General features: G+C 41.2%; 3 protein-coding genes across 3 annotated transcripts in view; 2 read left to right on the top strand and 1 right to left on the bottom strand.

Moving 5' to 3' along the window:
- Positions 1-11,334, top strand: part of UBE2QL1 (ubiquitin conjugating enzyme E2 QL1) — an 18,054-nt gene extending 6,720 nt beyond the window's left edge. The window contains exon 2 of the mRNA XM_071454616.1: positions 10,004-11,334. Within this exon, the coding sequence (XP_071310717.1) occupies positions 10,004-10,135 (132 nt within the window). The 3' untranslated portion in view covers positions 10,136-11,334. The remainder of the gene's footprint in view (positions 1-10,003) is intronic.
- A 25,834-nt stretch (positions 11,335-37,168) lies between these two features.
- NSUN2 (NOP2/Sun RNA methyltransferase 2) lies at positions 37,169-56,864 on the bottom strand. The gene is made up of 19 exons (XM_071454585.1): positions 56,637-56,864; positions 56,398-56,555; positions 56,120-56,224; positions 55,904-56,009; positions 55,223-55,294; positions 53,562-53,646; positions 52,582-52,774; positions 51,521-51,595; positions 50,299-50,429; positions 47,244-47,317; positions 44,113-44,243; positions 43,449-43,545; positions 42,157-42,332; positions 41,548-41,640; positions 41,020-41,155; positions 39,719-39,799; positions 39,359-39,497; positions 38,384-38,423; positions 37,169-37,737 (listed from the first exon to the last, which is right to left on the bottom strand). The coding sequence occupies exons 1-19, from the start codon at positions 56,721-56,723 to the stop codon at positions 37,332-37,334; spliced, it is 2,385 nt and encodes a 794-aa protein (XP_071310686.1). The 5' UTR covers positions 56,724-56,864; the 3' UTR covers positions 37,169-37,331.
- Positions 56,865-56,978: 114 nt separating this feature from the next.
- On the top strand, positions 56,979-67,888 carry SRD5A1 (steroid 5 alpha-reductase 1). The gene is made up of 5 exons (XM_071454593.1): positions 56,979-57,358; positions 59,385-59,551; positions 61,940-62,041; positions 64,209-64,359; positions 66,579-67,888. Exons 1-5 carry the CDS (start codon positions 57,033-57,035, stop codon positions 66,643-66,645), a joined length of 813 nt encoding a protein of 270 aa, XP_071310694.1. The 5' UTR covers positions 56,979-57,032; the 3' UTR covers positions 66,646-67,888.
- The last annotated feature ends 3,850 nt before the right edge of the window (positions 67,889-71,738 follow it).

Here is a 71,738-nt window from a genome sequence, read left to right as displayed (position 1 = left end):
GGCTGGAAAAAATAATTGTTCATGTGTACTCTGATATATTGGTGTTCTGACCATCCACTATTATTATGCAAATATATTCTGCTGAGAGGAATGAAGACACAGGGATTCCAACTCATTGAAATAGGAGGTTGGTTTAATTCTTTTAAAAAGCAGAGGGAACATAATCTCCATTTTTCTCCTTCAAAGCATAAAAATGAAAATTTTAAAATACTTTCAACTATCCCTATTACTGTTAAAATAGTTATCAAATGAACGAAATCCCTAAATTAAGCCAAATTACTAATTTTAAAACACGCTTTTATTCTTCTTGGCATTACTTAGCTGATCTCCTAAATAAAAATTTGAAAGAATTGTGGCTTTGGATTTTGTGAGAAAATTGAATTTGCTGCAAAGAGCAAGATTCTTCTTCCCTGAATTATATAAGAAGTGCTCATTTTCTTCAGTGTGAGTGTTCAGGCAGAAAGAACCGTGTACCATTGGGGTGCTTTGTCAGATACTTCACTGAAAATTGTATTTTTTCGAGTGCAGAAAGCCTAGTCATGAAGGTTGATGTCCTGAAGGAGTAACCTAAATAACCCACTTTCTGCTGTGAGGAAGATTTACTCTTCCTTTTACAGGCTACCCTTGAAAATATGCAGCTTTCCTAGCATCCACACAATGCCCAGGGATTTCCATGCATGACCGGATACTTCCAGATTGAAGATTTGTAACTCCACAGTAATTCAGCTCCTTATATGCTGGGAGTCTGATTGCCAGGCATGATCCGTGGCATGTCCCCCTGTGGGCATCTGCTCTCACAAAGTGGGACGGTGGTTAAGTAACATAATATTTACTGCGTTTCTTTTTCCAGTCTCAGCTCCTTGGGGCTGGTGAGAGAGTCAGTGAAGGGCTCTTCTTTTCCTTGACGTATTCAGTCCTTCACATGCAGTTTCCAGTTTTCCCCTGTGAATGCCAAAAAAGGTAATGCTGGCATTCAGTGCAAAGGGAGATGGGTGGTGGGAGGGTTGCTGGGTGCAATTCCTCTGCATTAAACAGGGAGAACCTCAGATGCTGTGGTAGTTATGCTGGCTGAATGGCTCAAAATGTGTCTTAATTGTAAGGTGCACAGGATCCAGTTGTTGCACTTGTAAATGGAATAGCAGGTTTCTCATGGATATCATTGTATTTTTTGGAAGTGCGGGGTCTGGTCTGTGTTGTACTCCACAAGTCATTTCTGGAGGCTGCTGAGCATTACATGGTGTTGGCCTTTAACTCCATCTGGAAACATCAGTAACTGAGTAGGTCCTGGAAGTCTCAGGACAAGCTTTACAGGGAGGATGTGATACTGTTACCTAACCTGGCTTGCAGTGAAATGAGCACTGCACTGGGGAAAGTGCCTGAGCTAGGGAGAAGCGTAGGTGTGCTTTGATGAAAGTGAATTTGTAGTCCTTGCCGGTGTGCACTGAACAGGTAAGTGGGCACCACACTTCAGATGTTCAGGTGATTCCTCTTCTGAACCAGGATAAAGGTCCCAGTCTGATTCACCCTATTCCTATTCAAAGTCACACTGAGGAAGGATACATCAGGCATGTCCGTCCTCAACCCCACGTGGCAGATCCGTGCATGCGTCGTGCACATGCAGAGTCTGTCCTTGGAAAATGCCTTTTTATCTGCTTCACGATCTTGTGCGTTTGCTTTGTTAAAATCAATGATTCTCATTGATTTAATCCTTTGCTGCACAGGCTCTCCAAAAGCCATGGAACTTCTGCAGTGACTCCTTGATAGAGTTACAAGTCAGCTATAATCGCAAACCTGCATTGAAAGATGAGTGAAAATAAACCCAAGGAAGGAAGACATAAGCCTGTGTTATGAAATGGCCCGGAGCTCAGATGCTTGTCATAGTCAGGCTTTATGAGCTGTGGAATGACTTGGTATTTCTCCTGTTTCTAGGCTTGTGCTACAAAGGGTAACAAGCCCCCAGCTGCAGTAAGAAGGACTCATTTCCATGATACGTGTCCATGAAAAAAACAAAGCATCATGAAATAGAAGAAATTGATGTTATTAGTTTTTCAAATTTTCTAATAATTTCTAAAAATATTAAATTTTCTGTGAATTTGATAGTATTATCTCCATTAAAATATACCTGGCATTGAAGTGTTCTATAATTATTTGTGGGAGAAGGTTGGAGCACTTAGCCTGAGAAAAGGTGATCTGAGTTTACCTTCCAGGTTTTGCCACTGACTTCAGGTGCAGTCGAATAACTTCACTATATTCCTCTTTCCCACATGTAAAGTACAGGCAAACTTATAAATGACCCACAGGTCATTTGAGGATATGTGCTTGAAGCACTCAGAGGCCTCTCTGAGTAGATGTCCATGTGCATCAGTATGAAACATACTGCAGTCAAGAGATTGGCACATTCATATAAATAGCAGTAGAAAAGCACATCCACTTGTGACTCTCATCTTACTAAATTTGGGTTTAGCTCGATTATATGTTCCCAGAGGCAACCTGCTTTTTACTACAGTTTTGCTCTTGTTTTTTTGTTTTTGTTTTAGCATTGTAAAACTTAGGGGAAGGTGAAGATAGGCATTGTTGTGGTGTCTTTGTCTTTAAAGCCTGTCACAAAGGATGGTTGGGTTGGCTTTGCTTTGGTTGGTTCACACCCATGACTATGTTTGACTGGGGTAGCTTCAGGTTCCTGATGTGGAGGACCTGTGGGCTTATGCAGAGTTGCTGTCATGTTCCCAGCCTTCTCACCTGGACTGGCCTTCAGGAACTCTACCAGTGCCTGATTCCACATACAGGTAGTCCAGTGGGCTCAGCAAAAGACTGAGAATATGTAGCAGAGAAAACATCCCTCTGTCACCTAGACTAGCAAGTGCCCTTCTGGTGGCAGGGAACAGGGACTGCCTCTTTTGACAGAAACCCACCATGTTGTCATACCTTCAGCCCTGGAGATGGTTGAGTCACCAATAATGTAGCCAGCCACACAAATTTTCTTATTCTTTTGCCAGCACGGAGTTTGTCCCACCCATAAAATGCAGGGAGGGAGTTTCTACACCCTTATCTGTGCTGAAATCAAGCTGCCAGCTCGGTGCTGACTTAGGGAGAGGCGAGGGAGAGCAGCACAGCGCTCTGTAGCTGTCAGACAGAGATTGGGGCTGTAAGTGTTTGTATCGATTAAGAGCTACTGGCACTAGGCTACTGGCACAGACAAATGAGCATGAATAATTACTCAGCTGCAACTCAGATTTCTTTTTCCTGGACAAAGAACAGTCATGCTCCCAGAAGGCACAATTTATAGGACGCTTTAAAGCCAGAACTTGCTATGTTTTTACTTCTCTTATGGATTATTCTTAAAAAGGAGATCAAAAATGCATGGAAGTACTGCTTTGGAAATTACACATTTGCAGGAAAACCTCCTTGTTTTAATTCACTTATGCTGAAGCATTATGAGTATTTGTCTGTATCACTTTCTGTACCGCTTTACTTTAGCTATAGCTAATAATCATATACAGTGCAATATAAATTGTGTGCAGTTTTTGAGACATGATTAACTGTGCCTCATCAGTACATGAAGGAAAAAAATTATAAACCATGTAATTGGGGGGAGAGACTGTGTATATTGCGCTCTAAGAGCGATGTTGTGACACATTGCAATCACTGCACTGAGAGCATGACAGTACTCACTTCAGCATCGCTCTGCTTTTGAATGTGTCTCTAAAGCCAGTGGAAATATTTTCCTCTGAAAGCTTGTTTAAATATTCTAGAATAAGGCTGGTTCAGGCTTGAGCGCTGAGTGCCTCTGTTCCTTATCAGAAAATGTTTGAGTGTGTTTGCATAGAATAGTTGGGGCCCAAAGCCATTAGTCACTGGCACATTATGGAATATATTAAGTACCAGAAACTTTTAGCATGCTTCAATATTTAGGAAATCCATGGATTTTGTGTCATACATGGAGAAACCTGGCACAACAGACTTGGAAAATGGGCATATCGTTGTGGTTCATCTTCCTGTCCACGGAGGGATCACCATAGATGCCATGTCTGGCATAGTGACTCTCAGCAGTCTTTTTGTGCCTCTCTCTCTCTCTGCTTGTTTTTCATCTTTTGACATTTACCTAGGGTTGGGTCAGCAGAACCTGCTGTAGAGATCTGTTAAGAGATGGAGGCAGAAAAGGGAACTGCAGCCATCCGTGTGTCCTTATGCTGGCTTACATGATGGGCCAAGGTTAGCCCCATGTGCAGAAGGCTTGTGTGATTTGCCCTTGGGAGACCAACCTGGAGTTATTTGCATTGCCAGGACTAATGAAAGTACACAGGGCTGAGGAGGTTGTGTTAAGAGCTGTGCTAACAACGTGAAGGTTTGCCTGCTTCTGAGTCTCTTAGCTGTGCACTACTGGAAATTTACACAGCTTTTTGTTAGCTGGTCCAGGTAAAACACCTGGATGTGACTGAAGGTTTGCTGTGACACCTCAGAGATCCACAGCACTGGAGCTTACATTGTTTCCAAAATAGCATCATCCCTTTAAGGGCTCATGGCTGTGTACACTAAATCTCTGAAAATTTGGAACCTAATAAAGCAGGGAGTGGCATCAGGAGTGGACTGAGCACAACCTTGAAGGGTTCAGGACCTGGCTGTGCAGTGCCACAGCTGGCCTGTGTTGGCAGTTCAGCTCCAAGTGTCTAAGCTGGACTTGGAGACCACCACAGGTCCCTTCCAGACAGTGCTTTTGGTGATTGCATGATCCTGTGGAAGGCTGACCTCTGTTACATAGTCCTGTCCTAGGGAGTGCCAACAGGACACACATGGAAGCATACCTGGTTCTGCCCTAAAATCATTGGGTTGGGATCTGGGAGCTACTATCATTTATTTGACAAGAGAGGGAACTCTGTTTGTCCAGAGAAATCCTCTTGAGGCTGTCCTGACTCTGCAAGGACCAGAAGAAATGGCAAGACTGCTTTTCATGATAGCATAGGCCAGCTGTGGGTAAATATATGGTCATAGTGGGCTCAAGAGTTTCAGGCTTCATATTTGGCTTCTGTACAGGATGTAACTCTATCTTTGGACTACTTTGTGATCTGGTGATGCTGGGGAAGAATTGACATGGCACATGCTGACAGTGGTACTGACAGATTTTAAAGAGCTAATAGTTCCTGAGTTGGATGTTTTTCAGGATATGCTTCGGTGTCACAGAGCATTATGAAGGGGAGATGTGTTCACAGAGACTACTGTGGCATCACTTGGAAGTAGAGAAGCTGCCAGATTTGCCCACAGAGGTCTGTAGATGTGAATGTGTCATGTTTTAACCTCAGATGCCAACCAAATGCTACACAGTCACTCCCTCACCTCGTCCCCTGGCTGGGGAGGAGATTCCGAAAAAAGAGTAAAAACTTGTGGGTGAGATAAGGAGTTTGGTAATTGAAACTAAGTAAAATATAATACTAATAATTATAATAATAGCAAAATATTGTAATTAGAGACAGAGAGCCAAAAAACCACAAGAAAACGTAGTGATGCACAATACCATTACTCACCACCCACTGACAGATGCCCAGCAGTGATTCGCCCCTCCCAGCCAACTCTCCCCAGTTAATATACTGGGCATGATGTTCTGTGATGTGGAACATCCCTTTGGCCAGTTCAGCTCACTGTTCTGGCCATGTTCCCCCTTGGCTTCTTGTGTGCCTGCTCACTGGTAGAGCACAAGGCACTGTGAAAAATCCTTGGCTTAGTGTGAGCATTGCTCAGCATCAGCTCAGCATCAGCTAAAACATCAGGGTGTTATCAACATCATTCTCATGCTGAATCCAAACCACCACTTCTACTAGAAAGAAAATGAACTCTATTACAACTGAAACCAGGACAGGGGGACAAATCATACATGAGGCTCACCTTGGCTCTTCTGCTGAGCATGACAGGAGGGAGTGGTTGGTCCCTCGGTACGGCCGGGGTCCTGAGAAGGCTGCCCACACAGATCGTGTTCCAGGAGGTCTTTCTGCCCCCCATTATCAGGGTTATAGACTGGATGCTCATCAGCTGTTTGTGCAGGCTCATTAGTTCGGGCAAAGCCTGGTTGAGTGGCATGCAATTGCTCACTGTGCCACGCAGGCTGGCCACAGCAGGAGCACGAGCGAGGGAGGAGGCTGAGCGCAGCACACGTCCCCTGCGCCTCAGCACGGCTGCAGGAAAACCAGTTGGGTGCTGTGGCATTGCTTTCACCTTTCATATGTTTCTAGCTTGTTAAAATTATATCTTGATAAGTACATGAAGTCACAGCAGATGGCAAAATCTGAAACGTTCTCTCCAACTCTTTAATTAGGTTTTCAGTTATCCCTTTATGAAAGGCGCTCTGCGAGTGTCTGAAAGTATTGCAAGTATTTAAATAAGCTCCTGGTGCGACTTCTCAGAGCTGAAGTCGACAGTGATATCTTTATGAAAGACTCCTTGGGGTTTTGCTGTTGTTTTTAACCTCTTGTGGAATGTTTTGATCTTGTTCAGATACCAGCTTGATATCTTTCCTTGATGTGGTGCCGGACACGTCCAAAAGTCAGCCATGCAAATGATCTGTATTCCTCACCCTGGCAGTAGTGGCACATGTGGTTTGGGGATTGGTCAAAATGCAGTTGTGCCTGACAGAGCTGTGGACAGCACATATTTACATACTGTATTTACCAACACTGCCATGTTTACAGAATGCAGCAGCTCACAGGCTGCCCAGAGCTGCTTGTTTAAGTAGCAGGCTGAAAATAAACTGTAGTCAGGGCTGGTAGCGATACCTGGTAAAACATTTGACACTTTCTTCTATAACTGCATCCAAAATTACATTTTTTACTTAAATTTGGGAAGAATTTTTTGGGAATGGCAAAAATCTAAAAATCAGTAAGACGGTAGATACCACCCAAGTATAGGCTTGAAAACATCTGAAGTTGGTCAGCTGAAATTCCAGCCTTCTTTTTTTTTACCCCAGGTTTATTTGAGGCAGAAAATAGGGAAACTTTCAGTCTAGGAGGTTAAATTTTATCCAGATTATAAACAGCTGACAGGATATTAGTTAATAAGAGACAGTGCTGACCGTGCCCCCCATAGTTCCTGTATAAGCATAGAAGTACATGGACTGCAGCAGGGTAGAATTAGCTGGCCTTTGAAGGTGTAGTTCACATACAACCTGTATATGGTACCAGAGTGGAAGTGGATTTAATGATCCCTTGCATTAATAACAGAAAGGTTTCAGAATAATCTCATGAAATGATGCTCCTTTCATCTGATATGGCTCCAGTAACATTTTACATGATGTGATGATCCTTACTACATCATTACAACACCAGAGAATTCTTACATTCCTGATTTGAAAGCTGTACATAATCAACACCAAACATGAGCTGTTCACAATGCAAAGGTCCTACTTCTAGGTGCAGCTTACTATTAATACTTTGTAAAAGCTGGTGAGATGTGAATTGTACTGTCCTAGTGCTATGCATATAATTCAGAAAGCTATCAAAGCCTTAAAGGATAAAAAATAATATGCAAAACACAAGAGATGACAAATGGATCTAATCCAGAAATTAGGCAGCAGAGTAAGTTTATATTTACTTTCAAAAGTATTTCATTGGTGAGATTTTGAGGACAGCATTTTCTGTGCTGATTTAATCTTCTGTTGCATTTTGTTTTTTCTTTTCCTGTTTCTCTGCATGTGCTTCCAACAAAACCTCGGATTAGGAAGAAATTTCACAATGTTTTGTAACAACAAAAGTACTCCTGCAGAATAATTATGATTGATAATTATATAGGATATAATTATGTATTATAATTATTGAATAGGATTTTAAAAATATATTACCCAGCTTTATTTAATTATTCCATCTGTCACAACTAAAAATGAGCATTTTCTAAGAAAATTTATGATCAGGACTCAATTGAGAACCATTCAGATCATCCTTATTTGGGACATATTAATTGCTGAATTTGTGTGGAGATGTAGAAGGTGTCTTGCTGTTTGGTCTATGAAGGGGGTTTAAAGAGGAGATAGATTTCTAGTCTGTAAATGGCAGCCAGGGAGAAAGGTGAGGAAAAGCATTGACAGGTAAAACAGATGTTCTGGGGAAAAACAAATGGGTATAAATTGACTGTGAGTAAATGGAGGTGTGAATTGGAGGGTGTTCGTAATCTTTGGTTAAGGTGTTCTGTGAGAGACCGCTCAAACTGCACTGAAAAATTATTTGCTAAAACAGGAGTAGGAAACAGCTTTTTCTTTTATGTGTCCATAGTTTTGCTGTAACAGGAGCAGTGCTGAACACAAAAGAGCCTCTGCAATATTGTGACAGCTTTCTAGAAAGAAATTGTTTGTCCACGCTGCCAACTAATCTTACTCATTTTAGTCTGTAAAAGCAAACTTGCTACCCCGAGGACAGATTTTGTTTTCTTTTTTCCCATTTCCTCTCTTTTCTTCCCTCAATATACCTGACTATTTTCTCAGTATTTGTTGCATGCAATGCCAATTTTTGGTTTAAATTCCAAATTGACAATAAAATCAGAGAAGCAAAAGATTATTTTTGAGCTAAAAACAGGAAAAAATGAGAACATACTAAGTTGAACAGAAAAAATGATAACATACTAACTTGGTTCTTAATAATTGTAACACTGTAATATGGTATCCACTCATCAAATACAATTTATTGTTAAAAAGGCTTTCAGTGCAATCTATCAAACAATTACTAAAATTACTAGACTAGTGACTTTAATAAACCTCTATTTTGTAACAAATCCAGTAGGCATAAATACTTTAAAGGTATTTTGATTATTTTTTTAAAGGTATTCATTGTTGTAGAGTGGTAATAATCTGCAGCAATAATTCTTTCTTTTATCTCTGTTGGTTGGTAATTGACACAGACCAGTGTGAAAAATTAGGTAAGATATTGATAACTCAGTAAAAGTCTCTACTGCCAAACAAATATTTGAATTTTCATACAGCTGTGCAGTTAGAGGTAATATAATTATAGTAGGGTAATAAAAATGCAGTATATGCAAATGGGTGTATTTTCTTATATTACCAAACTTGGCGTGAAGGGTAATAAACAAATTATAAGTTTAGATTTAAGATGGAAGCAAGGTGGTTTAAGGCCCTCCTTTTAGAAAGGGCAGAGCTGTTCATTTCTCACGGGTAGGTAGGTGGCAGGAAGAGGGATGGAGTGTGTGTCCCGCGGGATGGAGTGTGTCCCGCGGGATGGAGTGTGTGTCCCATGGGATGGAGTGTGTCCCATGGGATGGAGTGTGTGTCCCATGGGATGGAGTGTGTCCCATGGGATGGAGTGTGTGTCCCATGGGATGGAGTGTGTCCCATGGGATGGAGTGTGTGTCCCATGGGATGGAGTGTGTCCCATGGGATGGAGTGTGTCCCATGGGATGGAGTGTGTGTCCCGCGGGATGGAGTGTGTGTCCCATGGGATGGAGTGTGTCCCATGGGATGGAGTGTGTCCCATGGGATGGAGTGTGTCCCATGGGATGGAGTGTGTGTCCCATGGGATGGAGTGTGTCCCATGGGATGGAGTGTGTCCCCGGAATGGATGTGATCTTGGAGTCCCTGCGGGGGGCTGAGCGCAGCCGTGCCCGGGCGGTCGCTGTCTGCCGGGAGGGGTGGGCAGGAGGGGTCTCACGCCGAGCATGGAATGCCAGGGGTGTCCGGGAGCGGCCGAGAGGGAGGCGAGCCCCAAGGCATGGCCGCAGCAGCAGCCACGGGTTGCTGCAAGCAGGGCAGCGTGCCAGCGCAGGGGCTCGCCGGGAAGGAACAGCCCCGCAGATGCCTTCTTTCTTTCTCTTCTTTTTTATTTTTTCCCCCTCTTTTTTACCCGTTCACTGAACATCATTTTAAATCATCTCTGATAATGCATTTATGTTTAGGAACTATGCTTGCTGGAACCCGTAAGTGAATGCCTCTCGTCCTAATGAGTTGAAAAGTTAAGCTGTGGTTTCCAGATGCGTTTTCACGTCTTTAATGAAGGTTTTCTTTTTGTGTTTGGCGCAGGGCCGTATCTGCAGAAAAGCTGGCAAATCAAAAAAGTCGTTCAGTCGAAAGGAAGCTGAAGCAACATTTAAGAGTTTGGTGAAGACCCATGAAAAATATGGGTGGGTCACCCCGCCCGTCTCTGATGGCTGATGTTAGCAACCTGCACTTGACAAAAATGCTGAACAAAAGTACTGTGACATCTCCTCAGTGCTGTACACCGCCCATCCTTTTCTACTTCAGCTTCAGTTACATACCATGAATGTCAAGCAGACATCTAAGTTATTTATGAACAGATGTGTTTACAGAGGGAGAGAAAAAAAATGCTGTGTAGGATTATATTTCAAGACTGGAGAATGGTCATCATTGAAGTCACTTGAGCGGATGCTGAGATTGCGTCATTTGCCCCCATACAGCCCACATTGTCTTCAGCTTCTTTCCATGACAGCAGCACCAAACAGCAGTACTGGAAAGTCTATCCATTACTGCTCAGTTCATTTAAATGTAAATGAAACAGTTAATATTTAATAGGGAAGCAGTGCATTGCAGGTACATGTTTGCTGTGCTGTTTATCTTTGTCTCCTAGCAGGTCAACATAACTTGAAGATTTGTCTTTATGTGGAACTGTGGTCTGCTGTGACTAAATTTAGACCTCATTTGTGCTCTATATATGACCTTTAATTCATAAATGAAACCAGAATTAAAATGCTGAGAGGTCCTAGTGTTGAAAAATTATTAAGTGGAATCACCCAACCGGTTACAATGTGCTCTCTGTGCTGATATTGTGATGTGCTGTTCAGAAATAAACCAGTGCAGTTAGCTGAAGGTTAGGTGGTTTTTTAAAACACGTCCACACCAGGGCTCAGAGGGGTTGGTCGGTGGTAGCAGAAAAATTATTACCCTGGCAGTACCTTCTGCAGTAGCATGTGGCCTGTCAGCTCTTCAAAGCAGCAAAACAAATGAGTGGAAATGGACAAAACAACCTTAAAATTTTATCTGTTTAATTTTGAAATGATATGCCAGTAACAGAGTAAAAATTTTCGAGTCAAATGGAACATGGTTTGTAAGATGATTTGCATGACTGGAATTTTTCTTTTTTATTTTTACTCAATAGACATTGTATGTACTTAGAGCCCAGTATCTGAGAAAACCCACTGATGTATATAAATGTCCTATTATTTAATCATTAAAATTTAAGTTTTCTGGTAAACAAATTGAAAAAAACAACTTTCTAAGGGACTCCATAAAAGCTGAAGGTAATGTTAAGAATGGTCTAGAAAAGCATTAAAAAATGTGGATTCCGAATGGAAAATCGTATTGGACACGTGCTGAATAAAATCACCAGTATCGTTTCTGCTGCCTCAGGAATTCAATCATTTTGGCCAGCTTTTGTATTCAAAGTAATGGGTTTTTTGTTGTGAGATTCTAAGCACCATATAGATGTATCTGTTGTGGTGGTATTTTAATTGAAAGTAGGACAGTATCGATTGTAAGACTGATTTGGAGGGGGAAGGCAGTGTGTGTTTGGAAGCACTTCCCATTATACGGCTAACACAAGAACAAATCAAAATGGTTGACCAGTTTCTGTTTGTGTTACAGCAACACTGGAGACTGTACAGAGAGCTTGGGGGTCTGGAGTTTGATTTAAAACTACATGCAGCATAGAAGAACAAAAGGAGTACAATGGAGTTCAAACACAGGAGAAGAAGCAGCGGAGCAGATATTCTTGCAATGCTGGTGCAAAAATGCTGTTCAGTGAGGCTGTTGAGCTTTGTCAGCTAGATAGAGAGAAAAATAATCAAAGCCTTCACCAAAAGGAATATGCAGGTCAGAGCCACTCAGTTATGTGGGCACTGCAAGAACCTGGTTTCTTACACTTCTGATCTCCATCAGTAGTCACTTCTCTTTCTCCTCTGATCATTTGTGGTGTGCCTTAACTCAGCTACAAAGAGAAATGCTTGGTACCACAAATCTGCCCAGATCTTGCTGCCATTTATCTCACTCTGCTTTATGCTTGGAGACAAGGCTATAAACAGTGTATATATGTACTTTTCCTCTCAAACTGCATATCAGTTCTGTGCATCCAGCAGCAGAATGTGTCTTTTGAGTGAGGAATAACATTTCAAGTAATTTACTTTCTCAATATTTATAAACTTTCTTTGCTCTCCCTTATGTAAGAGGAAACTGGTATGTTTAGTTAAGCATGAAATTATTTGTAATTCCTAGCAGGACTCCCTGAGAACATAGAGAGTGATCTAGCACTGGAAATCATAAGGTTTGTTATTTCCCTTCAGAAAAGCTCTTTCCTCATCAGCACAGTAAAATAATGTTAAAAACAGCATGAAGGTGTGGTAAGTCTTTGGGGGGGGATTATTTCATTTTCTGCTGTCTTTTAATCTGTCTCTTTTTTTCTGTCAGTGGGTTATTTTAAATCTTCCTGAGAACCATATCTTTAATATTTAATTAAAGGGTTAGCTAAAAGGAACGTAGTGGGTGGATTGCTACCACTTCCCTCAAACCTACTTATTATGTGTCTTCTTAAGTGTGCTTTAAATAGTTAGAGCAAACATCATCGCTAAAAATCACAGTTACTTTCTGGCTGTAGGAGGTTCTCTGCATCACTCAGTGTCTTGGAGCAGTAGGAGAGGCAAATCAAAAAATCTGGAGTGCTTTGAAGCTGTAGCAGAAGGGGAGCAGAGTGCGTGCGATGATAAGCTGCGGCAACAACTCGTGCAAGGAGGAAAGAAGGCAAAGTACACTGCATGAACTAGGGCAGGATGAAGTTCCTGCTGCACCAAAAATAATCCTGCTGCTATTAAAGAGACGATGGCTTATGGCAGGAGCAGCCTGTGCTGGGGGCATGCAGGAAAAAGGGGACAGCAGGGAGTGCAGGGGCTTTGTGCTTCTGAGCAGGAAGGGAGGGAGGGAGATGGCGAGGAGAGTGGTTAATTAAGAGATCCGTAAAGAGAGTTTATCTATTTTAGGGAAAATTTGTTCATGGGTTTTGTCTAGCTGTATGCTAGACAAGTTCTACTTTCTCTGCTACAGACAAGCCTAAAAGAAAAGTGAAGAAGAAATCAGGAAAGGAAAGGTAAGGTGTTTGAGGGGAAGGAAAAGAGGAAGACCTGAGAAGAGAGAGAGAAAGTATGGTCTGGAGAAAATATAACTGGGCAAGTAAAGTACATGACAATTAAAAAAGGCTGATAATGGAAGAGTATAAAAACCCTTCCATTAGGGAGGCAGCACAGCATCAGAAAAAGCATTTTAGGTAGGACATACTGCAGGAACTCATTGCAGAGCTGCTCCAGGTACCTAAGATCCAATAATGTCCTTTTTGTTTGTATCCCAGAAAGTGAGAGCTTCTTCCATGTTCTATCCTTCTGGCAGCTGAGAAGAAGGATGTTAGGATTTAGAGCTGTGTTGTGGAACTCAAGTCAGGCCGTCATGTCTCTTCTGTGACTGAGAAATAAACTCAAGTGTCATTCCCAGATTCTAAATTCCAGGAGGCCAAAGCGAAAACAGATTGGACAGTCATCTGCTTGGTCAAAGTTCCTCAAAATCAGCAAAGTGGGAGGATTTCTTTTGCAGACAGCAAACCTCAATATTCCCCATTTATCCAATCAAAAGTCTCCTTAGGATTTCTTGTAAAATTAGCAGTCAGCACAGGTCCTCCGGCTCTCATTAGACCCATTTTATCAGGAACATTATTTTCCATCTGCCGTCCCCAGAACAGATGATTAATTTGAACCTATCATCTGGGGAGGTGTGAAGCTGTATTGGGAAGTTACTTCCTGGTTTCTTTAGAATATATCCTTTTGGAGGATCTTCTTTGAGACTGAGAAACTATTTGAATGAATACAGGCACTGAGAAAAGCAAGCTTATGATAAGGGAAGAAAGCTAAATACCTAAATGCTGAAAGATTTCCACAAAGAACAGAGTTGATGATTTATATATGGGAATGTATTTCTGTGTCATTAGAAATTGGTCCTAAAAATTCAACAATCGAAACCTTAGCAGTCAAAGACCTCTTGAACTTATGTGGTTTTCTGTCCTAAACAGAGTGTGTCTTCTTCATTCCAGCCTAAACTTCAGTCCTGAGCCCAGAGAAGGATCATAGGTATGGTCTGTTTATTTGGTGCTGTGATATTGTATTATGTTAAAAAAAGGGACTTGTTTCATTATCCTTGTTGAAAGCAGTGAATAAGATCCTAAAATGAAACTTCTTTAGTGAACATCAGGGTTGGAACAAAGCCCTTCTAGTATGACAAATACAGGTGATATGACAATGTAACATATATGTATACTTTTAGAAAACTCATTTAGAAAGACACTGAGAGTCACAACTGCCAAGCAGTGATGGCTGTGATGGCCATTGCTCCGATGTGCTTGCGATTTCCTTTCCACAGGAACTTGCAGGAGAGAGAAATAGCTTCTTGATAGGCTGACTGTACAGAGAAAAATAGTGTCGAATTCACTGGCTTTGGGGTTTAAAGAATTAATTTAAAGTGAATGGTTTTTCTTTTCCACTTTTTAATTTATTTTTTTTTCGAGATTTTCAGGCACCCACATGGAGCCACAGGTGTCTTCATCTTACACTGGCAGTATGATCAGCGTGGTAATGTACATGACTCCAGTGAGGTGGTTGATTATGAGCACACTTTTTGTTGGAGAAGTTTTTAGAGGATAACTGACTTCCAGCTGAATGCCTGGGTGTGGAGCTTGGCAGACGCACTGAGGATTTACTTGTCAGTGTTACGTAGGCAGATGTGATGCATACAGAGGCATCCCAAAACTCAGCTGAAATCATGAGGAAGCATTTGCATAGAGTCAGAGTGAAAAGTTTGTCTCTTCCATGCAGTAACTTCTGGTGGAGGAGTTCCTCTGAAACTGTGCTATGATCTATGCAATAGAATTAAGTAGACCAGCCTGCTGGCACAATATAATTTTCCAGTTATGTTTTCCCTCCCTGACAAGCACCAACTCAAACAGTCTGCTACAGACAACACATTTCAGAGGATGACAATTAATAGCAATGCTGAAGTAAAACTCCTGGATATTATCTCCTCCAGCCTTCCCAGTGCATTCCTGAGGGGAAGATGTTGCCTTGATCTAACTGAACAGGAGAGACAGAGAGGGCTGTGCACACACACTGAGACCATGCACTGCCCTACAAAGTGCCAGCTGTGGGATGAGGGGGGCAGCAAGTCTCTGAGCTTACCTAGACAGTGTGCATCCTGTCTTGTTGTCAAGTACTGACCTTGCAAGCACTTCATAAACATGAATTTTACTTGGATTGAATTGAAGGGTTCAGTATGCCTCTGACCCAAGTTCCTGCTTGCAGAGCAGATGGGTTACTAAATACACACTGTGGGTTTTCGTGTAAGTTAGCAACACAGTTAGAGTTTGCTATGCTGGCTCTGAAGAATAAAGTGGCTTTCAAACTAGGTCTGAGCACAAATAGGTTGGAAGTGAGTCACCTGCTATTATCAGAACAGTTGCACTGTAGAGGTGGTTTAGTCCTTACATCAAAGGGTGGAGGTGAGGTACTGTAGGGAGAGTCACCCTAGAACATTGCAACGTTAAAAAGACAGCCTTCCTCTGTCATGTGTGTGTGTGTCCCTCATTACTGACTACTTAATTGCATCCTCTTAAGTGTACCTTGCTCTGCTTTGTAAATTTTAGCCCCTTCAAAGTTTTACTCATGTGCTAAGGAAACATTAAGCAAGTCATGTAAATTTACATGAAAAGCCTTCATTTGAATTTGGAAGCACGCAAATGCCATGCTGACGCCTGTCAAATTTCACCAGCAGCTTCCTCTCACAAGTCATGGACAAATCAGCGATGACGGTAGTTAACACAAAAATAGAACCTCTGCAATTTGGATGTTTGACTTTGTCTTTTCGCTGATTGCTTTGTCTTTCGGTTTGACTGACTGCAGACGAGAACGTCAAGCCAACAGCAGTGGAACTGTCATAGCGTTTGTTTATTTATAACAGCTCCTTTTGTTCATGCTGCTAAATAAGGTGGCAATAAATATTCATTGCAGTTGTGCTTCACCAAACGGGAATTCAGAGATAACTCCTCGAACTCTGAAAACTTTGCATTTTATACCCTGTGTTTGCCACCACACATAGCATTCATTATCTTTTGCTGTCAAATATTCTTGTATTTTCTTATTCGTGACCTCCTGTGTTTTAAATTATTTGTGGTTCACTAACAGAAATATGTGAAGTATGTTGCAGGTCCTCTTGGCACAAATTAGTGAAATGTAACTGAACCAATTCTAGTTGCCTGGGTGATTTAGAAACATACTTCACTTGCCATTTGCATTAGCAAGATCTGCAGACTTTTACTAAATATTTCTCAACAAAACCAAGATTTCAGTTCCAGCACAAAATCCATGCTGACATGGATTAGCGTGTGTCTCAGGAATGAAAGCAGACCATCCTTACAAGAAACCATTTATGCCAGGATCATTTAGTTCTGAAAATGCATGGTAACAATACAGCACAGGTAATGCCTTATACTGGATGAGGTTTTAATTATTTGATTATTACATAAACATGCTTTTCTAATGTATTAATAGAATTTATGATAATCCCGGCAAACTGGGAGGAGTGATTGATATCCTGGAAGGCAGGGCTCACATTCAGAGGGACCCAGAGAAGCTGAAGGAATGGGCCAACAGGACCTTCATGAAGTTTGACAGACCCTCTATTCAAACGGAGCCACCCAAATGACCAGGACAGGCTGGGGCTGTCTGGCAGCCCTGCAGGAAAGAGCCTGGAGTCCTGGGAAGACAGGAGTTACAAGGGATCAGCACTGCATCCCTGTCTCAAGGCCCCAAGGAAAAGCAGCCACACACTGGGCTGCACTGGCAAAGGCAGTGCCAGCTGGTCAAGGAGAGTGATTCTTTCCCTCACTTGTGAGTTGACATCCAGAGTACTATGTCCAGTTTTGGCCCCCAGAACATGGCACATTTTGACAAGATGAAGAGGCACCAAGAGGATTCAGGGTCTGGAGCCTACGATGTGCAGGAAGAGACTGAGAGAGCAGCTTCTGCTTAGACTGGGAAGAGAAGGCTGAGAGGGGGCTGGCAGCAGTCTTGCTCTGCCTAGAAAGGGACTACAGAGAAGATGCAAGAAGCCACTTCTCTGAGGTGAACAAAGAGCAAGAGGTAGTAGATGCAAATTGCAGGAAGCAAGGTCCCAGCTGGATGAAGGGAAGAGCATTTTCCAACCCTGCAAGCAGGCAAGCACTAGAGTAGGTTGGCCAGCAATAATGGAATCTCCACTGGGGGAAATTTTTGGGACTCAGCTGCACAATGTGCTGAGTAACCTCATTTCCATGCTTGAAGCAGAGACATTTTGACTAGAGATCTCCATAGGTCTTTTCCAAACTAAATGTTTTCATTATTCTGTTATGTTTATTATAAAATTCTGCTTTTCAGAGGTATTGGTAAAACAGAATTTATAGCCAAAAATATGCCTGATTCATAAAGCTGCTAACCTCCAGAAAGTATAAGGTATCCCTTTCCAAGCACCTGTGCTCCAGCTTCACTGCATGGATGTTGGAGTATGAAGTTGTACAAACACCTGCTGAAGGTGTCAGTAATTCACACTAAAACTCTTGTATACCTACACCAGCTACAACTCCACTGTTACAAATATTTTCCATGTAAATTGGTATTTTGAGACAACTTTTAATTCTGCTTTCCCTGAAAAACTTTAAGCTAACACGTTTGTCATGTTTTCCTGCAATGCAAGATTGAAAAATACTTCCCTTGGTAGAAATCATGGAAAGCAAGCCTGGAGCTTACAGAAGGGATCTCCTGCAAGAAAGATATTTAAATTACAGAAAGCAAGCTACTCCAATTGAAGTTGTGTCACAGTCCAAGTCTTTCACAATTGCTAAGGTGAGCTATCCTTGAGTTCTTAGAGCCAAAGCCTCTGTTCTCAATATTGCTCTAGTTTTACCTCCTCTAAACATTCCACAAATTAACATTCGAGGATAAAAGGATTTTGGTAACATTTCTGACAGGGACTTTCTCCTGTAACATGTCATGTCATAGAAGCATAGAATGTCCTGACTTGGAGTGGGACTCACCAGTATCATCAATTTTTGGCTCTGCACAGGACACCCCAGGAGTCACACCCTGAGAGTGTTGTCCAAAGACTGCTTGAACTCAGTCAGGCTGGTGCTGTGACCACTTCCCTGGGGAGCCTGTTCTGGGGCCTGGTCACCCTCTTGGTAAAGAACATTTTTCTAACATCCAACCTAAACCTCCCCTGACACAACTTTGGGCCATTCCCTCAGGTCCTGTCGCTGGTCACCACAGAGAAGAGATCAGTGCCTGCCCCTCCTCTTCCCCTCACGAGGAAGCTGTAACTGCAATGAGATCTCCCCTGTCTTCTCCAGGCTGAACAGACCAAGTGCCCTGAGCTGCTCCTCATATGACTTCCTCTCAAGGCCCTTCACTATTTTTATTACCCTCCTTTAGATGCTCCTAATAGTTTAATGTCTTTCTTACATTGTGGCACCCAAAACTGCCCCCAGCACTCGAGGTGGGGCCGCCCCAGTGCAGAGCAGAGCAGGACAATCCCCTCCCTTGCCCAGTTGGTGAGGCTGTGCCTGATGTCCCCCAGGACAGGGTTGGCTCTCCTGGCTGCCAGGGCAGAGCTGACTCATGTTCAACATTTCATCAACCAGGACCCCCAGGCACCTTTCTGTAGCACTGCTTTCCAACATCTCATTCCCCAGTCTGTCCACCCATCCAGGATTGCTCCATCCCAGGTGCAGAATCCAACACTTGACCTTGCTAAAATTCATACAGTTGGTGATTGCCCATCTCTCTAATTTTTCAAGGTCTCTCTGCAGAGCCTCTCTGCCCTTGAGGGAGTTTCAGTTTAGTGTCATTGCAAACTTTCTTAGTATTTCCTCATGTCCTGCATCTAGATCATGTCACAGTACAATTCTTCTGCTTTGCATTTGATGTCCACATTCTGCTGCATAACAGATCCCAGCTGGGTCAAAACATGTACTTCCCCTGTCCAGCTCATAGGGTCAAAGGCTCTACAGGCAGTATGAGGACCTGGATTTACCTTTCCTTCCCTGCTCCTTGTATGCTTTACATCACTGCACCTGAATACAAAAACCTTCTCTGATTTCACTTATTTTGACCCCATTTCTGAAATAAAATTGTGTTGTCAAGTACCCCTCCCTCACAAGGACAGTCAGAGCACTTGGAAAAACAAAGGGATGGAACAAAGGGCTCATGTATTCCAAGTGAGTCGCCCTAGAGCACAGCTGGTAACATTGCCAGAGTGAATAGTGCTGTGATTCAGCTCCCTTATCCTCTGCATCTCACAAAATGGAGTCACACTGGAAGTGCCATCAGTCTGAATGTTGGGCACTGCAAGAGTAGTTTTGCTGCTCTCAGTGATCACAGGTGGTGCCCACCCTTTACAGGGCTCTTGCAAACAAGGTGCACCTGTGCTGAGCTGCTTCTCCCCTCTCCTCCATCACCAAGCAGAAAAAAATCTGACACTCATCCTGACTTTCTGAACAGTTACTCTATGGGCAGTCAGTTATTCCTGGTGTACTTTTATTTTTTTATATGTATTTTTATTCGGTATTTACTTTTATACATATGCATATACATATACATAGATATATAGATATAGATTATATAGATATATAGGTTATATAGATGATAAATAGATAGATAGATAGATAGATAGATAGATAGATAGATAAATAGATAGATGATTGATAGATAGATAGATAGATAGATAGATGGATGCATATATGTATACATATATACACATACACACATATAAAGGTGAATCCTGGACCCAAATCAAGACCAAAGATGAAACAGACACTTCTCTGGTATTTTTTTGACCATGATGCCCATGAGGTTTGCACACCTGGGGCGTAACTACAAAGACATCTTCTGCAGAACTTGGGGTAGGAATAATAACTTTATCTAGGGCCTTTTCTGCTCTTCTTTCTATATTGGCAGTATTACATTTAAAGGTTCCTGCCCACTAGAAGTGACCTGAAGAGTACAAGTATTTTGTGACATGACTTTCATGGACAGATGATGTGATCCATCCATTGCTAGTTGGAGCTATCTACAATTCATGCACCAGCCCTCAAAAAGTCACAGGTGGATGCTGCCCATAATACCAATGGTAAATTCTTTATGGAAGAAGCATAAATGTAACTAGACAAACCAGGGTATGAGTGGTGAGGATCCACCACGGTGAAGCTGGCAGAGGAGGAGGCAGAAACACCCTTCAGCAGTACACCTACTGACTGTGTCCCTGGAAGAACTTATAGGTTCTTTGGAAGGAAAAGAACCAGAAGTTATTGCAGCCTCCTGAGGGAGAAGCTTCAGTTTATGCTGTTGGCTTCTCTTGAAATCTTCTTTTAACAGAGAAGAACATTCATTCCTGCCAGTAAACAAAGCCAAAGAGGGATAGATGAGACGTCAAGTGTTGCCTAGGTATTTGAAAGATGACCAGAAAATTCTTCTTTATAGCTCTTTGTCCTACATTACTTAAAATGCCTTGAGCAGCTATTCTGTTAAATATGCCTTTCCACCTTCCCAGTGTTTTCCCAAGTGATTAGAAATACATGTGGATTGTACTCAAGGGGTCCTGTCTGTGACACCATCAAAGGCCAGACTCCTTTTAAATGTAAAATTGCTGGTGGGAGGGAGAGCACGTAGAAATGTTAGTGTATTCCCTGCATCCTCAGCTAGCAAGCAGAGGTTGTAACTGCAGAGCTATACTTAATTTGATATGTTCTTTGGGGAGTTTTGTGCAATGTACCAGCTGGAATGAGAGAGGAAAGTTGTCCTTAAAAAGTAAATTGAAGTGTGTGTTTAGCTTAATGACCACAAGGAAACACGCTGCAGCCTTTGTGTGGCTTCAAATTATGATTTGCTGGATCAAAGCAATTCTGGCAGCCATTTCCTCTTAGAACTAGATGTATGAATCTGAGAGTCCTGGTCTATAACAAGGTCATCTCATCTCTGTCACTGAAATTAATTTCAAGAAATAGATTCTCTCTTCAGGACACTTTGTCAAGTGATCTGAGATTTTGCCACATGACGTGCAACAAGAGCTCTAATGTAATGGAGAAATTGAAGCAGCATTTTGATTTCCCAGTACCAACATCCCTTTGTCCTCTAATGCTGATGCTCTTAAACAAATGAGGAAAGCTTAAGAATACTCATTAACTCATGAAAGTAAACAGCTGGCATATCCAGCTTAAACTGACCTGAGCAAAGCACAGAAGGTTTTTTAAACATTTAGCCAGATTTTTCTCTACATAGGGAGAAACTAGTAAAAGGATAGGACCTTCCTGTTTCCAATAAAAAAATGTCTTCAAAAGATCCTTAGAAATGTCCTTACCTTTTTACACTAAGGGCACAAAAATCTCTTTTAAATAGACCCCCCTGCCACTGTGTATTGCTTCCAGCTCCACAGACGTGTCCCACCCCTGATTCCCTCATAGCCTGCCAAACCAGGAATACCATTGCTCACTAGATGACAACACTGGCAAAGTTTAGTCAACATCTGTAATGCAAAGAGATTATCTCTGCATTACCTCTGTGACACAAACAACTAGTCAAAATGTAATACTCTGTAGTAAATTATCTCAACATGATTAAATTTTTTACTCTGGAAGAGAAGCATTTAGGTATCTTTGATGGAATCCACCCTCTTGTAAGAAAATTTGAAGTCTTAGCTTCTCCATCTAAGAAGGAAAGATGCAATAGGAGACTGCTTCTTATTTCACAGCTCCTTGAACAGAGACATCTCTTTGTCTACAGGCTACCTAGGGAAAAGATACATTTTTTCCCTTCCCCTTTTTTTTTACTTCTCTAAATGAATCATCTGCTGGTGCCTGAGCATAAATCTATCAGATTCCCTGGGCTGGGGTAGAAATGGAGGGAGAAGAGTAGGGCAGGGTAAGGGAGAAGAAAGGAAAGCAAAGTTAACACAGACCAACCTGCAAAGATGTTAGTGATCTAGCCAAAGGGAGCAAATTCAGAGAATCAGCTACAAGAGAATGAATTGAGCTGAGACAGACAACCACCCTCATGTCATTCCTTCTGCACTTTCTCTTTTTGTCACTATCAGTAAGGCAAACATACATAAAAGGGACTCACACAATTAAATCTCAGTTGCCAGGAAATACCTTGCCCTCCCTTCATGCATGCATTCCTTCCTTCCTGAGCCACATAACACTTTAAAGGAAGCTTCACCTTTTCAGAGACAAATATAGTTAACATCCCCACCCCCAAAGAAGACAACAAAATCCTATCCATTTTAACAGCACTAGTTACAAGCATGTTTTTTACTCAAATAAAAATAACTTTTAACTGAGTGTAAAGGGACCCAGCTATTTCAGAAAGTGGAAGGTGACCTTATGGAAATCAGTAAGAGTTGGTGTCAACTTCAGTGTGATCCGTGTGTCATTCTGAAGAGAAGATGGCTTCTCCAGATTGCTCCAAATGACTCAGCACTGGCTATGGCACTGAAGGCTGCCAGGAGGCACAGCACTGCCTCAGAGCTGTGCATGCCCTCAGGGAGCAACTGAAAAGGATGAGAATCACAGAATCACAGAATGGGGTGCTTTGGAAGAGACCTTTAAAGGTCAGCTAGTCCAAGCCCCTGGCAATGATCAGGGTCATCTTCAACTTGATCAGGTTGGTCAAAGTCCAGCCTGACCTTGAGCTTTTCCAGGGATGAGGCATCCACAGGCAACCTGTGCCAGTGTTTTCTCTGGCCAGCCTCTGCCAGTGTTTCACTATCCTCATCATAAAAAATGTCTTCCTTATGTCTGGATTGACTCTCTGTTGGAAGCTGTTCCCCCTTGTCCCATCACTTCATGCTCTTGTGAAAAATCCCTCTCCTGCTTTCTTGTTGACCCACTTCAGGTACTGGAACGCTTCTACAAGGTCTCCCTGGAGTCTTCTCCAGGCTGAACCACAAACCTCTCAGCCTTTCCTCACAGGAAAGCTTCTCCGTTCCTTTGATCATCTTTGTGTCCCTCCTCTGGACTCGCTCCAATGGTTCCCTGTCCTTCCTGTGCTGTGGCCCCAGAGCTGGATACAGCACTGCAGGTGGGGTCTCACCAGAGCAGAGCAGAGCAGAGGGACAGAATCCCCTCCCTGGCCACGCTGCTTTGGATGCAGCTCAGGACACACTTTGGATGCAGTTTGGCTTTCTGGGCTGTGAGTGCACATTGCCAGGTCATGTCCATCTTTACATTCATCAAAGCTTTTCAGTTTGCAGTTAGAGCTTTGATTTTTGTCTATTATTGTACCTGATCCTTCTGCTCAAAGCTGACCAAAAAGGAATCTCAGTTTTCACATGGTTACATGCTGGGCAGCTTTGGCTCTTTGGCAACTTTATTGCCAGGATATTTGAAGGCTCAGAATATGCTCTACAAACGCACAGGCTTTTCCTAAAGAATGCCTAATGATATTTATATATTGTATCTTAAAATCTTTCAATATTACTTGCAAATTCGAGCCTGTGTGCATGATGTGCAATATAAACAGCTGCTTTATGTTGTGCTAGGCAAGATTTGAAAGAGGCATCTGGCTTGTATTTTTGGTGTAATATAGAAGTGTTGAGATTGGTACAAATTAATTGTCCAGCTGGATGAGAAAGTCATCTAATTCTGTGTCCTGATGGCTCACAGGGTAGAATCAGAATCTTGTCCTGGGGATCAGAATGATTCAGGTTGGAATGGAGATGATCTCATTCAACCCTTTGCTCCAAAAAAGATCATCTGGGACATTAGATCAGATTCCTCAGAGCATTGTCCTCCTGAATTCCAAATATCTCAAAAGGTAGACACTTCCCCACCCCTCTGGGCAGCCAGTTGCAGTGCTTAGTTACCCTCTGGGAGTTTCCCCTTTTCCTTATGTCGTTAGTAGCACAGCTGCTGGCTCGTCTTCTTCATGGCAACTTCTGAGAGAGGCCTGCATTGCTGAGAAGTGAATAAAACCAGCTCAAAAGAAAGAGAAGAATGGCTACATTTGCCCAGTTTGTGTCTCAGGGTGACATTTCAGTGTTTTATCCTCATGGAATCTCCCACCAAGCAGAGGTCTCCATGAGATACCTACAGCAGTGCCCAAATGTCACCACCATGTTGGTATTCTCCCTCTAAAATTCAAGTGTTTGAAGAGGCTTATCTTCTCCTTCCACTTCTCTTTCCTTTGTGTTGACTATGGAGGGCCATTTGTCATGTCTCTCATTAGGTTCTTCTTCATTCAACTTGCCTTGTAATAGTCTCAGGCTTTAACCAAAACAAATAGCCTTGAAGTCTCCACAAATTTTGCTGACTCACTGTTCACATCCCCTTTCCAAATGTCCACGTATTTAATGTTACGTAGATCACTTGTTGAAGAGTAATGTTTTTTAAACGTTTTGATGTTTCTAATCTTCTGCCACCCTGAAAATTGATTTGTCTCTTCTACTCTGCTTGTTGTATCATGGCCAGATTTGTAGCCATAAGAAAATTCTGCATTTTTATAGCTACTGAGAAAGGACTTCCTGAAAGGTTTTTAAATGATTGATTGCATTATGTCGTCCTTCATATATATTTTTATTATTATTTTGGTTGGTTGGGTTTTGGTTTTCTTTTTTTGTTTCAAATGATCAGTTAAACTTATTTGCCAGCTGCAGGCATATGTTTTACTGGCTCTTGATTCAGAGGATCACCCAGAAATCTTGGTTTTTATCTGGAAAATAAAAAAAACCCCAACAGAACAAGACAGACACTCAGCATTTTGTGTGTCCTTAACCTTCTAGCATAAAACCAGGATTCAGTGAGAAAGTAATGTCTAATATGTAATAGATACTATTTTATATGTTATGTAATATTATTAATATACACAGAATTTATAATGCAACACTATACATATATTTTATGCATTCTATAATGTAAATAGAACTGCTTACATTGTGTTATGTAATAAGCATAATAAATCAAAAAGGCTTCAGGATGGCCTAATTGCAGGCTTCCAGAACCTGAAGGGAGGCTACAAGGAAGATGGAGAGGAACTATTTACAAGAGCAGGACAGGGCAAGAGTAGATTTAGATTACATATTAGAAAGAGAGTAGATTTAGATTACATATTAGGAAGAAACTCTTTACTGTGAGGGTGATGAGGCTCTGGAACAGATTGCCTGGAGAAGCTGTGATGTCCCATCCCTGGAAGTGTTCAAAGTCAGGGATGGATGGAGCTCTGAGGAATCTGGTCTACTGAAAACTGTCCCAGCACACAGCAGGGGCTTTGGAACGAGATTGAAGGGGTCCCTTCCAAACCAGGCCATTCCATAATTCTGTGAAATAATATATGGCATGTTATTGTGTAATCTAATAGCACGCAGTGTATTGCATAATTATACTAACATGTGCATATATTATACACCCTCTGTTAAATAAACCTATAACAACATACATATGAAATATACAGTGTATGTAAGATAGTTTATAATATAAAATACATATCGTTTATCAGTAATCAGTAAAAATTTAAAATAATAGATTTAAAGTATAAATAAATATAAACATTTAACACAAAGTAAATCAACTAAGGTAATCTGAATATATACACATTTAATAAACATTGAATATAGAGTCTGCATTGAGGTTTACCATGTGTTATATACTATGACATAATTTCATGTGTCCAGTGATTCAGTGTCCCTTCAGTGTCCAGTTTCCGCCCCTTCCAAACTCTGGAGCCCAAGTCAACTGGGCCTGTTGGAACAGGCTACTCTTTTGTGTGCTATATTGGTTTGGTGCCTCCTATTTTGTTCACCCGTTTGTTCTGGTACTTCCCATCCTCAGAAGACTTTACCATAATTCCCGAGCCCAGAACCGGCATCTCTCCTGGCATGTTGCCTGCAGAGGCGGTTGCTGTTGGGAAGCCGCGTTGCTTGCCGCGCAATGGCCTCAATTGCTCCCTTCAAGCACCAGAGAGAGCAGCTCTTGCTGGGGCACGTTTCCCTCAGGAGCTGGAGCCAGTAAGTGCATCAGTGCTTCATCACCTTGCTCAGTCCTGGAAAGCAGCAGTTCCAGTGCTGTACACACCATTCCCCTGAGGCATCTTTTCCTTTTAGCATCAGATGTTTGACGTTCAGAATCCTTCCACATTCCTTCTCACCCACAGCCAGCTGCAATACTTTAAATTGCTCGTTATTCCTAATGTTGCAGGATTCCTCTGGCTCCCAGCAATCTTTCCCACCTTCCCAAGTTTATCCTAGTGCTTATCCTCCGCCCTTCCACTTCTCTTCCTGTTCATCCCTTCTCTCTGAAGGGAGGCCCCTGCCTCACAGCCTCCCTGGGGACTGGCTGCCTGTGTCGCCTCGCTGCTGGGAAGCCCTTTGTGAATGGATGCATCCTTCTGGGAAGAAGCAGGCACACAGCATTTAGGAGCAGAGCCACAGCCAGGCCACACAAGCTTTTCCCCTGTGCCAGGAAAGCCCTGCGGGGGCGCAGTGCTCATGGAAACAAGGAGCTTTAACTCGGCATTTGCAATGGTTCCGCTCGCCTAGCTCTGAGGCAGCAGTGCTCAGGCACACCGATCTACTCAGAGCTTCTTCAGCACCCTGGGTTCCTCCAGGCACATCCCACATCCTCCAGGGAGGCGGGGAGCCAGAGGTTTGGAGCAGTTTCTAAAACAAGTTCACGCCCCTCTGAAGAACATAGAACACAACGAGAGCTTGTGAAGCTGCTCTCAGAGGCTGCCTTTGCTTTGGCTTCTTCTGGGAGGCTGTTTCTGGGCATCCCTGACCTGTGCCATACATGAGAACAGTTTGGTGCTATTAGCAATCATCTTCCAGGCAGAAGGGGGTGAGCAGCTCTAGAGCCAAAGCCAGTCTTGATGTCAGAGACCTTCAATCCCAGTCAGGGGTCTGGAGGCAAACATGGTGATTTCCAGTAATCACAGTGCATTTGCCAGATTCTTGTTCTCAGATCTTGTTTAGAAACAGTAGTTGGCATTTGTGCTGGTGCAGCCAGCCATAAACACAAGTGCTGTCCTTACCAGCTGTTTCAGATTTTTATATTAATCTTATGACTAGCATCTACTGTTCATTCTTTCACAGTAGGGTTCTTCTATTGGCAGTTTCAGCAGTGAGCCTGACAAAAGTTATCATCTGTATATTCCCTCTCTGAATCAATGGTAATTTGTTGGTAATCAGTCATCTCCCACTGAGACCTCTCTGTCATCCTGTGTACTGTGCTTTTGTGTGTGTGTGTTAAAACACATCTACAGTATTTCAGGAAAACACAGTATTTCAGTACAGCTGTATAAAGTATTATTCCACAGAGCTCTCCAGGACTGGGGCAGAGTGTCTGGAAAGAACCTGGGGGTGCTGGTTCACAGCCAGCTGAATGTGAGCCAGCATGTGCCCAGGTGGCTTGTGTCAGAACCACTGTGGCCAGCAGGACCAGGGCAGTGATTGTCACCCTGTCTTCAGTGCTGGTGAGGCCACACCTCGAGTGCTGCATCCAGTTCTGGGGCTCTCACTACAACAAGGAGCTGGAGCATGTCCAGAAACAGGCAAGGAAGCTGGGGAAGGGTCTGGAGCACAAGTCCTATGAGGTGTGGCTGAGGGAACTGGGGGTGTTTAGCCTGGAGAAAAGGAGGCTTGGGGAGACCTCTGTACTCTCTCCAACTACCTGAAAGAAGATTATAGTGAGGTGAGGGTCAGCCCCTTCTCCCAAAGTAGCAAGTGATAGGACAAGAAGAAATGGCCTAAGGAAGGTCTAGAGTGGATATTAGAAAAAATGTCTTCACTGAAGGAGTTGCCAAGCATTGGAATGGACAGCCCTGAGAAGTAGTGGTGGGGTCACTGTCCATAGAAGTGTTGGAAAGGTATGTGGATGTGGCACTTTGGGACTTGGTTTAGTAGTGAACACGGTGGTGCTGAGTTGACAGCTGGACTCAGGATCACAGAGATCTTTTCCAACCTGAATTATTCCATGCTTCTATGACAGGGTCAAGTGCCTGGGGTTTTTTTTGGCTGTATTTTGCTTCATGGCCTCCACACAGGAGCAGGAAAGCACTGAAGCAGCTGCCCAGCAAGGCAGTCCCCCCTGGGACATACGCAAGGCTCACCTGGACCCTGAACAACCAGGGAAGTTGGTCCTTAGTGGTGCAGGAGGCTCAGTGCACCTCCTGCCCAGGTCCCTTCCAAGCCAGGCTGTTCTCCTGTTTGCACAGTCCTGCATGCTCAGTTTAGGGGACAGAGTTGATTTGAAACACAATCTTGTTCGCTTCAAGAACAGAGCCCGGAAATTAATCTAGAGAGACGGAAAATGACATCAGGTTCTTGGAGATGGCTGGCATGCTACAAAGAATATAGCAGGGAAATACCCTGTTCCGTGATGTTTACTTTTTCAGATTAAATCTGATTTAATGTGCTTTTCTATAAACTTCAGGAAAGAATCAGGCTGAGTTCGACTTTCCTTTCAATGTAGTTCATGGAGGTCAACAGCATCACCCTGTTATCACAGCCCTGTACCAAGGCAGCCTGGGGTACAAAATGTTGAATGTTATTCCCTCTGTTCAGACACACCATTTGTATCACATTATCCCCCCTATTTCTTCTCCAAGGAAACAGCACAGTCTCTGTAATAGCATGATCAGCAATTTCATATTATTTTAACCCTGTAAACCCTCTTGTATGATATCAGTCCTTAACAAAGTGTGTCACATCCATGACCTGTTGCAATTTGTCACAGGAAGGAACACATTAAAGAATTAGTTCTTTTTTGAGGCTTTTGAGTAAGGTATTATGCGAATTTTTCAAACATTGGATGTCAATTCAAATCCTGTTTGGATGTGAAAAGCAGAATAACTGGATTCTCCATAGAAATCAAAGAAATTGTTCATCAGTTGTGATGACTGCTTTTGTTATTTGCCACACATTTTCTAGGTTTCTCTTTCTCTCCCCTTTTTTGCCAGTGTTGCTTGAGAATGCTTTGATGAGAAAACAAAACAATGCAAAACAAAAAGCCCAAAGACCAACCAAAAACCACCCCACAAAACAACTTTTTTATCAGAAAAAAACCCCAGATTGGCTAGTATCAGAAGCAATTCAGTTAAAACCTGAAGTTCCACCCACAGGGAAGTAAGGCTCAGTTGCTCAGTTGCCTTTATGTTGCCTCTGACCGCCTTTAAAGATGTTCCAGAGCACCAGAAATATCTCCATGGACTGGCTGACATCCTGTATGACCTACAGGAGACCATCAGCACACACATATGTTACTTCTCTCCACAAAACAATTCTTTTTAAGACAGTCAAACCACCTGCCTGCTATTAACACCTTCCACTGGTATTTCTTCCCTAGAGAGGCACTTTCCAACTTCCTTGGAACATCCTGTAGTCCCACCAGGACAAGTGACTCACAGCTGCCATTCCTTTAGTACCGTCACTTCCTTTTTGAGATCATGAACAAACTGAATTTCCTGCACCATCTCATTTTACCACACACCACTGAGCAGTGTGAACATCGCCCCTGGTCAGAGCTCAGGCCTGGGCTGCTGCTTGCTGGGCTGAGTGGCCATCTCTTGACCAAAATTAAAGGGGGCGTGGGTTCTCCTGTGCTGTCTAGTAACCAAATAACCATGCTCACTTTTTCTTTTTTTTTTTTTTTTTTGAGAGAATAAAATAGTTCTAAAACTGCTCAGATCTGCCCTTTCTATCTGAAATTCACAGTCATTACGTACAACTCATCCTCTGCCTCTAGAGACAACGTAACATTTACAGCTGAACATACGACTTAATGAAAACAGGAACAATTCAGATCTGTAGATGCCTCCCATTATTCATCTGCTGCAGCTCTCCTCAGCCAGCAATGCAGCATTTTGGAACACAGGACACAATTCCCCAGCCTTGTACTTCTGCAGTGTTCCTGAAGTAACAAAACAGTGGTAGGGGTACAAAATGCCACCCTGGAGATTAATTTCTACCACAGCAATCTAACATTAACAATTTCATCAGCAGTTTCAATTCTTTTATCCTCTGATTCATGATATAGTTGAAAGAACCATGAAGTTATTCCTCCTGCATTTTGACAGATTCCACTGAATCAGCCTGAATTACAGAAAATGAAAAGCACTGGCAATACCAACCTACTGCAGGTAGTCAGAAGGGGATCCATAAATGCATTATTAGACCATTGCAGGCTGGGTTAACTCAAGTTAGACAGGTGCAGGTGCTTTCCCAGTCACTAAATGCAACATTTCCACATCTGAAGAGCCAGAGGGTGGGTGAGGGTGTACTCAGCAAAAAGCCTCAGGGGGCTGTGGCTGCCTGTGCTTGGCTGAAGGCACTCACCTGGGAATGATCCTAGGATCAGAAAAAGACTGAGGTTGGAATCAGCTCTGGAGGAGAGCTGCTCCAACCCCCTTCTCAAAGCAGAGCTGGCTGCCTGGCTAGGTCAGCTTGTTCAGGGCCTCACTCAGACAAGTTTTGAAGATCTCCAAGGATGGAGATCCATATCTTCCTGGGCCACATGCCTCAGCACTCTGTTCCTTTTCTAGGGAATAATTTTTTCCTCATGTCCCACTGAAGCCTCCCTTGCTGCATCTTTGTATCCTTTGCTGTGAGTCACATCACTTTGCCCTGAGAAGTTCCTTTGCAAAATGAGATTCCACTTAGCAAGAGAAATTCAGGATAACAAGACATCATTCTCTGCAGTTTGTTCTTACCTTGATGAATGGCCCAAGGAAAATGCTGATAAATATATTCAAGAAAAAAGGATGAGCAGATGATTTCAAACTGAGTTACCTATGATCTCTTTTGGACCTGCATTCTTTATATAGTAATTAGTGTATCTAAAATGATGACCTAGCCCTTAACAAGGCTGCTTATGCACATAAGATCCATGAATATTCTTCCTCTTAGGGACCAGAGGAAGGACAAGATAGAGAGTAATGAAGTAAGTTACACCAAACCAAATTAGACAGCTTCACAAACTAGACAAGACTGATAAACCTCATCAAAGGATACCTAGAGAAGTGGCTTTCACTGACTCAGAAGACTTAGCAGTCATCTGAAAAACTGAGTATGGGAGATTAGAAAAGAACAGATGTCTTTAGAAGGCTAAGAGAGGCTGGGAAATAATGGAACAATCAGCTTAACTTCAAGGCTGTCAATCTGCCACCTTTCACAAGCTCTACAGTATTTTCACCAATAAAAAATATAAATCCAGATAACCTAATCTGATTTTGCAGCAATGAATTTAAACAACACCATAAAAATATATTACTAAGTTGTAAAAGAGAAATAGTTCTAAGGTGAAGACCATTTCAGATCAGCTGAGTGCACTCGTCTCTCGATATTCAGATTCAAAGTTAGGAAATTTTAAGATAGAGAAAATGCAAAGTTTTCTATAGGGTAAAATGGCTTTAAAAGTCACTTGGGACAAATGACACAGACGATTTTAGTATTTCAGGCTGTTTCAAAGTCCTTCTTCACTGCCCTGAATTATCAGCTGAAAATATGGACACACACAGTTGGACAGTGTACCAGACAAACAGCTGGCCAGGGAGACATCCAGACCTACAAGGGCAAGAAACCCTGGTAACACAATGTACAGAATATCACCTTGCTGCACAACAAGTTAGTTGGTCAATCTGAAGCCTGAGAAGCCATAGAGGATTGGAGGGGTTGTTCTCAAGACCCTCCTTGGCAGTTTTCTAGGTTGATTAGCCCTGGAAAAGATTTGGGGGAACTGTCAGAAGTTTTGCTGTGCTCCTAAGGACCCTTTTTTCCCTCCAGTAATTTACTATTTTCCAGACAACAGACATTCTATGACAGTATTTTGTGGATGTATATTTAATTACTGAAATATTAGAAAGAAAATACTATAGTCTCTTTGGGCTTGGTCATCCAGCTCATCAGCCTTTTGAAGAATTCCTTTCCTGTGACCTAGCTATAAAGAAACAACCAGCTTAGGATCCCTTCAGAGCAACTAAGGACCTGCAGACTCCAGAAAGCTATTCTGGGTGGGACACAATTTAGTCAGCAACTACTGGTTTAGCTCCAGCTTCAAAGAACTGCAGAAGGACCTTACAAGACCAAGGCAACTGAGTGATGAAATAGCAAACAAATCTCAATGCAGACAAAAGTGATTTATGTGGGGAAAATAATGCTATCAGCACATCTAAAAAAACCCAGGTTCTCACTCAGAACATAATAATGAGGCTGTGACAAGCAATTCCAGTGAAAACTCAGCTTGATATTTAGTAGCATGAAGAATCACCAAGCAGTGTACGGGAGGACAGAAGAGTGAGCACATGCTTCCACAAACACCACATCCTAAGCACCACGTGCAGTTATTCCCCTCTGAAAAAGGACATAAAAATTGAGAAAAGTTCAGAAACATTTGATAAAGATGACAAAAGATCTGGAGTAGTCTCCATAGAGGGAATAAACAAGTCAGCTAGGACCCTTCAGCTTGGAAAAAGAGGACTGATAATGGATATGACAGAAGACAATAAAATTGCAGGCATCCTGAAAAAACTACTCAGCAATCAGTTGCTTGTTGTGGCTTTCAGTGCAAGAAGCAGGGATCATTGAACAAAACTATTAGATGCTAAAATAATTCTTCACACAACAAGAGGTAGGATTTTGGGGCTCCCTGCTACAGGATGTCATGAGAGCTAAAAGTCCACATGGTCTCAGGGAGAAAATTTATGGAGGATAAATATATAAAGGACCATTAAATCCAAAGACATAATCTCTGGTCCAAGAAACTCTTGAAGTCTGGAAGAATATTCCGGGCAAGGATCATTGTATATTTACCTCTTTCTTACATAAATTGTAAGAATTGTTTTGGCCACCAGTCATATTGGTTTTCCCTTTGAGAACAGGCAAAAGTCTGTTTTTAAACACACCTGAAAACATTTGAGTGACACCAAAAAAAACCAGTTAGGGAGAAGTCTGTGATTTCAGGGATGACAAGCAGAAAATGGGAAGAGAGAGGCAAAACATCAGAAATACAAGGAGGTATTCAGGTGAGGCAGGAGTGTACAGGCATGTTCTCAAGTGACGGTTTGGAATTACCCATCCTGCCAAAACCATGCATGGATAAATCATTTAAAGAAAACATTTGGCTACCTGGGCAAGCACCCATGTAGCCAACAGCTTGCTTAAATGCTAAGTAAATAGAAATACCGAATGCCGAAGAAACTTAAATCTGTCACAAAAGCAGCCCCACCCTAGCGAAAACCAGATTTTAGTCAAAAAACAACACTCAGGAGTGTTTAAGAAACATGGAGAAACAAATGAAATGACAACTAAATACAACCACGTGTGTGGCACATGGGTGAGTCACAGGTGTGACAAGAAAGCTGTGGGCAGGGTCTGCATCCCGGTGCGTGTTGGGTGCTGCGGGCAGGGTGCGCAGCCCGGAGCGTGTTGGGTGCTGCGGGCAGGGTGCACATCCTGGTGCGTGTTGGGTGCTGCGGGCAGGGTCTGCATCCCAGTGCGTGTTGGGTGCTGCGGGCAGGGTGCACATCCTGGTGCGTGTTGGGTGCTGCGGGCAGGGTGCGCAGCCCGGTGCGTGTTGGGTGCTGCGGGCAGGGTGCGCAGCCCGGTGCGTGTTGGGTGCTGCGGGCAGGGTGCGCAGCCCGGTGCGTGTTGGGTGCTGCGGGCGGGGTGCGCAGCCCGGTGCGTGTTGGGTGCTGCGGGCGGGGTGCGCAGCCCGGTGCGTGTTGGGTGCTGCGGGCAGGGTGCGCAGCCCGGTGCGTGTTGGGTGCTGCGGGCAGGGTGCGCAGCCCGGTGCGTGTTGGATGCTGCGGGCGGGGTGCGCAGCCCGGTGCGTGTTGGGTGCTGCGGGCGGGGTGCGCAGCCCGGTGCGTGTTGGGTGCTGCGGGCGGGGTGCGCATCCCGGTGCGTGTTGGGTGCTGCGGGCGGGGTGCGCAGCCCGGTGCGTGTTGGGTGCTGCGGTCCCTGCGCTCCCCGCGGTCCCTGCAGGTGCGGAGCGCCCTCGGCGGCCGCAGCTGCACGGCCCGGCCAAGGCGTGCGGGCACTCCGGGCGGCTGGGTCGGGACACGAGCTGGGAATAACAGAGCCGCTGTTGTGCCCGCCTCGCTTGGCTGGGGGTTGTTTACAAGGCTTGTCCTGGGCACAGCCAGCGAGCCGAGCTCAGCTCCGGCAGCGGTGCAGCGTGAGCACGCCGCCGATTGTTCTCCGGCACGGAGTTTTCCCACTGGAAGGAAGAAACGCGCTGATTTTCCTTCGCCGCTGCTTCAAAAAGGGGCTGTTCTGCAAGCTAAATTGCTTTCTTTTGCTGTTTAATCTAAATTTGAAATTCATGGGCCGGATTTTTTGAAGGGGTCTGTATACTTTGAGAAGCCTCATTGACTTTTGATAGGATTCAGACCTTTAAGGAAAAAGAATAAATCACCTCAGTTGCACTAGACCATGGTATATTAATTTTTTGGCAAACTAAAATAAGAAAATTCTAATAAAATGTCCAAAAGTAACAAATTACTATCAGGTAAATGTTGAAGAAAAGCATCCCATATGGTGAGTTCCCTTTGTTCTCTCCCTAGCTTTTAGACTTTTCAGTCAGCAGATTTTCTTAAGGATCCAGCAGTTATTACTGAGGACTTCTCTGAGCAGCACATCATCAGACTATTCATTTAGATGCATGAAATTTTTTGTTTTTCCCCTCTATCACATATAAAACCCCATGCCATCAGTGCAGGCATCTACACTCCTGTGTTTCTAAAAACCAGCAATGCTAACTAGAGAAATCTCACAAAGTTTAATAGGGACTACTTACTAGGACAGACTTCATAACTTGTGTTCAAGCTCAATGTGATTGCTTATCACTTTTCTTTTGTCTTCCTTTCAAATTGCAGCAACCACCCTGGCAAACAGAACACACCCATTGCATTGGGCTCCCAGCCTGGGAAACTGGGACACTGCTTTCAGCCACTACCTACACAATTTTGTGCATTTTCCTTTCTGGCCATCAAGGCAAGATCAACTGGGACAGAGCAATTGGTGTAAGGAAAATCACAGTATTAAAAAAAAAATACAATAAATCTGCAATCTCTGGATTTGCTTGGAGACAGAAACTGCAGAATAGCACAAGACCAACCCCTAGTTTCTTTGTTTTCTCCCACTTGCACTTGACAGCAAAAAATACACCTCCAAAAAACCAAGGGCAAAGCAAAAAAAAAAAAAAAAAATTCATAGATAACACAGGAAAATGGGACTACTGGGACCATTTAAAATCATGGACTCTTACTCTATTACAAGTCTAAGAAATTATACCCAATTTCCGTCAGTTTATGACACAAGAATGTGCTTTTCTTTAGCTCCCAGATAAAAGCTTCCTACTCTCATTTTAGTCTGCCAGTCATAAGCTCAGTCAAAAAATTCTAACCAGGACAGTTCATTTTCTATAGTTTGCTTTCTGCTGGATTGTCTATATCAACAAGTATTCTTCTCAGCTTAACCTGTCAAACTTGTATGCTTAGCAGAGCCACTGACTGAAAAGAAGCTGAAGCTGCTGCTCAAGAACATCAGTAGATACAGTAACAGCAGGCATAATTCAAAACAAATTTTTGTTTCTTCACATAGGTTTTAACACTTGACCTTTATATAATTTATGGAGCTCATCAGAACATAAAGATTGGATGGATTCAAATCATCCTGAGGGCTGAGAACTGCAGAATACAATGATGACTTGTCAGTGACACTGGCCTTTCCACCCTTCTTCCATTTCAAATGCCCAATATGCCAGAATAAATGCAAAGATATGAAAATATGCTTGAAGTTTCAAGTTGCAAAATCTTTTTCCTCATATACTTTAAGGATTAAAAATATACTTTGCACACATCTCTGCTCAAAAGAAAATTCTGCTATGCTGCTCATCAGCCTAAGGAGCTGCCAGAACAGAAGCTGTCCCATCACAGCTCTCTACTCAAATAACAAACTCAAACCTTGGCAAAATACAAGGGCAAGAACTGATTTTTTATTAACCTATTTTATGGACTCTCAAGAGGAAAATGAGTCCTGTCAATGGTTCCTCACTGCATGAGACTAATATCTCATCAGAGGACATGGCATTATTTCACTTTTATGTCTGTCCCTCAAGAATTCTCCCTTTGATGAAGTAGTTCAAGGGCAGACATCAAAAAGTCTGTTGTAGCAAGGTACAGCAAATGATCCAAGCCGCATAAGACTTCATCAATAAAAACAGACATGGTAAAATTCTGCTTGACAAGCCTAACAAGTATCTGCATCACTATGGTCCTAGAGGACAATACCTCATACTGCTGGTCATTTTCCTTTCAGACCAACTTGACAGAAGTACAGAGTACTGCTGAAACTAAGCCACAAAGGACAGAATTTATATTCCAAGTCTCTGAGGTAGCCAACTTTTTTTAAAGTCAGATTAAATAAATTACCCTTCTAGACCTAAATAACCTTTTAAACATCTATACAAAAACATATATACCACTATGCTTTTTCTTTTAAACTATTATTTCAGCTATAAACAAATTATCTTACAAAAATTAGAGATGACTGCCACTTGAAGAACTGACAGAGGAACAGATGACCACAGCAGATTTCAGTGATGGTCACAGACTCTTCCCAGGCACACTCAGCACACCTGAAGGTCTAGCTAACAATATTTACTGCCTGGGTCTCTCAAGCAATATTAATCACTCTGAAGAAGAACCTCAGACATCAGTCTCTGATAAAGTGCATTCTGCTTTTTTTTCCCCAGGATGCTGGACATGGTTTTCTTCTGAATAACCATGCACCAGGTTGTCAGTCAGATATCCTGTATGTGCCCTTGTATGGATACACTGATTCTCTTACCCTTTAAAGAACCTGCAGTTATCAACAGTAACCATATTGGGTGGTAGGTGGGATAAGCAATCGTAGGAGACAAAATGTTTTTGGAATCTATGTGCTTTGAATGGAACCCCAGGTTTTTCTTCTGAAGGAATTTTTGACCAGTTACACACATGTGCAGTGCATTTGTGCATACCACTGTTCCATTAAAAATACGGGCTTGAGATTTTACTGGTGCCTGGTCTGTTGCCAGCAACAGACACACAAACCCACCAATAAAAAGGAATTTTAAATGGTAAAAAGAAGACACACTTGAAGAGAAATTTCTTTATAGCTTTCATTTAAAATATAAAATAGGTGCAACTTTAAAAGAAGAACATCCCATTCTGACCAAATTTTAAAATACAGTTTCATGCTAAAAGCAAAAGTCTGGATGTGAGCCTCATGGAAGCTGCCAAGTAATACAGAAAGAAACCTAATCTTTCACATTACTCGCATCCGTGTCTTTGCCTTCCTGGCTTACATGAGTGTTGGCATTTTTACTAGATTGATCTAAATCCTCAATTTTATTTTCTATTTCCATAGCACTGCTTTTGACAGGACTCTGGGAAGACTTTTCACCTGTTTCTGCTTCCATTTTTGGTACTAAATCATGTTCTTTATCTTCCACATCCATTGTTTCCTCTGTATGCAGCAGTCTGTGTTGAACTCCTTCCTCAGTTTTGTCTTCCAAGTCCTCCTCTTTCCTCTTTGCTTTAAACACTTCAACTCCCATCATCCTCAGGTAATGAAGTCTCTCATTCTTGGGCACAAAGGCACGCAGTGACGTCTTCCCTTGCCAACCACACAGCACTATTGGACACTGAAGATCATGAGGTTTTCTACAAACAAGCAGTTAATTCAGTCAATTATGAGAAAGTTCATCTTCAAAACTTCATTTTATAGCCATACACCAATTCAGTCCTAACACTGAATGCATTTTGTAACTATTCACAGAAGATGAAAGTACATTGTTCTTAACTTCAACACCTACACAGACACCTGCTTGTCTACAAGCAAGCAGGCAAGCCAAAAACCCAGAAACTCAATGCTATTAAGTTTTTGCAGCAAGCAAAATAATTTTGTGGCTCAGGGTTGAAAACTATTACAAGGAACAGCAAAATGAAAGTTTACATTTAGAAAATTCTTGAGAGTTTTGTCCACAAAAAGGAACAATAAGAAGTAACTTTTTCCATTCCAAATGCTGGACTTTACAGGGAAACAAACAAAGAAATCACATGCAGATTCTGCAGATCTGTTGATCACTGGCACAACTACCAGCTCTTCTTTATGAAGCCAAATTCTATGCTTTTTTTTAAGAATTCACAGACAAGACAGCTTCTTTTCCTGTCTTATTCTCTGTATCCTCTATGGCTTTACTGTTTCCCTCACTGCATCTCTATGCCTCTACTTCTGTTTTTGCTGAGTGAAAATAAATTGTTGTCCAGGTCTTAGGAGTGCATAATGGAAAGCAACACATCTACTTACTCAGGGTCTGGGTCGTACTTCAGAACTATACTTCCCATTGCTACAGGGAACAAAACAAAACAGATGTGTTACTTGCTACAATGATACAGTGATTGTAATCTGGAAATATTCAAGAAAACAAGTTTTTAGACAAACACAGAGCATGACATGGTTAGCAGTTATCCACATCAGTACACTGAACTATAAACAATACCAGATTTTATTCCCTTTTTTTTCAAACCAAAGTATTTACATAGTCACAGATGCAATTGCCAACACTGGCTCCTCCAAAATCTCAAACAAACAAATTAAAATACAAAATCCACACAGCAGATTAAGTTGCTCAGTGAATCTAGCAAAAAACTTTTAATTAATTAAAATGAACATAAGAGTATGCCAGACCAAACTTCAGAACATTTTTTCTTCCCATTTTGTCTCATCAAACGTGGAACTACAAGGATCAGCAATGAATTGGAAATAAAACAATAACAAAAGGCTGAAAACCAAATTTCATATCTTTAAGCATTCAGTGTAGAGGAAATTAAAAGTTTAATATGAGTAGACATTGCTCCCCATATATAAGAAAATCAAATCTGAGTAACTGTATTTGATACATAAGGTCATGACAACCAATTGCAGATGACAAACAGTTTCAACTGAAGCATTAACAAGCACGAAAACCAGAAGCACATATAAAATCTTTGTTCATCAGATATTTTAAATGCTGTCCCACAGCACTACTTTGCAGAAGTCATAGGTTTGGCAACTCTTCTGTAATCTAAAGCTCAAAAACCTTAGAGGCTGCAATCAGAAAGGACTACAATTTCTAGCAGCACACTGGCTTTCAGTAATGCTTACTCACCTAACAAGTACCTTTAAGATAAATTTAGTCCAAATTTTTAGCAAACACAGTTTATGCTACAGGATTTTATAGCCTTCTGTGCAAAGAAGAATAATAATTTTGTCATTTTGTGACAGCAAAATTAGCAGGCTTACCCATATCTTTGACTTTCTTCTGTGTTTCACTGCTAAATTTACTTAAGAATGGATTTTCCTGGGTTAGAAGAATTTTGACATCTTCTATGCAGACATTTACAATCCTTGCATGAATGAATGGGTACAGAGTATAAATTCCCTGTTTAATAAATAAAGACAATTGTTTCAAAATTTAACCACTGATTTCTCAATGAAAAATGTCAAAAACAGTATGCACTTTACCTAATACCAGAAAAAAAATTTTAAACCATACTGAAAATGTCAATTACCATTAATCTGACAAAGTTAATGCCAGCTGTCTTATGAGGCTCTCGAGGAAACCAAAGTATCTCCTTTGAGAACACAGTGCTATGCAATTACCTCTTGTGCTAATCTGAATGCACATCCAAACTGTTCACCATCACTGTTGCGAGACCAGACTTTTATCCCTGTGTTGATAACCTGCAAACAGCAAAGCCAATAAACATCAGTAGGTAGCATAAATTCTAAATTACCACTCTGAACTTGTTTGTTCCTCAACTCTTCAACTAAAAGTTCATTTGCACTGAATACTGAATTAATGTGAAAACTTATTCAAGGGAAAAAGGAACTCCTGCTACAAAAATGTGGCACTCCCTCAACATAAAATGCCTTTTACTCCTTTCTATATTGAAAACTGAACAGTGTGAGGAAGTGGCCGTTTTAAAAAGAGGGCAACAAACTACTAATATCTAATTTTAATTTTAGTTTGAGTAAGAATTTTCTGTGTGATTCTGGGAAAGTCAATCAAGGACAGGATTTAAAAAATACACAAGCTGGACACTATTTGGACACTATCCATCCTTTGTGGTACTCAAAGCCTCACTACCTAATATAATGCAAGAGTTTCTTAAAATTTTGTCAGTTATGTAGCCATTTCCTGCATAGGGATAAAAGAATAATTGTTTACCCATCTCAAAAATCTGTTGCAAAGATGTACTGAATATCCTCAAAAATTTTCAAGACTTGACTGGATGAGTCCCCAGAATGTATCTGATCTAGCTTTGAAGTCAGCTCTGTTTGATGTAGGAAGGAAGCTGGACTACATAACCTCATTCCAACCTAAATTACACAATGACTTTTGAGACAAATCTTTAGGATTTGCAAGACATTTTCCACAGGGAATCATAAAAAAAAATTCCCTCTATTCACAAAAACTACTTATTATCCCATTTTCACTCAGCTTAATGAACTTTCAAAATGTTTAATTGTTAAAATTACTTTGAAACAATATCCCTGTGTAATACAGCCAGTACATAACTCAGCTGAACTTATCTTTTTGGTTGGCTTTCAAAGCTCTTAATACCTTTATAATTAAGGGGGTGATAAATAGAAAATTGTCAATGTAAACATGTAAAGTTACCTGAAGATTACATAAAAATGTTGGCACACACACAACACATATATTCCCTCTCTCTACTTTTAAGTTCTCTTTCACCCACCCAATATGTACTGATTTTCATCTCAGAGAATGTTATTTTCCTCTCAGAGTCAACTTTTCATCTCTACCACAGGAGGGACAGAGAGGAAACATTAATCTAGACTAAAAAAAAAAAATACAGCCTGTCAGAGGGCTAATCCTTTATGTAAACAGTACACTTGGCAAGTTCAAGGAGATATACACTGATGCTTGTGAACCATACCTTCATCTTCTCACTATTGTTCAGAAGCACATTCCTTAGCTCCTTAGAAACCATGTACAGCTGCCTCTTTTTTCCTTCTTGAGTCCGAGTCAGTAAATTCATCTTGGGAAATGATGGGTCCAATGCATAAAACTTCCTGTGGCCATAACACTTGTTTTGATTAACTGAGCAATAAAATCACATCCTCAAAATGCATGGTTTAGCCCATTTCCTCCAGCTATCTCTGCAAGCACTTAGCACTTTGGCTTCAGAACACAAAGATTAGATTTTCTAAGCTGCATGACATCAGAAAAGACAAGCTGTTATAGACACTGAGACACACTGGAAAATTTCCAGTGCAAACTCTAGTTGGCTATTTTCATATAAGTATTTAAGTGTTGAGGAGAGGGGGCCCTGGTGCAAAGTCAGGCAAAAGCTGTTATGCAAGACCAACAAGACCCATCCTTTGTAATGAACCAAACTTGAACTACTAACATCCCTGAACTAATAGGAATCATACTGCCAAAACAGACACATCTTTTTTCTTACTGGATAGGAATGAACAATGGATCATCTTCAGGGAGAAACACAAAGGGGTCTTCTTTAAAACCAAACAACTTCATTTTTTTAGATGGTGGAGGTCTAAAAAGGAAATAACATTGCATTGTAAATTTCACTAAAATTTCACTTGCTTTAAAATCAGTATATTCAGTTCATTTAGTCAACGCTTGGCTTATTGTAAAAACAGTATGCCAAAGAGAATATTGGCATTTTCTTGTGCTTGACTAACACTACACACAGTTTAACTTGTTAAAATAAGGAAGTCAAGCAGTGCTTGGAAACAGAGTTCACAAAAACAAGTAAACAGAGATTTCTGATGGAATGATTGTGAAGGCAATACAGATCTTCCAACTTCTGAAAGTATTTTTTCCCTTAACAGAGAAGAAAGTATTAACAGACTTATCAAATGCTAATAAGAAAACTGGTTATTTTCCAAACTTGCTGAATGGATCACAGACAAGACAGAAAACTTGGAAATGCAAGACAACTGAATGAATTCATTAATTTTTTTTATTAACTTCTAAATTACAAAAGAACTACAGAATACTCAGGAATTGCAGACCTGTCACAGGGCAAATACTTAGACATGGTCCTTACCCGCATACTCCTTCCTTTTTACTCTGCTCAGTGTCCAAATTCTGCAATTCTTGCATTTTCTTAGACTCTTCATTTTCAGCAAGTGTTGGTTCTTCAATAATACAGTCAGAACCATTACCTGAATTAGCTGCTGTCACTTCAGTATCTCCTGTTCTTTGTGGTAATTTCTGATGAACCTATTTCAAATTACAGTATTTTCAAAAAAGCAAAAGTAGTATCCAGCTTGTAACAGAAGGCACCTATGTTCTCTTTGTATGTGCTTAATTCCTGTCAATTTGTATGCAAGTGCTTAAACAGATCCATTCAGGGAGTTAATCTGATTACTAGATCAAGATACCACTATAAATTGCATTTACCTCCACTACTGATCTGGACAGTTTCACACCAATTGTCCAAGAAAGCTATTTCTGTACCATCTACAAAATCACGTTCAAGCCCTCAGATTTTTAAAACAGGATCTGCTGTTTTCCTCCCAACACTCAAAATGACACATGCATCCTGCTGCTGCACACCTTCTGTAAGAGTGCTACGATGTTTTAACTTAGAACATCATAAAACTATTTGGAGGGTGCTTACTTCTGAATAAATGCTGCTTCCCTATTGCCACATACATTTTACTCATAAGTTGTTCGGATGAAGCAAATCAAATAAACACCTAAAAGGGATTCACAACGTAAGTTCTCACAGACATGACAATCTAAGAGATCAAATAAATCACATCAACTTAAAACCCTGTTGACAGGGTTTTAAAGACAATTGACAACAAATGGATTAAAGTCAGATGGCTGAAGCTGCTGCTCCAAACAGTTTTACATCCATTCCCTGTGCTGCTGATCTGCTAATCTGCTAGTGAATCACTCCTGAGCAACCAGCCACAGAGTGAGATAAACTGACATCAGAATTAGCTTACAACACAGCAGAAAAAAGCCTTTTAGCAGGGGACCACACACAGCTGAAGGAAGTGACAGCTTTAGCTATCCGATATAATCTTCTTCTATAATTCTTCCAAAGCCTTAATTTTAGGGTCAAGATTTAGCTTGTTATTTAACTACTATTTCAAAATCCCCTTTCTTTACATTTTTTTTTCTATTTTAAAAGTTTTCATGGTTTTTTCATAAGTACTTTTTCAATACTTCATGGATTTAGGAATTTATTTTTAATTGACACACTGAACTATAACTGAAGGGCAGATACAGAACAGTTGTAGTTTGTCTTCTATTATGAGCAAACTCAAAAACAAAGCCTGAAACATTATTAGCAATTTACATTTTAGATAATTTAAAGGAAGTTACCTTAGGCTGACGTTTATTCCATGGCATTGGAGACTTTTTTATTAAGACAGCCACAAAGAAGCCACCTGTGTTCTGGTGATGTGGCAATATCCTAAGACTAGAAAGAAAATAAAAAAAATGTTGCAGCACATTCATCACTGCATTCATAATCACAAAACACTAGAAGGCTCACATTTATACTTACTTTCAGGATAAGGTAAGTATTCCTAGTAGGATTGTGCAGATTTAATTTATCAAACTAGAAACAGGATCTAAATAGAGCATTGTGGCAAAATTACTTGCATCAACGCAACACATTCATTCACTGTTCACACTTGAGTCTTAATGACTCATTTCTAAACAATATTTTTAGAATAGCTGTGGAAGGTCTTTAAAAGCAAGTAAGTCAAACTGTCAATATGTTAAAGTTTTGCATATTTTTTCAGTAATTTTGACTATTTATCTCTATTGGATGCAAAGAATTTGACCTTTTCACGTGAGCACTTATTTCTCTTATGCAGCTTGCAGTAATTTCTCCTGAGTTACAATATTGTGCACTGCCATTAATATGAAGCCATCAAAATATACTCAAACCTACACATTCTTAATCTGACCTAATTATAATTTACTCACAACTGTAAATGTTACATCAAATCTTCCTAAGATTTACTCTGGGGAAACTTACCAGCGCTCCAGATTCATTGCCTTTAGCTTCTCTTCATCTTTCACTGGAAACATAGTAGGACGTATTTGTGTTTGTCTATTTGAAGGCACATCTTTCCACTCCTCAAACCACTGTCCATCTTTCAGCATCACCTTCAAAGGGATAAATATAAATTCAGTGAAGAATATAGGTCACCATTTCACAAGTTTTAATTAAAATACTTGCAAACCAAGGTTCTGACACCAAATAAAGAAGTTATTCTCTGGTACAGAAAATTAAGTTCTTTAAAGTGTATTGTTTCTTTGTGCATTGTACGTGTGTGCTTCAGAGTAGGAGATTCTTGCCAGCTGCACCTCTTTGCTCCACTTCATATGCTTCAAAAAAAAAAAAAGCCTACAGTCAAAGTGCAGATTGATGCTGAATCAACTACAAAGATCTCTGTTAACCTGCTAAAACATGTGAACCACCAACATCCAGTGGAAGGACAGTGGTGAAATATGTAAGATCAGTGAGCCATGAGATTTAAGACACACTGTTCCTTTTTTCCCATGAGACTGGCTGTGAAGCATTGTGTTTCCAAGCAGCATACATATATATATATATATATATATGGGAAAAGAGCTACTGCAGTCTAGTAAAGATCAAATCTGAAGAATCCCAATTTCATTACGTAAGAAATATACAGGAGTGCAACACAACAGTTTGGTAGGTAGAAAGCTGCATGACACAGGCATATACAAGTCACTGGCAGATTTGTGTTAGTGGAGAGCTGCTGAAGAAACATCCCCATGAATTTTCTAGCACCTGTACCTTTACATAGAACTCAAAACTTATCTACAGATCTGCTCTAAGACACTGTGTAGACATAACATCACCTCAGTCTGGCTAAGGATCAAAGCTTTTGATGGACTCTTAAGATACAAGCAGAAGGTTAGAGCCACAACTCTTACAGGAAGGCATTCTGAATGTTCTTCAAGCAAGGATACCAAAGTGAAAAAATAAGCCAGGGAAAATTTGACTTCAGAGCTCTAGATGCCTGGTTTTGTACTGGATGCTAAAGCTGTAAGAAGGGTCCCAAATGGGGATGCACAAGGCAAATGCATAAAATTAATCACTGAAATAAATTAATCACATTTTTGTTGTGAAGGCAACAAAGTAAAGCAGTTGCAGTGATGGCAACTTCAGGACTGGCACATATGGTGAAGCAGTTTCATGCATCTCACTGTGATTGTCTTGAAATTTTAATCAAGTGCTCCAGTGGAAACTGAAATGAAACATTTATCTAGACTACAATTTCACTAAGAACTTTGGAATGCAGATTTCAGCATCATGAAGTCTGGCACTTCTCAGACACTGATCAGATCACACCTTGTGCCTTTCTACATTTCCTGAAATAGAAATTACTGTACTTTCAGAATTAGTTTTTCAAGTCAAAATATGCTACATTTCATAGTGCTAGAAGGAGACAAGACAGACTGTACTTCTGAACTGCTCTTCTTTGGAAGTCACAACTCAAGATTGAGAAAAACCAACAACAGGACTGATAAATAACCAAAGTCTAAAAAAAAAAACTATTCTGGTTTTACTGGAAAAACTGCATATCAGTCCTGTGCTGTTCAGTTTTGGTGTGCCAGCCTAACTGGTAAGTTGGTGTGACTGGTAGAACGACAAAGCACCAAAGAACACTCTGAACTCTTCTCTATTGCACATTTTACTGACCACCTGTTAGAGCAGAAGGAAGAGTAAAAGTGTTGCAGGAACAGATGACCAAATCTGGAGTTAAGAAGGTGTCTTCCTTCAAGCCCAAAATAATTCACTGGAATTCACTCATCGTCTGGCTTACGGAGGGGGCACTGAATGGTATTTCCAAGCACCCAAGTGTCCCTTGAACAAAACCTTATTTCTGATTTTGCTGTTTCCAGAGATTTACAGTCAACTGATGTCCAGGAATATTCAATGCAATCAATCACAGAGCTCCTAGAAAAAAAATGCTGCACCAGGGAACAAAAGACTACACCAAGTAAAAAGAGCACCAAATTAAGTAAATACATCCATAGTGACATCCTTGCCAGTGAGGCATGATAATATACAGTAGCAGGAAATCAGGTCTGAAGAAAGTCTGGCAAACTTTCAACACATTTTATCAGACTAGTTTTTAAAACCTATTATGGAGATTTATATTTCAACTGCAAACAGAGAATAGATGCTACAGGGAATAGAAAATACCCTTAGTGATCATTATATAAATATATATATAGTGCCTTTATGGAGTACCAAAAAAAGGTAAAATTAAGATCACAGAGCCACAGTTATGCATTACATTTATTCTTCAGGTACAAGTATACAGTGTAAACTTTAGGAACTGTAAGAAGAAAGAAATCAACTAGTTTCTGAGCTGCATAACATATACAAATCTTTATTTCCTGGATCTTGTTCATTAGCCTGTACACAGGCATTAACCTACCTGGCATTGCAAGAGACTAGTGAGATGGTAAGACAGAAGACCCAATGGTATTGCAAAGGCACACACTCATAACTAAAATTTAATCAGTATCTTTCCCCACTGCCAGGATGGCTTCTACTTTTCTTGACTATACTCTTGACAGGAAGCTGAAGCAGCTTTGGCTTTTTTCCCCTCCCTATTAGTTTGTTTCCAAAACTGAAATAATTTAAGGCCTGGAACAAAATACAGGATGCTCTTACTATTCTAGGATTAGTCCCATCACTGCAGGTTTTACAGCTTATTTGCAGAAACAGTTTCACAGCTTTTACTTCCAAATGAAAGAAATGGATCAGCTGAAGCACTGCAGAATCTAACATTCACGGACCCTGAAGACAGAGAGGGATGGCTAACATTAAAAGTGGCTGAAATTATGTTGCCATCTACAGGCCACACACATACAACACAGTAGGGAATTGTAGCAAGAAAATATAGGAGACAGAGGAAAGAAACCTAGAGATAAGGGGAGAGCAGATGAGGAGAAAAGAACCTACCCTTGCAAAGACTTTCAGCTTAGCTCTCTCCCCTAAACATCAAATCTCTGCCATTAATGCAGCTCAACGTAATTTTGTGACATGTTACACTTCAGAATTTCCCTAATTTAACACTCTACTACAGACCAAGAACTTAACAAAAATATCAGGTTAAGTACCTTCCATTTTGTAATTCCTGGCATCCTCTTCAAACCTGGTAACTCAGAAGAGACATCAGCAAGTTCTAAGGCACCTAAAATCCCAAGAACATAAACGTTTTGAAAACAGAATTTAAGAGTTATGTTGCAAATTGACTTTTATAAAAATAGTTCTCCCTAAAGTTTTAAGCCATTTTACGAATAGTACCTTTTAAAACTTTCAAGAAATAAAATGCTATACCATTTACATTAACAAAGAAGGTGAGAAGAACTGTTAATAATAACTACATAAGATGTAACCATAAATTACCCAAAATATGATGGTTAGATATTTTTGTAGCAGCTGCAGAGAAATACTCTACAACCTGTATCATTAAACATCAGTGTTCTAAGCAAAGGAATCATTGAAGTTCTAATTCTCATTTACTCAGCATTTGGATTTATTACACTGATTAAGTATTTTTCAGGGAATAACTTTTAGTATAACTAAGCCTTCTGAAATGCCTACAATATTCTAACTTCAAGGACTTAGAATCCCAATATATTCCAATGAGAGAGGAAAGAGAATGGTATTTTTAAAACGGAATGGAAAATTCCAAACTGTTTAACACTAACATGACAAAAGACTCTGTGCCTAAAATATATCAAATTACTACAAGAAACATCAACAGCTTAATTTACTGAATAGAATCTTCAAGCTGCCCAAAGTCCAGAAGGAATTATATAAAAATTTACTGCTTAAATAGGTGATCTCCATAGAAAATAATAATTTAGCATTGCTTCTCTGTGATTCTAAATACTTAAGATATTTAACAGTCAGGTATGTTTTTCCTCATGTTGTACACAATTTAGCAACCTGTCCTACATGACTATAACCATTTACTCTTACAGTGACAGCTTAAGTAAGTCTTTTAAATAAATGAAAAGGAGATAGATGAATTCATAGAAAAATTCAAAAATGACATCTCAAATGTGATTACACTTGATGCTTTGTATCCATCCTTTGAATACTCCTGCCTCCCTACAGCACGACTTCAGTTGATGTCTCAAGACTCCATCAGACTTATCAGGCACTGAAGAGTCTGTCAGAAGCACTACAGTTTCCAATAGTTGCTACATGGTACAAAAAGACCTTCTCCCTACTCCCTCATGCCTAAGGGAAAAGCAATCTCTCATCTCCTTCACCCATCTGCTTCAGCAAGGTAACACTGCTAGAACTACCAACAAACCTTCTGGACTGACCTGAACTAATTCTTGAGGTACAATGCCCCTTGCAGACCACTGCACTGCCTCTTTACTACTGCCTTCTTAAGCTACACCTGTGTTCAAGTTCCAAGGATAACATTCACTTGCTGGGACACATCACTGCCTCCAAGTATGCCTCAAAATACCTCCACTGGGCAGAGTCTAGATCTGAACATCATAGCCCATCCTTCCTTCAAAGCACTGAATTTCCCCCAGGTGCTGCAATTGCTGGCCTCTACATCCTACTGCTTTTGAGTTGTTGTACCAACTAGATCTTAATGCTTTCCAATCTTGTCACTGTTAAAATTAATGCTTGCTTACTATGGCCTTCAATAAGCCAAGCATACTGTAATGTCCTGGAAACGTGTCTATGATTACCAAAGAAACTACTTCTAAATAAAAATGTCCTTTCACAGAATAAGCTGAGTTGGAATGGACCCACCAAGATCATTCAGTCCAACTCAGGCCCTCTGCAGGACACCCCAAGAGTCACACCCTGTGCCTGAGAGCATTGTCCAAACACTTCTGGAACTCTGTTGAGCTGTGACAACTCCCCTGGGGAGCCTGTTCCAGTGCCCAACCACCCTCTGGGTGAAAAAACTGCCTGTAATCCAATCTAAGCCTCCCCTGACACAACTTCAGGCCATTCCCATGGGTTTTGTCACTGGTCACCTACCCTTCCTCTTCCCTTCACAAGGAAGTTTCAGACTGCAATGAGGTCTCCCCTCAGTCTCCTCCAGCCACTCGTCATCAGGCTTTTCCTGTAGACCCTTTATCATCTTTGCTGCCCTCCTTTGCATGCTTTCTAATAGTTTAATAATTTTCTTATATCGAAGCGATCAAAGCTGCACACAGGACATAAGATGAAGCTGCCCCAGTGCACAGAAGAGTGGGAATAGAAATTACATAGACAATTCCTAATTAACCTGCAAGCACTTTAGCTAAAGTGCTGTTTCTAAGACAATGAAATTTCATGCATAATTTGGGGCCAGAATAGCTACTGGCACAAAGCAAACATTACACAAAACAAGCTACCAACTTCCAGAGTAAGTGCAGCTCCAGGAGCAATAGAGCTGCTTCTGCTCTGTAAAAGACTCAACTTTAAAAAGTCTGCGGAACTTTCCATGCCAAATCAATTAGATGTTTCCAAATTTCAGGTTATTGATTCAGAAAAAAACAGTATACACCAGCTACTAAATGGGCTACTGAACCCTGCTATCACAAAGTGATGCAGTGCAGCTTCCCAGTTTGTCTCAGTTTTTCCACCTCTTGTAACCTCAGCCTTCACATTCAAGCCAAAAATGCAAAAAACCCCTGTGAGTTTAAACACATTAAAAATCCAAACATGTCACAATGTGGGGCAAAGGATGCTAAAGGTATCAGTGACTCCCACCTACTGGTGTACAATTACTTTGTTCTAACTGCTTAACTACACCCCAGGCTTTTTACTCCTATAGTGCACAGCAGCAATGTTCCACACTGGGTTTTCCAAAGGAATTACAGATGTCAGACATCTATTCCAACCAGTGACAGCAGTTAGTGGGAGCCGGATAACAAAGACAGAATACCACTGATCTAAGAGCCTTCTGCATCATTAACACAACTCCAGGTATTGTATTTGCAGCTGATTCACTCCCATTTAAGAAGACTGTTCATAGCACGATTAATGAAATACTATTGGTACAAAAAGATTTCCACAGTTGTGCAAAGTAGCAGCATATTACCCACACTAAGATTATCACTAGTACCATCATATGCATAGCCTTTTTTGGGCTGAGGAGAAAAAAAATAAAAAAGAAGTTTCCCACTCTGTTCAAGCTTACATTCTCACCTTGACTCTTTTCCAGCAGAGATGCGATCACAGCTTCATTTTCTATGGGATTCAAGGAACACGTGGAATACACCATTCTCCCGCCTTCTGCCAGCTGCTCAACACCACGGGTTGCAATTCTCAACTGCAAACTAACAGAACACCCTTGGTCTAGCCAGCTATCATTCAGAAACACACAAACAGCTTTACTGCAGACACACAACTCTCCATGGACTAAGTCAGCACTTGGGGAGTTCTACAGCTGCCAAAAGTACACAAATTATAGTCAGTGCTGAACTAGGCTTAGTGCACTCTATACTGCAGACACACTCACAATGACACCTATTACATTAAAGCAACAATTAGCAATATTAACACTAACACAGCATAACTTTGAACATATTTTTTTCTTTCTAGTGCCCAATTGGTTTTATTATGGAGAACTCTAGAAAAATAACACTGAAAATATGACTCTTCTCAGAAATCCAGTTAAAATGAGGAGTAATCTGACTATTACAAGTATTATGGACAACATAGCTTACAATAATATTACAATATTATGGATAACATAGCAGTGGCCTTCTGAGAAAGGTATCGCTGAGGTGAACCATGATTTAGACCCTACCTACATACTTCCAACCAAAATGAGACCTGCAATAATTAATGAGTTGCCAAGAAGTCATAGGTCAGCTGAGTCACACTAACCAGTGGTATCCCCAGCTTGTTAAAAATACACAGTAAAATGTTCTGAGTTTTGTTATCTTTTCAATCACTACATTTTACCATGGCTAGGCTAAATACTCATTCACCATCAGTTTACATAAATCCATCTCAGGTAACTGAATTTGTGTATGATCTCTAGAATCCTAAAGACTCTGAAATATCACTAATAAATTTTACGACTTTCTGTATTTTCTAGCAGTATTTTACCTGCCTAAATGCTAAGAATCCCAACCAAGTGATTTGTTCCATTTTATTAGCTATCCTGTCTAAATCAATTAAATTGATTTAGATTGACAGCTATTCAAAACAGTACAAGCAATTTAGAATCACATGCTTTCCTCCTCACATCTGAAACCCTACACTTCCTCTCAGAAATACAAAGCTCTTGATTTGAGAGAAAAATGACTCTTCCTAGTCTCTACTTTGTCATATATTAACATGTGAATGCATGCAGATGTTAAAGATATAGAAAAAGGAGAGAAAAATGAAAGAAGTGCAGATGTGCAATAAGCATTTTTACCCATGGAGCTGCAAACTGTTTTGTGTTGTCCACTTCTTCCATACATCAATGTTTTTCCTCATGGTTCCATCTCCACTGCAACAGAGGTCAAAGAGATTTGTATTATTTGTGTGTAAGACTCTTTCCATATCAAAGTCATTTACAGCAGCACAATAATAGCAATCCCTCTCCCTTGTAACTAGTTCTCCTACACTGTTCTGTTTCTCGCTGCCTTTGTATTTCAGTGTCCTGAACATAAGGTCAAAATTTGAAGCCCTTTAACTGATCAAATTTAAGGACCACTTGGAATGAAAAAATTCACCTCAATTCTGTATCCCCACACTTAAAAGGCATTCTGGAGCAGTGGCCAGTGAAAAGTGAAACGCCCAGGCTAGATAAGTGTCCAGCCAACCTCCAGCCAGTCAGGCACCTCCCCAACCCGGAGTCAGGGCCTTGTGCCCAAGGCGATGTCAGGCCTTGCGGACGTGTGGCCGCAGTAAAGAGCTCCGAAGTCGCAGGATGAAATGAAGAGGCGACCCTCAGTTTCTTCGGGGGGCGGTTTTATTGGTAGGGAAACGTGCAGGTTCGGTGGAAGAAGCTGAGAGCCCCGAGGCAGGGAAAAAGCCTCGGTTTTACAGAGGGTGGGAGGGGTGAAAGATAGCAAATCAGAGAGGGATACATTAAGGATTGGCATGATCGGAGAACCCATCAAACACAGTTGCGGGAGGGACCCTGGCCCCTAACCCAATCACTCGACACCCTGGCCCGAACTCTCTAGAAAAAGAGGCAGGGGTGTCGAGTGACAGGCAGGCTGCCAGGGGTGGGGAACAAGAAAGATACATTTGGTAACCAAGACAACTGGGGAGGGGTTTGGGGATTGACACAAACTGGTAACAGGGCAGGACTTTCTGAGAGAACAATGGAGGGAAAACTGAACAAGCATAAAACACACCACAACAGCATTCCAAACTAAAAATCCTAATTCACTAACCTCCTCAAAAGGCACAATTCAGTAACATAAAAAATTTAGCACTGCACTTAAAACAGTAAAATCCATGTATTCAAGTTTACGTGCAAGGTACCTGCAGGGGACATCACATAAAATCCTGTCATAGAAGAGGATCTCTTTTCTTCCATCAACATCTATTTGAAGGTTAGGAATGCTGGAGGCATCATGATTTACCACCATGATGCATGGACTGTTTAATCTCTTAGCCTGATGAACCAGCAAATAGCAGCGCTTGTTGTCAACATCATTGGCAATTACAAAACCACCTGGGAACATAAAATAGTGGGAAAATGCTTTATTATTCAACAGATATATAATTTTACATAGTTTATTACCTTATCTCTGAGACTTCTGTAAACCTTGCACAAGATTTTTACTTAAAAGACTGCTCATGAATAGGGGAGGCCTTACTGAGCATAACTTAAAGCATATTAAAGGTTAACTGATGTGTCAGTCTCAACAGTTTTACCTCCCATCCTGTGGCAGTAAGACACAGCCAAGGCCCCTTCAACTTCTTAAAGAAAAATCTCTAAAATAGAAAAAACCTCCACTGTCACCAAAGACAATCTCTACCTCAGCAAAGTTTCAGTACAATGCAGAAAGAATCCACATATTCTCTGCAACTTTACAGTGTCAAGGGGCAGTATCTTCTGTGAGCATCTAAACAAAACCAAGAAGATTCTGAAGCTTGCAAAAACAATAAATATCACAATTTCTTTAAGTCTAAAGCAGCTTAATCCAGTGTTTGCAGGATACCATGAAAGCACAGAGGCTCATGGGCTGCCATCTACTAAGTAAACCTGATTTATATACAGAAATAAAGCTCTAATCACACGTACTGTAATTTGAACTGAAAAGATAGATATAATTCATGTCTGTTTTTCAAGCAAAGGAAGTCCATGAAGTTTCAAATGGGTGCCTTTAATCTCATAACAACCCCTTGGGGAATTCAGTATGTAGTTAAATGCAGTTACTCATCTGTGACATTAAAACAATCTACTACAAGAAAAAGCAGAAATTCCAAGTCACAAGTTTTTAGTTTTCCAGACTTACTAGGAAAAGGAACATTCATGTCTGCGTGCAACATTTCAATGAGCTGGGCAGTCTTAGATCCAGGAGCAGCACACATATCTAGAATCTACAAACGTAAGAAAATTTTTAAAATTCCTGCTTTGTACTTTTTCAGTGCTTGAGAAATTTACTATGTTCATGTTTGAATAAAGTATTTTTGAATATGTAGAATTATGATTGTTCTAAACACCAATTTGAAAAAAACAAAGTACAAAAAATGATGAAGAATATACAAGGCTAAATATACTCCAAAACTCTAAACATACTCTAAAACTGTCCAGTAAACTGATGGTGGGGGAAAATTAAATGGGAAAAATAGATTAAAAATGAAATGGAAATGCTTGACAATCATTAATTTTATCCTTGTGGAAGACGTGACATACAGAACATGCTGGTTAAGCAAAATAACCTGCAATTCTGGTCCTAACAAGTAGCTCCTAAAATAAGGCACTAAGGACCATGAAAGGCCCTAAATGACAAGTCAGGGCAGCATTACATCATTAAGCATTTGCTGTTTTGGCACAAGAGACAATAAAGAACCTATTTTTAGCCTGATTTATGAAATCTTACACACATTTCTGGAAACTGCTGCAATACTCCCCCAAATTATACATTCAAGGTAAAGCCTATATACTGCTAGCTTATCATATACAATGTAAGGTGTGTGCAAAAATATCCCCACAATTTGTGTTTTACATTAAGATGAATGTGTTCGCCCTGTGTTCGACTCCAGACAGAAATAAAAATAGACTGGGTTGGGGTGAAAAGTAGGAGAAAAAAAGGGGAAAAGTCATAGATGCTAAGAACTGCTAATATAGAAACAATTGTGTACAAACTAGTCTTTAAAACACATGTTAGTGATAAAGTTAAGATACAGCATGAAAATTTAAGAAAGAAGAACACAATGTGGCTGCTTGAGATAAAAAGGCAACTAGCTCATTAATTTAACAGATTAAGAGAATAAGGCCACCTTACAGATTCAGTCTGCAAACAAGTACAGAGTATGAAAACATCACAAAGTTAGAGTAGAAAGTTTGCTACTAGATATCCTCATTCCCGTGGCATGCCCTAAGGAAATACCATGGTCATTCCTTACACACTTCAGTTAAAGTTAGCACCCTATAGTGTTTAGCCACTACCAACAGCATGTTTCAGCTCACCCAAAATATTTCATCTAACAGATTATTTATAGAGTAGAATTTTTCAGCTCCTTCAAAAGGCATAGAGGAGTGAAATCTATGAGGTAGGGAATATTATCACTTGCATCTTGAAAACTACATCTGTTCACAGTGTGATGGAGAGAGGAAGTTAAAAACAGTTACTTTAAAAGCAGATTGCAACAAGAATACATAACTCAGATGCAGCTAAACACACTTACACTTTGGAAATAAGACTATCCAATTGCCTAAAATCAAAGTGTTTTTTGCTGGGTATTACACACAGCTGAAAAAGGAGATGTTCCTCTCATAAAGTTTTTGTGATCTGAACATTAGTTGAGCATTGCTGTTGATGTGCAGAAAGCATAAAATGTACCAACACAAAACAGAAGCGAGTATCAGCCATGATACTGCTCTTATGATTTGTAGCTCAATTAAGCTAATTTCAGGGAACAAACTTTAGCACACATTATATTCTAGACTTACCTTATGATGAGGGCTAACATTAAGCAGCAGAGGTGGGATCATACTAACAGCCTCCTGACGACTGATGTTTCCCTTGAGAGGAAAAAAGAAACTAAATCTGTTTTCATTCCATGAAAGAATGCATTTCTTTTGCAATTAAACTCTTAAATTGCTAGGTAATAAAATAAGAAAGCAGTCAGAAACACACTGCTATAAACTTAGGATTAAATTCTGCTAGAATTTAATAAAAAAAAAATCACAGTATCTCACCCAATTGTAATTTCTAGTAATTGTGTATTTACTCCAATTGTATTAATTCTGCAGTTTCCACTCAAAAGAGAGGAGAAATCACTTGAATCAAGTGACAAACATCCATCACTTAAATGCTGTCATGCCCATGCATGCACTTTTTATCAGGTCTAAACATTTGGTTTCTAACAGCAACTGATCATTTTCCAGGGACTCATTTTAACATCCTCACCAACAACAAAAAAATGCAATTAGTTTAGGCAAATATTTGTAGCTGCAGTTATGCACCAGAATCATTAGATGCACCACTACCAACAGCACCACAAAATCCAGATTCTTCTGAGCTATTCAAATTCTGAAAGAAAAAGTAGAGTCTCCATCTTTCATGATGTATTTCAATAAAACATTGCTCAGGATATGCCAGAAAAAAATAAAGATCTATTCAAAACTTACACATTCTGTCTCGCTAACCAGAAACTGATGAAACTTTTCCAGTTGTGGGGACTTGCGTAAGATTTTTCTACTCAAGTTAGTGTGCCAGGCTAATTCTTCAGGATACCTGGTGGAAAAGAGACGGGAAAAGAATAGAGGCAGAAGAAATATACGGATGAGCCAGGCTGGTGGAAGGGAACCATGCAGAATGCCTGATCTCCCCACCAGATCACTCACCAGCTCAGCGACTGCGGCATCTCGACTTTTTGGCCATCCACCTCCAGGTCCTGCAGCTCTCGGAAGTACTTTTCCTTCAAGCAGTGGAGAATCTCTCTGGCGTGGCTGCATGGAGAGACACCCGGAGGGACACCGGATGGAGAAGCACAGAATCACAGCATGGTCCGGGTTGGAAGGAGCCCTAAGGATGGCGCAGCTCCACCCCCCTGCCGTGGCTGGGACACCTCCCCGTGTGCCAGCGGCTCTGGCAGCCGCGGTGCGGGAGCCCCCAGCCGTACCTGCGGTAGCCGGTGATGCGCAGCGTGGCGGGCAGCGGCTCCCGCAGCGCCGCCATGAACGCGTCCCACTCTCCGGCGGGCACGATGCCCAGCTCCCGGTAGTACCGCTCGAATAGCTCGTTTTCCTTCACGATCTCGGGGTAGCCGCCGGCCCAGCCCTGAAGAAAAGCGCCGCCGCCGTCAGCCCGGAGGCCCCGGTGCTCCCCGCCCCGCTTCACCTCCCCCGGCCCGGCTCTCACCGCCTGGTCCCCGCTGCCGCCGCCGCCGCCGCCCCGCTCCTGCCGCTGCTGCTGCTGCCGCCGGCGGTCCCGCGCCCTGCGGCCCATGGCAACCAGGCGGCAGCCGAGCCGCGCCACCAGCCCCGCCGTGAGGAAGAGCGGCCGCTCTCGCCCCGCTCCCGTCCCGCTCCCGGCCGGCCAAAGAGACCGCACGGCTGCCGCGTGCTCCCGGCGCGCACGCGCGGGCCCGCCTTCTCCCAGCGCCGCTTCCCGGCGGAACTTCCCGAGCGCCCGGCCCGGCGCGGCCCCACCCACAACGGGCGGGCGGGGGCGGGGCGGCGGCGGCGGGCACGCCCCCGGCGGGCACGCCCCCGGCGGCCACTGGCGGTGCCAGATGAACCGAGTCGGCGGAACGCGATGGGCTCTGCCGGCGATGGCGGCGTGTGCGCGCTGTGGCGCCGGGCCGAGGGCCCCGAGGAGCGGCGGCTGATGGAGCTCTTCTCCTACGGGCTGATGGCGCTGGGCGCCGTCTCCGCCCTGCTGCTCCGTTTCATCCCCATGCCCTACGGCCGGTACTCCTCGCGGCGCTTTGGCTGGCTGCTGCCCGCCCGCCCCGCCTGGGTGCTGCAGGAGCTGCCCTCGCTCCTCGTCCCGCTCGGGCTCGCCGCCTGTGGCGGGGCGGTCGCGGCCGCCCGGCCCAACCGTGTCCTGCTGGGCTGCTTCCTCCTGCACTACGCGCACAGGTGCGGCGGCGGGCGGGCGGGCGGCGCTGCCCGCGGGCACCGGCGGGGATGGGGCGGCTGGCGGGGGCTCCCTGCCGTGCTGGGGGCGGGAGAAGGGGTCGGTCTTCATAGAGATACCTGGTTGCTGCTTCCCGACCGAAGGGGCTGAGGTTCTGTTAATTAGCGTTTGTTACTTAATCTAATAGTTACTGACGTCTTTTCTGCTTCGCTACACTGCGATATGCCCCATGTTGTTACGGCAGCCGGGCGAATAGCCGTGGCCATGCGGTGCCGGCTGCCTTGTGCGCGCTGCGCACTGCGATGCTCCGGCGATGCTCTTAGCGCTCCCTAAGCGCCCCGCTCCATCCTTGTGCTGCTGCTGCTGTGCCTCCCGCTTCAGCAGTGGATTGAGCAGGCTGTCTTAAGGTCACTGTGTTACAACAAGGAAAGTTCAGCACCGTGTACTGATATAATCTTGATGTTACTAAACAATAGCTATTTTCTAATTATATTGTTCAGCATTGTCTTTCAACATAGCGTTTGTTGCAGGAGTTGGACTGGATGAGCCTTGTGTGTTTCCTCTAGCTCAATATATTCAATGATTCATTAAAATACTGCCAAAGCTGAGGCTGAGTGCACTGTGTTGCTAGGTAGTCAACAGTATTCAGGCATTTTGTAAAAATACTTGGAGAAGGCAGCGTAGTTGGAGCCCAGGTGCGATCTTGCTGTTCCCTTCAAGTTATGGACAGTAGCTACTTGTCTTACTCCACGAGTAAATTTGCCACCAGGACAGGAGGGTTCAATTTGTCAGGTTTATTTTAAGTCCCTCGTGTGGCTGAAATGGTATTTTCTGATACTTATTGAGAAAAGCTCTTGCTTTTGACTTCGTGTATTCTACAGTCTTGTAGTGGGGAGGTATATGACATATGGTCGGCCTGGAGGCTGCCTTTGAAAACCTGCAATTGTGTCTTTGCTCCCCCTTTTTCTATTCTTAAGTGTAAAGACATTAGTTTTTACATGGGATCTTAACTCATCCTTGATGTCTGGGAATAACTAGGAATGTGAGGCAATGATTTGTACAAAAAGGTGAGCTGTGCTACAGTTTCTTTTTTTCCACTTGCTTGTTGCTGTTGCCAAACCCAAGGGATTCTTGTGTGGGTGAGTGTAGACTGGAAGAGACCTCTGTTATCTTGTTCTGTTTCTTGTGGCATTGCATGCTTTAAATAATCCTGTAGTGAATTTATTACTCTTTCTTGAAAGCTGTTAGGGTTGGACTTCTTTTGGAAAGGTTATTTTGAAGCAGTTGTCCTTGGGTAGGTGGAAGACACATGAAGAATGCTCAGGCTTCAGTGATCCTGTTTCTGTATCATTATAGATAATAATTAAATTAATAGACAATTGGGAGTTGGCTAGTTCCACAAGAAAGAGCACAAGAGTATTCACCTGCTCTTCTTGTTTGGAGCTAGTTTGTTTACTTGCATAATCCCCCAGGAAAAGCAATCAAGATTCCTTTCCCAAATGGGATGGCAATTGAGGGTTTGTCCTGTCTTTAGACGTGTCATAGAGTAGACCAAAACTGTCAAGGTGAAGTAATTAATGTTTTGGCTTACAGGGTAGGGAGGAAACTGAGGTCAATTAGGTTAATTTGAAGGGGATTGACTTTTCCCCTGGAGATGCTGGGGGAATTTAGTGGAGGGGTCTTGTTTCCTAGCTCATCTCAGAAAGCTTGATGATACAACTGAGGGTTTAGGGACAAAAATCGACTGTGCTTAATATCAGTTGTCTTTATTCCTCTCACCAAAGTAATTGCCTTGGATGCAAAGTTCAACATTTCTGCCATACAGTAGAGAGGACTGGGTTTGTAATTCCAACTAGGCAAAAAAAAAAAAGAATGTTTTAGATATTAAAGCAAGTGCAGCTATCCTTTCAGACACCAAGGGCTGGTGCTGAGAATTTGTAAAGTAGGGTAGTGTGGGCAATGTTTGGACTTCAAAGCTATCATTTTTGTGGTTAATACAATAAATTTTCTTTTCTTTGTTTGCTATAGGGCACTCATCTTTCCCCTTCTGATCCGTGAAGGAAAACCAACACCGTTTTTCACTTTTGTGTTAGCGCTTCTGTTCTGTGCTTTCAACGGGTACTTGCAGGGCCGAAGCTTAACCACCTATGCAACTTACCCTCCAGGCTGGCTGGGCGGCTCACGCTTCATTACAGGTGTGTTAAATCGTGTTATGAGAACATCAGGTGTCAGTTTCCTCTGTCTTCATAGCTCTTAATTGTGATTTTATAGTATCTTTAATGCCATTTTATAAGTCTTCTTATAGTTTTCTCATCGGTGTAGCTGGAGGCCTTTTAACCTCTTTTTTAGCCTGTGAACTGACACTTCTTTCTGCAGTGCTAGATAATCTGATTGTTGTATTTACTCTATAACAGCCAAGTAAATCTAGGTCATGTATTATTTTTTTTCATGTAGAAGCTTGAAGCCCTACATGGAACCAGCAGCATGCAGGTTTAGAAGAAACAAAGCTTTTCTGTCTAACATGTAGATTAAACTAAAGTAACAAATTAATGGAGTAAAAAACCTAGCAAGGGTAGCTGCTAACTACTGACATGCCATGGCAAATGCTGCAAGTCCTTGTTGTCAGGATATCTACACTGGATACACACACAGGCACCAATCCAGCTGCCCTTGTAATCGGGGGGTGGCTTTGTCAAATGACAAAACTGGCCACACAAGGAAGGGGTGGAGGGGTTGATCATTCACTCCCAATTGGGAAGGGAGGTTACATTTATACTTGAAGCCAGGGATATGATTAAAAGACTAAGGTATTTAGTGACAAAATATTTTATTTACTAATTTTTTTTGTTCCTAGACATCTTCCTAGACATTTGCCTACTGTCAAAATGGTAGTATCATTTCGTAATGAAATCTTTACAGAAAGATCATTTTCATCTGGAGATAAACCAGATTGTTTTGCCTCATCAGTCAAAGGTGGAGTAGTGGGCTGTGTAACCTCTCACTGTGGAACCCTTTTATAAAGTTTGTCTGGTTTGGGGAACACAATAATTTATATCTACAGCAGTAATTGATTTGGAGCAGGAATGTAGTTTTGATGTGATTTCCTCATGGTTTCTCTGGACTGTGTGTTGGTTTATTTCAGAGCAGTGAGCTTGTGTGTTTTCAGAGAAACAGGAATGTTCTGCTTCAAATGCAGAACGATAAGCTTGCAAACCATGAACATCATAATCTTTCAGCATGAACCTTACACCTGTATGCCAATAAAGAGCTTGTGAATTTACCAAGAGAGCTGGTGATACCCTGAAGCGGTGACTGCTATAAACAGGACACCAACACCTCTGTGCCTCACCCTTGTGTCCTTTCCTAATCTGTCTGCACTTGTAGCTGGAAACTCCTTTCTTCCTTTGCTTGCTTTAGCTTCTTCAAACCCTTTGCAGTATGCCATGTCTTTTCTTACTTCTTTAAGTCCCTATTCAACTACCTCCTTTGAATGTTCATGGCTAACTCTTGTGTGTATCAAAACACTTTAGCAGGAGGTCTGCAAAACAGAACAGCACCCGTAACTTACAAGGTGCAGGTTTACAGAACATCAGCTCCTCAACTGTTGCTTTTGTTTGTTTTTTTTTATGAAGCTTCTTATCTGGCCACCAGGCAGCTAAGCACACGTGTCACCTCTGCTCTCTTTGCACATCAAACCTGAAGAGCGTGTATGCATTGTCCAAATCTGTGTATAATCTTGCAGGAAAGGGATGTGGGTTACCAGTGTCTCTCCTAATAATGATAGGTATCTAGATGCTCCAGGTGATTGTGTCTTGTTGGAAAAACTTATCACAGAATCTGAGATGAGGCACTAGTTAACTTCAAAACACAGATCTTATCTGTTCCTTATCAGCAGGGAATGCTGCTTTCAAGGGAAGATAACATAGGTAACATGTTAGGGATAAAAAAAAAATTAATTTCAATCCTAAATTCCTTTTGATTTATCCTACCTTCATGGCAACATAGCAACATAAGGATGCAGAATGTGACAACAATCTCAGTTTCTGCGAAAGGCTGTAATAAATGGCTAAACCATTTTGCTGAATGAGTAAATGACATGTTAATTCCTTCACAGTTGTATTCCTTTTATTGCACAGAAATCTGTTGGGGAAATTCTGATGTGCTATCAGTAACATAGTCAAAGGAGAGTGGGGCTAAGATGTGTCCCTCTGGGAAGATTAAAAATGGCTGTTTCTTTCAGTGTGTAAAATCTTAGCATATTTTTCTATGTCAAAGTCAGGGAAACATACACGTTACATCTGTATATATGCACGTACATACATTTATAAAAGTCTAGCAACATAGGAATAAACTTCATTTTTTAAAGTGCTATTTCCCATCTAGGGAGCTGTTGATACTGTGAGCTCTGCTGATTGAAGAGCACAGTGTGGGACTGGGACTGTGCAGGATGTCACCAGAGCCTGTTTATGCTGCTTACATTACTACTGCTTTGAGACAATATGCCTAATGTGCTATTGGACTGTAGTTTGTTTTCTGAACAAACACAGTGCACTAAATATTGTATTTTCAATATTTCTCTTCAGGTTTTTTAGGATGGTTGGTTGGCATGGCCATCAATATTCATTCTGATCATATTCTCAGAAATCTGAGAAAACCAGGGGAAACTGGTTACAAGATACCAAGAGGTAAGTAAAATGGTACAGAAATTAATACAACAAAAAGAACTATCTCTCATATAAGAAGAGGTGGAGAGAGCTTGGACTCTTCAGACTGGAGAAGAGAAGGCTCAGGGAGGTCTTACCAAAGTTTATATATTATGAAGAAGAGAGAACCAGGCTCTCCTTAGTGGTGCCTAGTGACAGGAGCAGAAGAAGTGGACACAAAATTCAAGCACATAAAATTATATCTGAGTTTTTGGGTTTTTTTTTTTTGGCTGGGAGGATGGCCAAACATACAGGTATGGAGCAGGTTGCTCAGAGAGATTGGAGGGAGACTCGGAACCACACTGGGCATAGTCCTGGACAACCTGTTCCAGCTGATCCTGTTTCAACTGTGCTGGTTGAACAAGGTTATCTCAAGAGATCCCTTCCAATCTAAAATGATTCTGTGTGAAAATGGTCTTCTAAAGCTTAGTGTATTTTAGAGGAGATAGTAATTTATGATATAAGAGGCAACTGGAAATAGCATTTTTTTTTCTACCACGGGAAGTGGTAGAAATTTTGGTTTCTACCACAGGAAGTGATTTTATAGTTTGGGAAACATTTTTTTTTTCCCCTGAAGCCAAATATTGGAAGGAATCTCTTTCATTATATCACTTGGCTTGTGCAAATCTTTGGGTTTCTTGACCAACATTGGCTATATTTTTAAAAAAGGGTAAAAATGTAACCGCATTGCCCAGCTTTTCAGAGAATCAGCAAGTGGGTGGAGAAGAAAGACCTAAAATATTCACTCAGTGTGGGGGCAGCAGGGGAATGAAGAAAGTACTCTGTGTGTGACCCATCTCATGTCCGATATAAGAGGGAGGTACCTGAAGTAATTGGAGAACAGCAACAATTTTGAAAAGGGAGACTCAGGGAAAGGAGGACAGAAATCCAAATAAATTTGGCATTGTAAATTCTGGCCTTCATGGGAAAATGGAGAATATGAAAGGCTTTCTTATGTGGACTGTATTGAAGTCTTAAGGTTTATTATGACTTTTGGAAACAGGCACTCTTCTGGGTACATTACACTCACTGAGAGCAGAAAGATAATACCTCTGAATTCTGTTATCTCACTACATTTTTTTTCTTAGTTGTTGCTTTTTCTCGGTTGTTAATTTTTTTAAAATAAAACTGTAAGAACAAAGATATATAAAGTCAACTGTTATTTTTTCAAAATAATTGCAATTTTAATAGATGTAAATGGAAGTGCTCATGTGAAAAATTAATATGAACATACTATATTGTGTTCAGTGTTCAAAAAGGTTCTGAAGGAAATTTCTGAAGGAAATGCGTCATTTGCTGTGAGATCAGGAGTAGCTGATCTTTTTGATGTTGCTTATCCAGTTTAAGTGCTAGAATTTTACTTTTCTTTTGTCACAAAGGTAGTGTAATTAGAGCAAGGTCAAAACATGTCCTTTATTACATTTGCCAAATACTTGTTTGTTTAGTCCTACTGGTAAAGCACATACTGAGATGTTATCCATTTGTACACCAACTTTAGAATTAGGGTGAAATTCTTGATTTATAAAATTCCTAGCAGCTGAGTACCAATTGTTTATGCACAATTGTCTATACAATCGATTTAACACAGGCTGCCAAATTTTTACTGAGTGTAGAGGCTGAAACAGCAAATCTGATGAAGAATGGGAACAAAAGTGCAATAACTTCATAAGCTAGAAAACAAATTTGGAACTTTACTTCATAATAATAGTACTGTTCATAATTAACTTATTTTCTAAAGTACTTAAAGAAATGAAATTATAGGCTAAGTAACCCTATGAGTATTTTCTGGGACTCAAGGGGAGTATGTCTTCTATTTCTACGTATTTTAAAAAAGTTTTAGGGTATGATCAAAGAACATGTCATTAAGTAATTATTCACAAAGGCATGTACTTATGTACTTGCTTCTGATCCTAGTAAATCTGCTTTTCTTTCTTTATTTAAAGAGAAAAAGTGGGGCTACAAAAGGTCTGTCTTAGAATGAGGTCTGAAGTGTTCCTTCATAGTGCAGCTTAAACTGAAAAATGCTGTCTCCTCCGCCTTTAAAAATCAAATAGAGACATTGGTGATATAGCTCCTACTTGGTGTACAGAAAAGTTCAAAATGCCTTAGTCAAGATGTTCAATGTTACCTAACTCTGTCCTGCTTTCAGGAGGAATGTTTGAGTATGTCAGCGGAGCCAACTTTTTTGGAGAGATCCTGGAATGGTTTGGGTTTGCCCTTGCCTGCTGCACCATTGAAAGCTTTGCATTTGCATTGTGCACTCTCTTCATCCTGAGTTCAAGGGCAAGACAACACCACAAGTAAGGGTTCCTGCCTTGTCAGTTCTGTTGTCTCTATGCCACACTGCATTTCCATTTCACAAATTATGCCTCATCCTACAGGGATGTTGCAGAGCAAGTCTTGTGAAAGAGAATGTTGCTGTAGGGCAGAATATGATAAAGAATACTCTGAGAAAACTAAGTATTGCAGAATTTCAGCAGAATAGTACAGAACATAAACACAGTACAACAAGGTGGTCAAAATAAGGTTTAAATGAAGATAGTTCATCCTGGATCTGTAAAAATTATAGGCAAGTTTAGCAATATTGTCTTAATTAATCAAGTGCTATACTTTCCCTTCTCAAACTTGTTTCTCTAATATATAAATTTTTGAAAATCACCCAAGCTGTCTTTAACAGGCACACTTTATAGTCATATCTGTATCATATTGTCTATAATCAATTGTATGGACATTATGAAAACAGTTCTGATAGATGACATTTAATGAACTATCTGCTCTAAACATTCTGACTGTTCATGTACTGTATTTAGAGTGTGGCTTTCCTGCTAACAAGAAGGCCCATACTTTGGGGAGACTTGTTTCCTGAAAAGATTCTCATTAAGGAATAGCATGCTTTAATGAATTTGAACATGTTAATTTTATTTTGCATATTTTCAGCTTCCTGCTTTGGTTCTCATGTTGAAACTTAGTGGCATAAAAGGAAATAAACATGAATTTAAGGAGGAAATGGGTTGAAAAAAAATATTGACCATCTGTGAGGGCAGCCATGTCTATGTCTAATGGAGTGCTAAAAACCTCCAGAAAGAGGTTTTCCTGTTCCTTGTTTGTAGGATGTTTGGGTCTGAAATACCCTCCCAGAGAACAAGTTTCTTCCACTATCCAACCTGGGCCTTCCAAACCTGTTGCCTTTGATCATCTCCCTGTTTTATCACCTGCTATTAGTGAGCAGAGTTGCAGAGTATTTTGAGTTGGGAGGAGCATTTGAAGGTTGTCCAGTCAACTGGTGTGTGGCAAACCACAAAGCTCTGCCCAGTTGCCCAGGGCTCATCCAATTTACTTCTGAGTGTCTCCTCCTTGGCAGATGAAGCAAGGACAGGTTCTCCTGCCTCTCCCTGTGTATTACCTTCTTCAGGCTCAAATTCCATGGTTGGTTTCCATCAATCTTAAGCCTTGATGGCACGCTTTCAGAACATCAAGAAAAGCTAAATGTTGTTAAAGGAAGTTTTTTACACTAAAGGAAAAATGCATGAAAATGGAACAGGGGTACAGGAAAAAATACCCAAGCAACTAAAAACAGATAATCCATGTAAGTGAAGAAACATGTTAGTTTAGTTTGTTTATTTAAAAAACTTAGAATAAATTACTGAAATGGGTAAATAGGGTAATAATTGTATTCCCTAGATGCAGGTTGCACCTATCATGCATTGCATGTTTTGTTCTGTTTATTCCAGCTTTGATCTTGCAGTTGGTTAGCTATTGATATTATGAATATCTGCACTTTCAAGGAGCCCAGGTGAACTTAGTTCTTTTATTTCAGAGAAGCAGAATAAATATTCAAAAATAGGAGTAAGCATGCTTGTTATGAAAGGTGAAAACACAAATAATATCTGATAGCTCTCTTCAATTTTTAATTGTCTGGATTTGAAAATAGTGACGGTCTTTGAGGGGTGTTAGCAGTAAGGCAAGTGCAATGTTCATCATGTTCAGTTTGGTTACCCAGATTCTAACGGCAGCCAAAGATGCTTCTATGCAGAATGGGACTCTCCTTCCAGTGTGTGAAGTATCCCTTGCTTCCACATGAAGTCATTATGCAATGACAGGTTTTTGATTTTATTTTTTCTCCCTCTAATTTTAAAATACGTAAATACTCAGTATGTATAACACCATACATTTTGAAAGAATGGGTTATTCCTTCCCTGACATATCTCACCATGTCTGTTAGTTTGATTTCCCATTGCTGGCAGGTGTAACTTAGTTTTGTTGTATTTGGTGATTAGATGTCATTTCATTAGGATGAGTGCAGTAAATGCCATTTTTCTATCCAGAGTAGGTTATAAAGGTGTTGGGGTTTTTTTGTGGGTTTTTGTTTTTTTTTTTTTTTTTTTTTTTTGGTTTGGGCTTTTTTTTTTTTGTAGACAAAAACATGTATGGATTAAATTAAACACATTGTACAATTCTTTCATTTCCTCAGCAGTGTTTTGAAGACTCAATGCTCATCAGATTTTTCTTTGTTTTTCAGATGGTACCTTGAGAAATTTGAAGACTATCCAAAGGACAGAAAAATTGTCATCCCATTTTTGTACTGAGCTGTGCTTTTAACACTTTGAAATGGATGCTTTTAGTAACAGCCAACATTTTACAGATGCTGGCAGGTTAGCAACACACTTGGATCATCACTGTGGCAAAGCCTTTCCATCAGTGCTGCTATTACTTACTGCTTTTTCCTCTTAATGGTAACCCAGAAATCTGATGGACAGGGTGAATAGGAACAGAAATGGTTTTCCAGCAGTGAAGCACCTTCATAAATACATTAGGCAATGAGTCTGAATTGGCATAGTGGGAAGTACTGTGCATGACTTCTGATGCTTCTTTTTCTGCCTGTGAGGGCTTCTGCTGTTTCCACTCAATGTAGGCAAGCTGTCCTGAGGATTGTGCTGTGAGCTCAGCTACTCTCACTGCAGTCTGGATGGTGTGTTCTGCCTACATACACAAACAGGGTTGATTTTATTTTTTTTCCTTGCCTTAGTAATCCTTTAAATTCCCCCCCACCTCCATTTCCAGAGGAGCTGGTGATGTAGACCAAGGAATTAGATGAATACAGTTGCTTTTAGATAAGAGGCAGTGTTTTTCCTTCTCTTTGCACTCTTACAAATATAGGGGCACTGTACAGACAATATCTAATGATATTTACATAAAAGTTGTACTGCTAATAGATTAATATTGTCATCTACCTCTTAAAATTGATAACTATCTCAATATGCAATATGTGTCTTCTCACTCTAAACTGGTTTTGGAAGTCTACTTAGGATACTTAGGCCAATTTGGCATTGTTAACAATTGTGTAATATTTTCTAACTTAATTTATAAAAAACCCTTGATATTTAAAAAAAATTTCTTACTATGCTGTTTTAAAAAAATCAAGTGTCTTCCTTCTTCTGTTGCTAACATTCTAGATTATCTTATATTCTAAAATTCTGGAGCCCTGTGTCCGTTCTCATACCCCAACCTTTTGCTCACAAAGGACTCCAGATGGTTTCAAGAACATGATGGGATCCCAAGCATACAGATTTTCAAGTTCTGTGTCTTTTACATGATTGTAATAATAAAGAGTCTTTTTTTTTTGCTGTCAGCAATTTTAGAAACAAACCCAAAACAACTCAAAGGAAAACTAAAAAAAAAGGCAATCCAACAAACCCCCCAAGTGAACAAATTCTAATAATTTAAAAAATTTAAAAAACAAACAAATGAACACTAACTGAAAAATCTTTCCACAAAACCCCAAAACTCTGCTGCTAATATAATTTGAAAATAAATTGAATTCAAACTTTTGCCAAGTGTCATCTGCTCTGTTTTGCACTTCTATGTTGGGTTATATTCTTCAAAACAAATTAGTAACATAATTTTGCCAGATGCTAAGTTTTCCAGGAAGATTTGTTTTGATGAGCAGTTATGATGCTTGCTGGAGAGGAAGATGGTGAACAGTTTGATTTACTCCTCAATGCTAAAATGGAGTTATTTGACAATGAAAGTTCAATAGTTCACTTAAAGCATATTCTGAAGATAATTTTAGAATCTGAGTCTTACATATCAGGATGTTTATAAATCCTGTTATCTCTGCAACATTTTTTAAAATCTTCTTGTCTAAATCATCCACCTATAAAAATCTCTTAGTGGAAAAAATACAGGATTCAAAAACCCACTATCTCCCCAAGGTCTTTAAACACTTATGTAGTTTATGGTGAATTAATATCTTTTTTGGGTTTGTGTGGCCAGATTTTGGTGATGGGGGCCCCAGGGGTGACTTCTGTAAGAATCTCCTAGAAGCTTCCCCCATGTCTGGCAGAGTCAATGCCAGCTTGGCCCAGGGCCAGCCTGCTCCTGACCAAGGCCAAGCCCATCATGAAGGATAGTAATGTCTTTGTAATAACATATTTAAGAAAGGAAAAAATATGTTCTTGGGCAGAGCAACATCTATGCAGACACCAAGAGGAAGAGTGGGAGGAGTTGCTTCAGGTGTTGGAGCTGAGATTCCCCTGCTGGAGCTGTGGCCCTGCAGGCCATGGAGGACCATGGGGAGGCAGAGACCCACCTGCAGGCTGTGGAGGATCCTCATGCTGGAGCAAGTGGCTGCCTGAGATGAGGCTGTGAAGCCATGGGAACCCTGTCCTGGAGCAGGGTTGTGATAGGGATGTTTGGAGAGAGGAGCCCATGCTAGGGCAGCTTCCATGACTTGTGACCCTGTGGAGAACTCATACTGAGCAAGTTGTGCCTGAACCGCTGCACTCTGTGGGAGAGCAATCCATGTTGGAGCAGTTCATGGAGAGCTGTTGGCCACGGGATGGACTCAGATTGGAGTTCATGGAGAACTGTCTCCCATGGGAGGGACCCCATGTTGGAGCAGGGGAAGGCTTCCTCTCCTTGAAGAGCAGGAGAAACCACAGGTGATGAACTGACCATAGCCCCCATTCCCTGTCTCCCTGAGCCTCCCTGGGGGAGGAGGTAGAGCTTGGGAAGAAGAGAAGGGTGGAGGGAAGGTGTTTTTAACATGTATTTTACTTTTGATTATCCTGCTCTGGGTTTTTTAGTAATAAATTCAGTTAATATCACCAATTTGAGTCTCTTTTGTCTGTGTCAATATTTGATGAGTGATCTCTCTGGTCATTATCTCACCCCATGAAGCTTAGGCTTTGGTTTCTTCTCCCTGTCCATTTGTGGAGAGGAGTGACAGAGTGGCTTTGGTAGACACCTGGCACTTGGCCAGGGTCTACCCACCAAAATATCTTATATCTTCAGGGATATTTGTTTAAAAATCACTAATGGGTCAACCTACCAGTAAAAAAATCACCTTTCTGCAGCAGTTCAGACTCTAATCTAACACTTCTCTTTTTTTTTTGCCTTTTTTGAAAAGGCAAATGTTCTTTTAAATACTAAACAGTGAAAGAAAGGTCAGTGTTTATTACATCTCCATATTCAGGAGCTGTAGCTCTCTAGTCAGTAGTCTTCTAACATAGCTTCCAGAAAATTTGAACAGATGTCTTGATTTTGCTCTGCTACTATGCTAATAAATATTTATCTTGCCTAAAAGTTCAGTTGGTTTGCCCACATTATGTTAATTTATGGTTTGCCTACAGTGGGATAGGATCTGAAGTGTGATAGTCTGATAGCTTATCCCTGTTCTCTCTCTTGTTACAGAAAAGGAAAAGCTAAGGTCTGTGGGCTGTGAATGTCAGCATGTTTAGAAATGTTAGTTAATTGGATTAATAAGAAAAATCCCAAACCCGAGCCAGACGGTTTTGTTCTTCGTGTGATTATATTTTATATTCTCATACTTCTAAAGCCTTCCCTAAGTAAAGTACAGATTTTATTTGAGGCAGTTCTTAGAGGGCAGGTCTTATGAGGAGCAGCTGAAAGAGCTGGGACTATTCAGCCTGGAGAAAAGGGGGCCCAGGGGGAATCTTACTACTCTCTACAACTGCCTGAAAGGAGGTTGTAGCCAGGTGGGAGTTCATCTCTTTTCCCAGGTAACCAGTGATAGCATGAGAGGAAATGGCCTTATGTTGTGCCAAGGGAGGTTTAGATTGGCTATTATGAAAAATTTCTTCACTGAAAGGGTCATCAAGCCCTGGAACAAGCTGCCTGGGGAAGTGATGGAGTCACAATCCTTGGAGGTATGCATGTAGTTGTGGCACTGAGGGAGATGGTTTAGTGGTGGACTTGGGAGTGCTGGCTTAAAGGTTGGCCTTAATTAACTCTGAGGTCTTTTCCAATTTAAAGGAATGACTCTGTGATTCCCACATTTCAAGACCCAGGTACATTGGTGAAAGCATGTGATCAACTTGGTCAAATGCTAGAATTGTCTTTTGTTTAAACAATATCCCACTCATTTGCCATCACTTGCAATCCCTTTCCTTTTCAGCAGCTCTGACAGATTTTTCTGTTGGAAAATATCTAATACTGAAACATTTTTCTCAAGAATATGTAATGTGAGAATGAACTCTGCTCTGCACATTCCAGAGGGAGAAAACATGCATACTTGCTATTGGGTATATCTGTAGCTATATTTAATAGAGATGCTTCTAGTCAGATTGATACATCTTTCCCTCAAATCCCTCACTAATAAAACATGATTTGTGGTGTCTTGCTTGAATACTTTTTTTTCTGTTAGTAATCCCCGCTCTAATTTGTGGAGATTGACCAAGGCTTTTGTATCAACAATTTCATTATCCCAGCTGAGATCTTGGGGAGTGTAAAAACAAGATTGGATTAGTATGACCTAGATGCATGTGTGAACTTGATGAGATGCACTCAGAGCAGTTATTAAGAGTCACAAGGTAAATTTGTCTAGTGATACATTCTTAGTTACGTAAAACAAAGTATGTACCTGAGATGTTCTACACTTGCAGTTAGAGCAAAGATTAACAGAAGCAGAGGCTGCTCACTTGGGTTCCTCTCCTGCTGCTTTTTTCACTTGAAAGAACTGTAGCAGCTGCTGTTTCAACTGTTTTAATTAAGATTCAGCATGATATTATCTTTTCGGGGACTGAAGATAGTATACAAATGACTTGTATAAACTTGAATTCTTCCAGCAGACAGGAAATCCTGAGTGCCTAACACAGTTTTTAAATCCTTTTGTGATTGAAATATATTAATAGCTTTAGTATGAGACTGTCCCAGTCTGTTCTATGCTTCTCAGTTTTACCAATAACAGTTGCAGTTGTCAGGGCAGCCTTTCATCCATTTTGTAAGGAAAGCAGATCTCAAGTTAAAATTGCACCACTTTTTACAGTGATGCAACGTATTTATCACCATCTATGTGCTCATGTGCCCACAGAAAAATATGTGTAAGCAAGCAATTAAATTTATGTTGCAGGACAACTGAAGGGCAAAGCCTTAACCAAGGTTTGCATCTGAAAGAATTGCACAACTGAAGCTTGCTCTTGAACATCTTAAAACAGCATGTTTTTCACATCTCTTGCTTGATTTACCATGTCTGCTTAAAAATCAAAGCTAATACATGATGCATTGTTGTGTACAAGGGGGTAGTGGAAGCAATAGGTTATTTGTTCACAGAGATGAAAGAAAAACTAACAATTGGTATCCTTTGGTGTAATGCTGCCCTGGAGATGATGCCTTACCAATGTGCTAGGAGTGTCTCAATGGTGTTGTTTGTCCCTGCTCC

The sequence above is a fragment of the Agelaius tricolor genome, unplaced genomic scaffold, assembly GCF_023055355.1.
Source record: "Agelaius tricolor isolate 1412-34295 unplaced genomic scaffold, bAgeTri1.0.p SCAF_2, whole genome shotgun sequence".
Lineage (NCBI taxonomy): Eukaryota > Metazoa > Chordata > Aves > Passeriformes > Icteridae > Agelaius > Agelaius tricolor.
The sequence above is the reverse complement of the archived record's forward strand: the minus strand, read 5'-3'. Positions and strand labels throughout refer to the sequence as shown.

Bases quoted from the DNA above. Each gene is read 5' to 3' on its own strand.
- SRD5A1 (XM_071454593.1), top strand. From the start codon at position 57,033: ATGGGCTCTGCCGGCGATGGCGGCGTGTGCGCGCTGTGGCGCCGGGCC. The intron at 57,359-59,384 runs GTGCGGCGGCGG...TGTTTGCTATAG, and splicing joins CTCCTGCACTACGCGCACAG to GGCACTCATCTTTCCCCTTC. The intron at 62,042-64,208 runs GTAAGTAAAATG...TCCTGCTTTCAG, and splicing joins TGGTTACAAGATACCAAGAG to GAGGAATGTTTGAGTATGTC.
- NSUN2 (XM_071454585.1), bottom strand. From the start codon at position 56,723: ATGGGCCGCAGGGCGCGGGACCGCCGGCGGCAGCAGCAGCAGCGGCAG. The intron at 39,498-39,718 runs GTAATTGCATAG...TTTATTAAACAG, and splicing joins CATTCAGATTAGCACAAGAG to GGAATTTATACTCTGTACCC. The intron at 38,424-39,358 runs GTAAGCCTGCTA...TGTTCCCTGTAG, and splicing joins GAAGAAAGTCAAAGATATGG to CAATGGGAAGTATAGTTCTG.